This window comes from Denticeps clupeoides, chromosome 5 (assembly GCF_900700375.1).
Source record: "Denticeps clupeoides chromosome 5, fDenClu1.1, whole genome shotgun sequence".
NCBI lineage: Eukaryota > Metazoa > Chordata > Actinopteri > Clupeiformes > Denticipitidae > Denticeps > Denticeps clupeoides.
The window spans coordinates 18677995-18746901 of NC_041711.1; the positions used below are offsets into that span (position 1 = coordinate 18677995).

Genomic DNA, 68907 nt, shown 5'->3' on the forward strand with positions numbered 1-68907 from the left:
ATACATTAATACGGTGATTTATGATTGCTCTGCAGCCAGTTTCTCTGCCTTCTGGACTACCTCCTCAATGGGGCCCACCATGTAGAAGGCCTGCTCAGGCAAAGCATCATACTCACCTGGGAAAGAAAAAAGGTGTCCCATTAGTTACCTCCTCAAAGAATTCATATTTCACACTAAAGTCATGAAAAACAAAACATACCACCCAAAATTGACTTGAAACCCTGAATAGTCTCCTTCAGGGGCACCAATTTGCCCAAGTGACCAGTGAAGACCTCAGCCACCTGGAAGGGCTGGGAAAGGAAACGCTGGATCTTGCGAGCACGGGCAACGGTCAGCTTGTCCTCCTCAGACAACTCATCCATACCAAGGATAGCAATGATATCCTGGAGAGACTTGTAATCCTGAAGGAGATTTCAAATTAGATCAAATCAAAAACAAGCAGAAAATGCTACATACTCTGAATGAAAGCGGCCTTCACTCCACTGACCTGCAGAATCTTCTGAACGCCACGGGCAACGTCATAATGCTCTGCACCAACAATGTTTGGGTCCATGATACGAGAGGTGGAATCCAGAGGGTCGACGGCAGGGTAGATACCCAGCTCAGCAATAGCACGGGACAGCACAGTAGTGGCATCCAAGTGAGCAAAAGTAGTGGCTGGGGCAGGGTCTGTCAAGTCATCAGCAGGCACATAGATAGCCTGAAGAAATTAAGACACTAATTAGGATGATCATGACACCATTTCAGTTATACATGAGACCACCATAAGTGGGGGGTAGTAGCCTATTTGTAAACACTTGCCTATGAACCAGAAGACCCGGATTCAAATCCCACTTACTACCATTGTGCCCCTGAGCAAGACACTTGCTCCAGGGGGGTACAGTCCCTGTAACTACTGATTGCAAGTCGCTCTGATAAATGCTGTAAATGTAAATAGGTTATTGCTAGACTTGCCTGGACAGAAGTGATTGACCCCTTCTTTGTGGTGGTGATTCTCTCCTGCATGGTACCCATGTCAGTAGCCAGGGTGGGCTGGTAACCCACAGCAGAGGGGATACGTCCCAGTAGGGCAGACACCTGAAGGGACAAGTTTTACGATTCATTCTTTGTTGCTTCCCAAGTGGCATACATTTATTAAAATAAAATACTGCAAATGCTACTCTAGTAAGCTTTTTATTCATAGGAAATACTCAGACCTCTGAGCCAGCCTGGGTAAAGCGGAAGATGTTGTCAATAAAGAGAAGCACATCCTGTCCCTCCTGGTCACGGAAGTACTCCGCAACAGTCAGTCCAGTCAGAGCGACACGAGCACGGGCACCAGGGGGCTCGTTCATCTGTCCATAAACCAGCGCTACCTGAAGGAGAGCAAACACCAGACAATGAGTTTAACACTTAAAAGGTCACCTGACCTCATTCCTGTAACTTTCACATGTCTAGTTAGGCAACTGATAAGTAACGTTCATTTATGAATTTGACTCAGTTCTGCACACTACCTTGGAAGTGGTGTCCTTCAGGTTAATGACACCAGACTCAATCATTTCATGGTACAGATCATTCCCCTCACGGGTTCTCTCCCCCACACCGGCAAACACAGAATAACCACCATGGGCCTTGGCCACGTTGTTGATGAGCTCCATAATAAGCACAGTCTTGCCCACACCAGCACCACCAAACAGTCCTAGAAACAAAAAGGCAGATACAAATGAAACTTATGCTTTAAATATGGATTGTTAGCGCATTGCAACTTATTCGTCTGCATCTTACCAATTTTTCCACCCTTGGCATATGGGGCAAGGAGGTCTACCACCTTAATGCCAGTGACTAGAATCTCCTGTTCCACGCTCATGTCAGTAAACTCAGGAGCCTCAGCGTGGATGGGAGCAGTGCTATAAAAGGTAAAAAAAGGTTAGAGATGAAAATGTACACTCACCCATAAAATGAAATTATCTGCTTACAGTTTTGTGGTAATGGGACCCCTCTCATCAATAGGCTCTCCAATGACATTCATGATTCTTCCTAGAGTCTCAGGACCAACAGGGATTCTGATGGGAGCACCTGTATCCAGTACCTTCTGTCCACGAACAAGACCCTCTGTACCATCCATGGCAATGGTACGGACAGTGTTCTCACCTGAAAGTGCACAGAACATTTATCCAAATTACGAAAAGAAAAAAAAAAAAAAATTTAATTAATAAGTGCAAATTTATAGCTTCTTACCCAGATGCTGGGCCACCTCCAGGACAAGCCTGGAGTCGCGGTCGGCCACTTCCAGGGCATTCAGAATGGGAGGCAGACCCTCATCAAACTGGACGTCCACCACGGCCCCGATGACCGCGACGATGCGCCCACTGGCGGCGGCCGCGGCGGCAGCTGGAGCAGCATAATCCCGGCCTGTGGAGGTTAAATAAATTAATTCACGAGGAGCTGTGATTTTGCAAGGTGACGCCTGTTAATAGGCCTCTCGTTCAACTATTAAAAGCAATACACCAAAGAACACGTGTAAACTAAATTAAAGCGGCTACTCATACCCGAATGAAAGGACAAGTGACTACGAACGAAGGAACGTTTCCATTACTGTGGCATTTATTTACCCTTCTGACGAACAATTCCAAATAAATAAATAAATAAATAAATAAAAAGTAGCTCAGTCGAGTTGACAGTCCTGACCGAGAGGCTAGCTCGCTATGCTAACTCAGCCCATCCGTGACACACAGAGGTCATCGGCGTTTTCCGACGGAACTTAAAAACGCAGCCCGTGGAAGTCCACAGACCGATAAAAGCGACGCGCATGTCGCCGTGCACGACAAGTCAAAGACCACGGAGATAAAATATTTCATTGAAAAGGTGAGAAGAAGAACCTGAGGCCTTGACGGACTAACGCCAGCCGCACGCCGTCTGCCATTTGCCTCGATTCGACCAGCGCACATTAATCAAAACGATTATGATACAACATAATCGTAAATGCACTCACGCGAGAAGAGAGCGGCGGGAGCTCCAGTGAGAGCCTTCAAGGGGGTGACCCCGGGCTTCAGAGCCTGCAAAGCCCCGGTGCAGCAGCGTCCCACAGCTCCCAACATCGCTAAAATGGCTGAAGGTGGAACGGGACGGTGGCGGCGCGGGGTTTATATAGACGAGCCGGTAAACACAAGTACGCATGCGTGGCAAACATGGCGACTTGGTAGGCCGTCCTTACTGCGCATGCGGCACCCACTGAAGGGCATGGACACGAGGCACATAAATGACGGGAGCGGTATTATTATAACACTGGAGGTTACGGGTCTAGAAAATATGAGGTGGTTCAGCCCCTATTTACACCGAAAAGTCATTACTAATGTAATATAATATCCTCTGTTGTCTGGTGTCTTTAAAATTATTCTCCAAATATTATTTTAACATAACGACATAAGGTATTATTGTCATATCTACATATCAGTAATTATTTATGAGTAAATATAGCATTTTTATAGACAGAATGAATTATACATTTGATAGATTTGTTTTCTTAAATTAAACTCAATACCCACACAGGTGGAGGTATAAGAGCACAGCAGCTTGTCCAAAACTGTAAATAATCAGTCCAACACTGTCCAGCATAATATCAAGCATAATATTTTAGTAGTTAAAATGTGTAATAACAATGGAAGACTATATCTGAATTATATTTATTTCTGAGACTATGATAATGAACATATCTGGAATATTTACAAGATGTAAAACCACAAACGTTTGATCAGCTGTAATACACATATTGTCCTCTAGAGAGCGCTGTATCACTTCTGCCACAGACAGCTTCAGCAGAATCAGAATCGTGTTCATTAGCCAAGTATGTGCAAGCATATACAAGGAATTTGATTCCGGTTGATGGTGTCTCTCATGTACAGAGTAGAAGAAAACAACAAAAAAAAAAACAACAACAATGTGTAAGGATGTGTGTAAGTGTTAAGTTTGTACAAGTTGTAGAATATGTTTATAAATATATATATTGATTTTAAATATATGTAGGAATGTACATAGGTCTATAAGTGTGTATAGATGAACAATGTGCAGTACAATATAATACACAAAAAATCTAAATCTTATAAACAGAGTATACATAAGAGTGTACATAAAGTGCAGTGCAATGTTAAAGTGATTCGCAATGTGACAGTTTCAGCAATGTAGGAGGGAGATGGCAAGGGGGAAGAAACTGTTCCTGTGTCGGGTGGTCCTGGTCTGCAGGCTTCTATAACGTCTGCCAGAGGGCAGCAGGTCAAAATGACCAGGGTGCCCTTTTCCTGGATCTTGAGAGGTACTGGTCCTGGATGGAGGACAGTGATCCTTTCTGATATCCATACAGTCTGCTGCAGTCTGATCCTGTCTCTTTTAGTGGCTGCTTTAGCAGGTCTGCCAGTCAGCCAATTGGGCAGAAGCTGCCCTCGTTTAATCGTTTTGTGCCACCAAACCTATTTAGACCAATTGCTGTTTAAACATTTTCAATGTTTTAAACGTCTTTGTGATCATTTTTAATGCCATTGACAAGGGAAGGTCCTTCCAGAAAACTCCTGCAAGCACTCCGCACAGCAGACCCTGAGACAAAGTGTGCATCACCTGGAATTAAGCTACATCTGGTGTAGACAGGAGAGATGAGATGATGTGAACAGTGATGGATGTGCCTCAATCCGAAGGGGGTCTGGACGACTGGAATATTCTCATGAGGCACTGGATATTGGGTTTCACAGCTGTGTTATCAAAGAACATTTCATACTGCACGGTAGAATGTAGAAAATCAAATAGGGGGGATTTTCTGCCAAAACAAATTAGCTAAATTAAATGATTATTAACTCTCGATTGCTGCTGTTATAGTATGCAATCATTTTATTTATAAAGATGATTGTTTTTTGGGGGGCCTGTAGATAGACTGTAGGGCACATCTTACTCCCCGCTTTGATGAATGATTGTAGGAAGATATGCGCTGATCAGTCACAGGACTGAGGTCATGTATGGTCTCACGCTGATATTTTACTGCTTTAAGGTTTTTCATGATCCACTACTGTGGCTGTATATTAGAAAGTGTCAGGTCATGATGTTTGAATACTTCAGCATAAAAAGGTTTGCAATCCGAAACAGACTTGCACAGTCTCATTATTTTCAGTAGCATTTCTGAGTGACATCTTCCACTTTCTTCGCTTTCTACCCTCAGGATTTAAATTATAGAAAAGATGAAGTGTAGATTATTCCTTCAGGAACAGATACATGCCCGCAATTTAGAGTAAAATAGGTTTTCCAGAGAGTAATTGAGTGAAATTAATCACAGTATTTACACTCATCACGGATTTTTTGCAGTCTGCCCACACACAGCTGCAGACATGCCAGAACACATCTACATAGTAGAAAACTTGACATCCTGATAAAAAAAAAATCCAAAACGTTATGACATTCCAATACATTAGAGAGTATTTTCCTATACAGTCATGGTTTAAGCAATATATCCTGCAGGGTATGGCATTCAGTTTTTAACTATTTTTCATGCTGCAGTCTTATTCAAATTGATGTCAATTCCTGCTTAGAATTATAGAATACTGCTTAGAATTAAGGTCAAAGAGTTCGGTTTTGGTTTCGTCTGACGAAAGAAAAATAGTTTCTTTAGGTCCTTTAGGTGCTGTGGGCTTGTGCGCTTTCATGTGTCTTGCACTGAGGAGAGGCTTCCATCCAGCCACATTGATGTCGGCATTCTGGAATATTCTCCCATGTCCAGAAAGGATCTCTGGAGCTTGCCCAGAGTGATCTTTGGGTTCTTGGTTACCTCTCGTTTGGTTACCTTCAGTTAAATTGCTTAGTCTAGCTGAGTGGTCACATTGGAAACATTGGAAGTCTGTCTCTGACCACTTCAGGCAGTTCATTCAACTTCATAGCTTAGTTTGTGCTCTGATACGCACTGTGAGCTGTGAAGCCTTTATTAAGCAGGTGCGTGCCTTTCTAAATCACCTCCAATCCATTTTCTTTAAGACAGCTGGGCTCCACTCAAGGTGTGCAACCTTCTCAGAGATGATAAGTAGAGGTTGACGGCCCCTGGGTTGAATATGTCAGTGTCACACCAATACTTATGAATACTTATGGCCATGTGATATTTCAGTTTTTCTTTTTTAATACATTTGCAAACAACTGTAGTATTCTGTGTTTATGTTGTCATCATTTAGTATTGTATGGATTCATGAGGTACAAAATTAATTAACATTATTTTAGCCTAAGACTACAACATGACAAATGGTTGCAAATTGAAAGGGGTCTGAATATTTTCTGAATGCACTGTATATTATTTTACTCCTTCTCTAGCTCCTCCTAAAAAGGGTGTGGTTTTGTCTCTCAGTGGTCCGCCCTCAGATAAAGTTTGCAAGTCTGTGCATAGCGTTTTCAATGTGAACTAGCACGGGAAGGCAGACAATATATCTTCGTACACACATGTACTCTCACACATCCATAGACAGTCTGTTCTCCTCCCCTCTCTTCTCTCCTCCCAAATCTGTATGCACCCTGTGTACCTGACTCACAGAACGTTGTTTGAGGATCTGCAGTGTGCCTTCACCCTACTGCAACCATCAGTAAGTATTATTATTATTATTTAACTTTTTTAATTATTATTAATTATTAACACATTTTCAGATTGAACATAAAGCCCATTTCCTTTCTGTGAGTGAAGCGGGATGATTTATTTTGCTCTATGCAACGTTTAGTAAATACGATATTTCTCTGTATATGTCCACACAGCAGGAATGGGCCCGTTTGCATTCTTGCTGCTCATGTTATGTGGACCACAGACACCCTGGGCTCAGGATTATTACAACAAGAGGTATGAGGAGGAGGAAGAGTCAACTGGGCGAAGCAAGGCTAAAATCAAGCCATTGGTGACAAACATCATCCCTAAATACAATGGAAGTAAGAGATTCCACTAATCTAATACGCAACACAATTGTACAAAATCAGAACACAACTGTAGCAAAAGTCAATAAGTTTAATATGACTGTGAAATCTAAACATCTGAGACACAATAAAGCATTAAGGTGAACCCAAGGTATGTCTTTCATGTTGCAAAATTCTGGAAACAATCCAGGGAACATTAAGTTAAAATAAGAGTGGGATCCTTGATATATTTCTGTCCGGGCAGAGCCAGCTTGTTCAGCAGCATGGTATTGCCTTTCCTCGGGCGACTTCCACATCTGTCAGCTTTTTCCTGAAGCATAAGCATAATTTATGTGTCTCTGTGACACATATGTGTGTTATGTGAATCTTCTGTGATTCTCTCAGTATTTCAAAGATAACAAATATTTAAATGTTTCTTAATATGTGCTTTTAATTCTCAAATAAGAGAGAACTTATCAATGTTAATGGAGAGTGAAAAGGATAGGCTTGATCAAAATGCATAATGTTTAAAATATATTTTTTTCTTTTTCTTGCCTCAGACCTCATAGATGAGGACTGCAGTCTGGATTTGGCATTTCTAGTAGACAGCTCAGAGAGTGCCAAGGACAACCATGCCAAAGAGAAACAATTCATCTCCAATGCTGTCGACAAGCTACAGGAAGTACGCCTCCAAACAGGGCGTGGTCTGAGTTTTAGGGCTGCCCTCTTGCAGTACAGCAGTAATGTGATAATTGAGCAGAACTTCAAACAGTGGAGAGGAGTGGCCAACTTCAAAACACAAATTGCACCCATGTTGTACATTGGCCACGGCACCTACACCACATACGCCATCACCAATCTCACCCACATCTACCTTGAAGAGTCTGGACCAGTCACTGTGAAAGTAGCTGTCCTCTTCACTGATGGGGTGTCCCATCCCAGGAACCCGGATATATTCTCGGCCATCACCGATGCTAGAAACCAGAGAGTTCGTTTATTTGCAGTAGGCATCACTCCTACTGCCAACGAACCAGCTAATGTGGCCCAACTGCATCGACTGGCAAACTCACCGCCTTCCCGCTATGTTCACAACCTCCAGGATGAAGGCATTGTGGACAAGATTGTAAAGGAGATAGTGAGTACAACCAGTTACAGTCCAATTACAGGTTTCAAATTGTAAAAAGTGTGCACAGTGGCACCCTCACATATTCCATAGTTATTGAGTCTCATTAGAGTCACTAATTAGTATTTGAGGTTTAACGTCAAAAATTGTGTATGGTTTCTGAATTGGGTGATTTTTGTGGGTCCACCGAACAATGTTGTAGGTCTATCTGTGAAGTAATAGCTTGCCCATTTCCACATACATCCACAGGATGCTAATTTTTATGTCTAATGACCAGGTGCTTCTCACCCAACCTCTCGGCTCGTCATGACAAGACACAAAGCCATATGCTGCTGTTCTTACTTTCCTTTGAAAACTCAAAAACAGTGTTGGAACCTTCAGATGTGTTTTCTGCAACCCTAGTGGACTCTGTCAGCATTCTGGAATTATAGGGGAAACTGTCACCACCTTAACATTAGTTTCAGATAGTCTGAAGGGAAATTCTGTTTAAGTGTTTCCACATTTTGTGGAAAGACTATGACCCTTTGAGGAGTGTGACAGTAAAGCCTGTTCAAAAGCACCAACTTTGGATATGGGTACAAAATACATTGATGTAATTAACTCTAACTACAGCCGCATAGTGTGAAGATATGGTGTAATTTTAGGTGGGCAGCACCCATAGTTCTGATATTGAGCATAATCTGCTACTCATCAGTCTTTTTTCTCTGTGAAGACTGAGTAACAGCAGGAGATAACAGCATGATCCTGCATGCATGCTGGGGCTCTAAATTATTTGCATGCATGCTAAGCATTAAGACTTGGCTCCTGTCAAGCAATTTTAAGGCAGGTGTTTGACATAAGAATGTGAAACAGCAGATTCAGATCCTTAACTATCTTTTAGATAATGGTAGTGTTATTAGAAAGTCTCCAAAGTGAAAGTGAAGTGATTGTCACATGTGATACACAGCAGCACAACACATGGTGCACACAGTGAAATTTGTCCTCTGCATTTAACCCATCACCCTGAGTGAGCAGTGGGCAGCCATGATAGGCACCCGGGGAGCAGTGTGTGGGGAGGGTGCTTTGCTCAGTGGCACCTCAGTGGCACCTTGGCGGATCGGGATTCGAACCAGCAACCTTCTGATTATGGGGCTGCTTCCTTAACCGCTAGGCCACCACTGCCCCAGGGGAACTGTTTCTGTTCTTACCAATTGTAAGTCATTCTGGATAAGGCCGTCGGACAGATTAAAAGACCGTAAATGAGAGTGACCCCCAAGAAAAGCAAATGTTGCTGGTAGTAGCCCTGACCACCAAATAATCATAATGGGTAAGCATTCAACATTCCTGTTGCTTAGCCACCCGGCAGCCCTTTGCTCATGAGAGCACTTGAAACCCAGTCAAGGTCTTTGAAACCCAGTCAAGGGTGTTTCACTGATGGTCATGGTCAGGTCAAGTTCTGTTTGAAGGGCTTCAGGGGGTCATGTTAATACTCAAAAAGTGTCTTTTATCTATTGGACCCACGTTTTTTCTGGCAGCCATGCGTTTATTCAATTCTACCAGCTTATGTAGAATATTTTGCCATGCTGTGCTGTCTTCAGACACTACAGCGGTGAAAAAATAACCATTGAAGTCATTAGAGGAAACAACATAATATTTAGGAATTCATGTGGTTTCTATTTGTCCAGTGGATTTTTTGTCATTCTTGCTACATGCTTTCATGTAAAATCAAAGCAACTGCAGAGCTGAAATTCCAAATGGAAGATCTGAATATCATGCTTAAGGGCCATGCTTAAAGGGTTTGTGTCGGTCAGACAGAATGACATTTGATAGCAGGCCAGGTTGTGTTTCCTGAGGCCAATGTGATTACACGTTACTAGTAAATTATACTGTACTTTTGTAATATATTTATTTAATGTGTCCTGTGTTACAGACAAATCTGGCAGATGAAGGGGTGAGTTTTATGCTTACTGTTTTTGATCAGTTCATTCTGTTGCGTTTACATGCATTTTTTTTTTTTGTCTTTCTGTGACAAGTGAGTGTAAATGAATGTCTCTGCTTTTAGTGTCCGCTGGCCCAGACGTGTGAATGTGAGAAGGGAGAGAAAGGTCCTCCTGGACCAGCTGTAAGTTTAAGACAAGCACAATTTCATAAACCTCAAATCCCTACAGACATTTAAAACCTAAATGTACTATTCAATTCCTTAGATCACACTCACCTCAAACTGCATGAAATGCATGCATGTGCACACACAATCACACACACACCAGACCCACATAGGTTCTCTGGTGTGAGGGATAATTCCTGGGCTTTGGAAAGTTTACTTAATTGTAAGGTTTTGTATGAGTCTTTCAGCACCTGCCATCAGCTGTAACACCACTAAATGTTTGAAATTCTTCCTGTTGTGTATGACGGCAAGCTTAAACAGATTGATTGAATCCTGGGACATTTTTTACTGTCATTTTACACCCCGTAAGGACAGTAATTGCATGCAATATTATGCAAATAACAATTAACAATCTCTAGAAGGCATAGCATGGACAGACATGTTATATGCCATAACATTAGGACCACAATACCAGTTTACCCTGCAAGGCATGGACTTCACCAGACATGGGCACCCTGTGCATGGATACCATGACCAGTCCGTAGTTACACAACCCCATACACAAAAAACTGCAAAATTTGACCGATCTTAACCAGTTTTCCTTCAATGGACAATTTTTGGTAGGTCCTGACTACTTCCAACATGGAACATCTAAGATAAAATATGATCAATTTTTATTAGTCCCACAAGTGGGAAATTTGCACGGCAGAATGTGGGCAGTAGAAGATAAGAGTAGCAAGAATAAATTGCCAACTGGCAGATGCCCAGATAATCAATGATAGTCACTTCATCTGTTGTAATGTTAAGGCTGGTTTGTGTATGCATTGTGTAGCATTATCTGTGTGCTTAATGATGGGACATGTAATGTTTTGAGATTCTTTCAAACAATGAAATAGCAAATTAATTTTGAAAATTAGAGTGATAACTAATTTTTTTCAATTTCTGATAAAAAATAACCCTGCACATGGACCTGACACCACTCTTCCAGAGCTTTCACAACCTCTGCATATTACATATTAGGTATATGTTTTTGCAAAAGTAAATGGAAAGGTTATATTGAAGTTCCTAAACTAATGGCCATTGAGTTCTCTGCTCAATGCTGTTGATTTACTGGCACTGTGTACAGCACATGGAGAGATGGCATTTAAAACTGTCCATTTGGCCATTTAAGACTTTTACCCTAAGACTGCTCCCCTACTGCTTTTTTATCTAAACATGTCTCATTCCACAGGGTAAAAAGGGTCGCCCAGGTGATGATGGAATTCCTGGACCCAAAGGACAGAAGGTTTGTAATAAATTTAATTTGGGGTGGGGGCTGACTCTTTGGAAAACCACCATTTCCTCACTTCTGTGTCCATTTTAAAACTTGTTAACTAATGTGTGCTTATGTGTGGTGTGTTCTCAGGGTGAGAATGGTTTCGGTGGACTTCCAGGTCGTGAAGGGTCAGAGGTCAGTGCTGGAGCCTCCAGTTATGATAACTGGACAGATGAAAATATTTTACGTTTTTTTTTATCTTCTGTTTTATTTATATTACCAAATATATATTTTTATCTTTGGTCTCTTACTTGCAATATATTTTGTGTCTTGATTGATCAACTTAATTTATCTCCAGGGTAAACCTGGCTACAAAGGAGAAAGGGTATGATAACATTTAAATATTTTATACATTAACGGATGGTTTTGTATTGTTTTTAAATTTGGAATCAATTGTCTCTTTCAAACAGGGTGAGAGAGGTGATTGTGGAACACCAGGCATTAAAGGAGACAGAGTAAGATTCCACACATTAATTAAGGAGTTTTGAATGATTTAATATATCTGACTCTCGTTTCTACACACTCTTAGGGTCCAGAGGGTCCAGTAGGCACAAGAGGAAGTAGAGGTCTTCAGGTATGCTGTGGAAACTGATGCTGATGTTTCTGCTGGTTAGTTTGTTGAAGTGATGGTTTGACCTTTTTATCATGATTCACAGGGTTTTTCTGGTCCTCAAGGTGACATTGGCCCTGAGGGGCAACCAGGGAAGAAAGTAAGTGTGACGCATTCCCTTTTTTTATTATTAGACAAGGCAGTACACACTGTTAGATTAAATTAATGTTTTTAATCAAAATGTGGGTTGGTCTCATCTGTCCTTTTCTGAACAGAAATAATACTATCATAGAACCATAGTCTCATAGACGTTTTAAAGTCGGATACCTTGCATGTGAGTGAGTGTGATATTTCTGTCTGTCAAAATAAATTTGGTGGAAGAAACAGAGCGAGATCACAGATCATTTTCTATCCTCTTCTCTGTCTAATAGCAGATGCCATAACAGTCATGTGTGACTGTCAGCACAGTTTTGTATTGTGCTATATAATTGGCTAAAATGATTAGATTGTCATTAAAAAGCACTTACCACTTTTCATTTTGATCCTTCGTGCTTTCAAGAATCCCCCTTAAGGGTCTTCTGCCAACTGGAACATGATCCATTGCTTCAAGGGAAGTGTAATTGTTTTTTCTGGAATGCTCCACTGAATTTCTATACATGTCTATGTGTATGCTTTTCGTGTGCATGGCTGTATAGCATTGGTTATAATGAGAATGAGGTGTTTGGGCTTGTCAGGGGTTAGATGTTTGCCAGACAATGTCTGTTGCTGTGCAGAGCAACATTGGCTACAGGAATGACCCAAGATTGGAAAAACAAGGCATAATTTCAGTGGGTCAAAGGCAGTGTGATTGAGGGACATCCCAGCTGTTGTGGAATGGGGAATTGGCAGGATGAAAGAGATGTTTAAAGGAGATGAAAGGAGAGAGTGATGATGTGTAGTGATGTCATCATGGCAATTCTGTTGCTTTTTCCAACACAATTGTTGTGTCAGTTGTGGCATCCATGTGAGATTTCTTTGATCCAGATCCTGGAAAAATGGAATCCAAGGTGTGTGAACATAGTTATTTAAAGACATACATTCATTTATTAAAAAAATTAAGGTTCATCTGTGCCCCAGACTATGATACTTTAAGCCAAAGAATTCTGCTGAATACCCCCGACACAAGCATGAACTTTGGATCTGAATTTAAGGTACCTACAGTTTATCATGGCTGGTCTTGTGCAATCATTTTAGATTTCCATGTTTCTTTGCAGGACATATATCATACATCATTGGAACAGTGTTATGATACAGTCTCTCACATTTCAATATAGTGTTTATATTATGAATCACTGATAGCACTGATAACCAGTGAATGTCTTGATGAGGAATGCAATCGCACGACGTCACAAAACTGGAGTTTAATGGGTGAAGAACAGGACAGGGATGACAGCCGAGAACATGGTGAACGTGTAACATGACAAAGACCCGACGACAAACAGAAACGAACAGGGCAGCTTTATACATTAGACGGTTAGGAAACAATACACAGGACAAACGTGAAACTCAGTAACCCTTCTGGACCGGATCGTGACAGCTTCTTGCTATTACCTTAAGCCAATCTACATGACTTGAGCAAATTAACAGTGAATATTAGTATAATGAAAGTTTACCAAAGACCTGTTTTATAGGGAGAGCGGGGACTTCCTGGACCACCTGGAATCCAGGGAGAAACAGGGACTGGACTACCTGGTCCTAAGGTATGCTGTTTGTCTCCTCCTCTTCTATTGCACACAGAAAGGATGTTTTAATGTCATCATGGTGAGAATTCATGTGTGTATTTTGCAGGGTGACATTGGCTTTCAGGGCAGAGCTGGTCCACCTGGTCCCTTGGGCCTTGGCGAACCAGGTTTACCTGTAAATTTCAATTAATAAATTATGCCATGCTTCTGCCTATCCATCGGTGTATCTGATATGTCTCAAATGTTGTTCATGCATTTACAACACAGTATTTTAATTCTGTATATTTGTGTTTGGCAGGGGCTTCAGGGGCCACCTGGTGTTCAAGGAGAAAAGGGTCCCACAGGAGAGGGTTTCCCAGGACCTAAGGTACAGTGTTTTTTGTACAAAGTAAAATACACAGAGACTGTCTGTAATTTTAAATCAAAGCAGGTTTTCTACATTGTCAGCTTTGTATTGTACACAGACACATACGGTACTAGTCAAAAGATTGGAGAAACCATGTGTTTCTTCACTTCTGTTATATCATGTAAAACGCAAGACTCATAAATGAGTCTTTGTCGTGTCTTTAGACCTTACTTAGACCAAATGTCCTCATAAGCAAAGGAAACCTGACATTATATGCATATGTTCATTTTAGATGAGCATGTAGATACTGATTTGTCACAAGGTTTAGTGATTCCATTTCTCTGTGGATCAGCATGTCTTGTGCCTCAACATTAAAACAAGATAACCAGTCATAGATTATGCCTGGTTATATACAAGATAATCAATTAGATATTTCTCTATTTAGTGCTTGTGTAGATGTAGACCAAAATGGTTTTCTTGTTTTGGGAGACCTGGAACTTCAGATTGTAGAGTTCAGAGTGAATACTTAAGAGAAAGTATTCACAGCGCGTCATAAACCAAGCATAAAGTCAAAGGAATTGTCTGTAGACCTCTGAGACAGGATTGTCTCAAGGCACAAATCTTGGGAAGAATACAGAAAACTGCTTTGAAAGTCTCAATGACCACAGTTGCCTCCATCACCCGTAAGTGGAAAAAGTTCAAAACCACCTGGACCAACTGGCCGGCCACCTAAACTGAGCGATCGGGGGGGAAGAGCCTTAGTTAAGGAAGTGACCAAGGACCCGATTATCACTCTGTCAGAGGTCTTTTGTGGTGAACCTTCAATAGGGTTTCATCCTGGATGAAAAACCGCTAAAGAGCGCTGTTGAACTCAGATTGGGGCGACGGTTCATCTTTCAGCAAGACAACAACCCGAAGCACACAGCCAAGAAATCAAAGGAGTGGCTTCAGGACAACTGAATGTCCTTGAGTGGCCCAGCCAGAGCCCTGACCTGAATCTGATAGGCCATCTCTGGATGGCGGCTGCACCAACCTGATGGAGCTTGAGAGTTGCTGCAAAGTGGAATGGGTGAAACTGGCCAAGGATAGGTGTGCTAAGCCTGTGGCTGTAATTGCAGCCAAAGATGCATCAACAAATGATTGAGCAAAGTCTGTGAATACTTTCACAGAACACAGTGACACAACGAAATGTGTCCTCTGCTTTTAACCATCACCCTTAGTGAGCAGTGGGCAGTCATGAAAGGCGCCTGGGGAGCAGCACGGCAAAGTGGCACAGTAGTACAGTGGTAGCGGCAGCCTAGCAGTTAAGGAAGCAGCCCTGTAATCAGAAGGTTGCCGATTTGAATCCCGGTCCGCCAAGGTGCCACTGAGGTGCCACTGAGAAGAGGACCGTACCCACACGTTGTTCCCCGGGCGCCTGTCATGGATGCCCACTGCTCACCAAGGGTGATGGGTTACCTCAGTGACACCTTGGCGGATAGGGATTCTAACCTTCTGATTACGGGGCTTCCTTAACCGCTAGGCCACCACTGCTCACCAAAGGCAATGTGTTAAAAAGCAAATGACACGTTTCTTTGTGTGTTCAGAATGACAATCACTTTCAATTAAACAGTATTAAGCCTAGATGCACATCAGTGGCATTCATGTGTAAGGTCTAATGTGTAAGGATGTGATTAAGAGAAAAAGTCATAGAAGTGACTGAGTCTGGACACCAGACGACACCAGATATTAAGGGGTGGCTATCATAAACATAGAACAAGATGGAGAGATCAATACGAGAGCAAGAAAGAATGAGTCTTTGCTGCCAACATTTGTACTCCTTTATTTAGACCCATGTGTGGTGCATCTGTCCTCTCCCTCTGTCCTTCTGTTCTTTACACCCCTACTGATTTACTACATGATAGTACTTATTTTGTTTTTTCTCCACCAACAATAATTGACAGTGCAGTGATACATTTTTATTGAAATCTGTATTTTTTCTACATCTACATGTATTTTTTTCAGAACAAAAGTTTCAGTAGATGAACCCTGTGCTCACATCCTTGTAGCAACATGTAAAAAAACAGGGAAAGCGCTGTGTAAACAGCACGTTCATTTCCACTCCAAGCTACACTTAAACACACAGTGGGCTGACAGACAAGGGCAGTTCTTTCTTTTGTGTTCATAATGGCACCAAATTCCAGACCAAAATCCATTTATTATGCTGTCTAAACATTTCAGGGGTCTTGACAACTGAAAAGCACATGCTACATTTACAAAGCCATTCACACCCCTTTTTCTCATTTTTTCAGTGTAGTATAAAGCTACCAAACCAAGAGGTGTTTATATTTTGAATGCAATTTTTTGCCTATTTTCACAAGCGGTGCCCAAATGTGGAAGAAATGATACATATACATGGACAACAACTAAGGACTGCACTGTTTGGCAAAGTCTTAGGTCTGAGATGCAGATAGAAATGTCAGGTTTCAGATTAAACTTTGTGCCAGCAAAACAAAAAATAGATTGGTAAACATGCAGGATCATTGTATGTGTCTGTAAGAGGACCTTGCACAATTTTCTTCATATACCACGTAGACTATTGTTTTCTTCTGTGTGCTTTCACAGGGTGAAAGAGGTCCTGAGGGTCCACGAGGGCCCAGGGGTGGTCCAGGAGTTGGCATTAAAGGAGACAAGGTACAGTACATATGTGACGACCATCACAGCCAGGGCCAAGGCACCTTATTAGCTAAAGCCAATTAAGCATGATTTCTCAGGACCCCTTATAAGCAGGTCGGCAGCACCCAGTAGGTGCTGCAACATTAATAATTTTCATTTTGAATTAAGTCGTTTTTTCCAAATATCCCATTCCTGTCCTTTCTTACACCGTCATCCCTCAGTCATGACAACATATCTGGCACTGTATGACATGTTTGGTCCTATACAAGAAATCTAGTATGAAACTACAGTCATTAGTGGTCTGCTTTTTACTCACATGATTGGTCAGAGAATATGTTCCTAATTTTCCGCTTACAATCCATATTCTGAGTTCATTACAATAAAAATATTCTATGTTCATACCATGCAATTATATTTTCTTCTGCTTTGTTTGTTTGATTGAACCTAGGGGGAAATTGGGCCTCCTGGTTTTCCTGGGCCTTTGGGTCTTACTGGTACAGGCACTCAAGGAGAAAAGGTTCAAAAGCTCAGGAACAGACACCACAACACAGCTAATTCAAATATAGTATGTGAAAGCTGTTTGTTAAATAAAAAAATATATATATTTGGTCTGGTTAGGGTGTGGAGGGGCCAAGGGGTCCTCCCGGAAGCAGGGGGCCACCAGGGGATGGATACCCAGGATCAAAGGTGTGTGTGTGTCACGTTCCTAAGTCTAGGGGTTAAGAAATGTAGGGTGTAATGAGGAGGAGGTCCACTGTTACGCACACAATCAAACAAAGCCTGCAACCATTGCTGTTATTTAAGATAATAGCAGACTCAGCACACCTAACCAACAACAGAACAGCCTAAATAATGTTGTCCAGTGGGGTGGTCCAGAGGGAATAACACGCACAAAAGTTAACAAAAATAAAAAGGGTACAACAAGGGCACACTCAAATGAAACCCCCAACGGAGCTCCTTGCAGATCTTCGGCAGGTTCTTATGTTTTACAGTGTTATTAATATCGCAACAGCATTCCAAACATAATAGCAGAAAATAATGCACTGTGATATTATGTCATTAAGACATGCATGACGATTATCCAACACACTGAATGGCATTTTTTTTTCCATAGGGAGATCAGGGCTTGCCTGGGGAGATTGGTGCACCAGGAGAGAGAGGTCTTGGAGAACCAGGACCAAAGGTGAGTCTCTCAATTGGAAAAGATTGTCCACTTGAAGTGTCAGTTCGTTTTTAAATAAGTACTGCTTGCCTATAGGGTGAACCAGGATCTCCAGGGTTTGCAGGAGTTCCTGGTCTACCTGGAGAGGATGGTGCTCCTGGCCAAAAGGTAAACATACTCACTTGACCTCACGTCTAAAGACCTGACATGAACTTGAATCAATCTGAGAATTTTAGTTTTAAATGATGTCCACTGAACATTGCGTATGTGTGTATAGGGAGAACCTGGAGCACCAGGCTTGCGGGGCTCAGAGGGTATGCCAGGCGTTGGCTCTCAAGGTGAAAAGGTGAGTGTTTCTTATTTATGATTTTGTTGTATTGTTCATGCCTGTGTCTGTGATTTGCTATCAGAGTGGCTATGTGCTATCTACTGTTCTACTGAAATGTTGTTGGGTTTTCTTGTGTACCGCTATCGTCTGCCTGCCCAATCCTTTTTAGGGGGACCAGGGTCAGAGAGGTGTACGGGGCCTCTCAGGGCCACCGGGCATTGCTGGTCCTTCAGGGCCAAAGGTGAGAATCTTAATGATTGTTGAATCCAAGGCACTGCTGGTTGTCTAACTCGGAACAGGGAATTGAGGACAATGTAGGAATTGCACTTGATAAATCAGGTAGTGAGTGTTTATTTTCCAGGGTGAGCCTGGTGCCCACGGTAGGCTGGGATTGCCAGGAATGCCTGGAAGAACTCAAGTGGGACCTAAGGTAGTCAAACGAGAATGAAAATATGTTTCCACATTCTACTCTTTTAAAAAGTTTTTACAAAATTTTCTTTATATTTTAGGGTGATCTTGGTCCACCAGGTCCCCCAGGCCCTGTAGGAGAAACTGGATATGGGGCTGCTGGGCCAAAGGTGACCTTCTCCATAAACATACCCAGAATTCAGTACTGGATGCATAATATGTAGGTAACTGGTAATAATTGGTTATTTGTTGTTTTAGGGAGGCCGTGGTGACCCAGGTCCTCCTGGCCCTTTTGGACCTAAAGGTGATGGATTTCCAGGGCCAACGGTGAGTACGTAATGCTAATTGCTCTGTATGTCTTCAGTCATGTCATGTTAAGTGTGTATGTAAGAATGCCAGTATGTTAGGTATCTGAAGAATCATTTGTCTGTTCTCTGAACAGGGCCCTCCTGGTCTTCCAGGGCTTCCTGGTGAGCCAGGTCTAGAAGGGATGGGTTTTCCAGGACCAAAGGTACACTGTTCCTGAATCAAGGCATACTTGTCATACTTTGTTCTTGATAACAAAATTACCCTCTGTGTGTTTTAGGGGGAAATTGGCTTTAGAGGCTTACCAGGTTTGTCAGGACCCCCAGGGGATGGACTTCAAGGACCACCAGTAGGTGTAATCATACAAATCAAATGCTCTATTTGTTAAGTTATGCTTCTGTCTCACATTCTGTAAGGATATCGGTGATCCTGTCTTGTTTAATTTCAGATGAAACTGTATGCTTACAACAGCATACATTTAGAACAGTTTTTCTAATGTCAGGAATGCTTTTAATGTATGCACTTTCTCTGTTTAAATCTACATCCCATATGCATTCCATGACACAATCGTGAGCTACTATGGTTTTAAATCCAGACTTAACAATATGACTTTAAGAACAAATGAATTGAGGTGGAGGAGTTTGCTGAGTAAAAGTATATAACTGTCACGTCCATGCGGGCATGACGAGGCGGTTGCACGGAGAGGAGGACGAAGAGTGACGAGGAATGAAGAACGCTATCACCTGACGTCACGAAACAGGGGTTTAATGGTGAATCACAGGACAGGGGAGACATCCGAGACGTTGACAGTGGTGAACATGGAACATAACGTTACAGACCTGACAGCGAACAGAAACGAACAGGGCAGCTTTATACATTTAACACAGGTGAAAACGATTAGGGAACATTACACAGGACAACAGTGAAACAGCGAAGGAGTTTCGCACCAGATCGTGACAATAACTGCCAAGGGGTGTCCACAGGTATCAAAGGCTGCCGACATGGGTCTTCTATCAGGGTTCTGTCTCTTTATTCATATATAAACATTAAAAACACACTTTCCCGCATTGGAAGTGGTTGGCCTAGTAGGTAACAACACAGACCCATAATCGAAAGGGCGCAAGTTCGAATCCCAAACCACTGAGGTGCCACTGAGTCCCCACGCAATGCTTCCTGGGCGCCTTTCATGGATGCCAACTGGTCACTAATGTGATTAATTAAATGCAGAGTTTAACACATTTTGTTGTGTGCACCTTGTGCTGTGCTGCAGTGCTTCACAATAACAATTAATTCCCTTTGATTTTCATGGAACCCATCCGCTAGTATGTTCATTCAAAAGCTGTTCATGATTATTGTAACCAGATTTGTCATGTGCCTTTACCTGGAGAGACAAATGGGTCAACTATTAGAACCACAGACATACTGTCTATACTGTACAGATATACTCTGGTCCCGGGATTTACGCATCATATCCTGTTCACCAGGGACCCTCTGGAAGGCCAGGACCTCCAGGGCCACCTGGGCCGCAAGGGCAGGGTTTACAGGGACCAAAGGTGGGAATACTTAGACTTTTTAAATAACAACACAAATGTACAATAAAAGAATGACCATAAAGTCTTCTGCTTTTTCTTGGGGGCTCTTAAAGGGTGAGCCAGGAAGCCAGGGCGTGACAGGCCCAAGGGGACCTTCAGGAGAGGGTTACCCTGGAGAGAAGGTGAGAAGAGATTATTATTGGATATAGCCCTGTTTTTTTTCCTTATATTTTCTTTTGTTGAATACTGAATGTAATTTTTTTTTTTTTTTGCTGTAAGGGTGACCGTGGATCCCAAGGTGAAAGAGGCCTGAAGGGCATCAAAGGTGACATGGGAGATCATGGACATCCTGGCCAGCCAGTGAGCCATACACATAATGATTATTATTATTATTATTATTATAGTTATAATGTACTGCATCTGATGTAGACATTAGTAATATCAGACTTTTTGTCAGTTCTCTTTTTTACACTTTTTTTTTTTGTTTCACACATAATTTAGCATGAAAATGTATGCAGATAAAAATCAACATTGCAAAAAAAAGGCATCTCAGTACTTGTATTGGTATAGGGACATTTCTGTTTTGTCATTTTGAAGAATGCAGAGGATGCAGAGTCACATATATATGTAATGACATTTTACTAGTGAACTTGGCAAATTAAGAAACTTATACTGAATCAAGGTACATCAGGCAACAAGAATCTGTCCTCTGTCAGATGCAAATTTGCCTGAAATGTTTTTTTTCAATTGGACATCTATTCTGTTTAGGGGCGCCCAGGCCTGAAAGGAGAAACAGGCCTCACGGTAAGACTGTTCTGTTAATCCAATGCTTGTGGTTAAATGAATGTAGGTTGTCCGTTCATATTACATTGTACTAATCATATGAAATTTGTCTTAGAGAGAAGATATCATAAAAATGATTAAGGAGGTTTGTGGTAAGTGTTCTTTAGCATTCTAAAGCAAAATTCTATATATTGCTGAACTCATGTCTATTAAGGTTTTTGATTTTTCAGGATGTGGAATTAAATGCAAAGAGCGCCCCATGGAGCTGGTATTTGTCATTGACAGTTCAGAGAGTGTGGGTCCTGAGAACTTTGAAATCATCAAAGATTTTGTCACAGCTCTGGTGGACCGGGTCACAGTGGGCCGCAATGCCACACGTATTGGCATTGTGCTGTACAGTCTGGAGGTTCGTGTGGAGTTCAACCTAGTCCGCTACATAAACAAGCAGGATGTAAAGCAGGCAGTCAGGAATATGTTGTACATCGGAGAGGGCACCCACACTGGCACTGCTATCCGAAAGGCCACACAAGAGGCTTTCTACAGCGCCCGTCCTGGTGTGCGCAAAGTGGCCATTGTCATCACGGATGGACAGACAGACAAGAGGGACCCTGTGAAGCTGGATATGGCTGTCAGGGAGGCACATGCAGCCAACATTGAGATGTATGCGCTGGGCATTGTGAACACCAGTGACCCTACGCAGAAAGAGTTTCTACAGGAGCTTAAATTCATTGCCTCAGACCCAGACAATGAACATGTGTACCTCATTGATGACTTCAACACACTGTCTGGTAAATCACTTATGTTATTATTCATGTATTTTTCAAGTTCATGTAGAACTAGTTCATTGACTTGCAGGCTGCCTTGTATTGAAGACAACAGCTGAATTTCAGTTCTGTGATCACCACTTATAATTCATATCATTCATATCAGAAATATTTGTGTTTGGGCTTGCAAATCTGATTGACGTCATTGATCAGTTTCTGCTGGCGAAATTGCTTTAATAATAATAGCCTGCAATGTAACTTATATTTGTAATTAGGAATAAGCTACCTCAAACAAACATTTGTCCATTTGTTTACACAGCTGCAATAGCCAAGGACATCCCAAGCTCACCATACCCTTATCTTTGGTTTCTTCCCAATTAGTAAGACTTGTTGGGCCCTGTACGGCCTTCAGGAAGGTTTTTCTGTACCAGGTCCATAGGCCTGTGTGAAGGGTTAGAATATGTACAAGGCTGCAAAGGAATACACAAAAATAAGGAATATACACTAAAGGAATACACACTAAAGAATACACAAAAGGCCTAAAAATATACAATAATTTACATTGCATTTAAATTTATGCCATTTAGCAGATGCCTTTATGCAGACTGACTTACAATTAGTAGTTACAGAGATAGTCCCCCTTGAACAACTTAAGTGTCTTACTCAGGGACAAAGCATTGCTTCATCTTAGTTGTGATGTTGTTATGAATATTCTTGAATTGTCCTTTTCTTTTGAATTTAATTACTTTTCTGATCTTCCTCCCTTGCAGCTTTGGAGTCTAAACTTGTAAGTCAGTTCTGTGAGGATGAAAATGGAGACGTGATCTTCAGTCGCATTAATGGTCACACATATGGCTACACCAATGGCAACCAAAACAACCTTAATGGAAACAATGGCTATGGGCATACTCACAAAGACACACTGAATGGGAGAAATGTTGTGACACATACTGAAACACACACTAGCTCACTTTCTGGGTCACACACTGATACACAGTCTGGAACAGGCCATGGAGACACCTTCCACACCACAGACGTGGGACGAGTTACTGTAGAGGTCAGTACAATGATGTAATGCTTGACTGTGGGCACCAGGTACAAGTGCACAATGTTGCCTTAACTTTATTAAACATAAATAGAACATAAATACGGTGCAAGGAACAAAACAGAACTAAGGTTGCTTCTCCATATGGTGAGTCTAGAATGACAACACACATGATTGACATGAACTGGAAACAATGAGGAGATTATTATAATCAAAGGTAATTAGACACATGTGAAAGATATCATAAGGGGCAGATGGGTCCTAGCGATAAGACTCCACTGAGGTCCCCTTAAGCAAGGTCCCCACACACTGCATTTCATATCTGCCCACTGCTCACATGGTGATGGGTTAAATGGCCTACAAAGCCAAACATGGAGTAGCACCATCCTACCTCACAGCCCTTATTACACCTCGCACTGCACCTCGTTTACTCCGAGCCTCCAGTACTGCTCGCCTGGTCCCTCCATCTCTGAAGGTAAAAGGAAAACATTAATCTAGACTCTTCTCCGTCATGGCCCCTCGGTGGTGGAATGAACTTCCCCTCGAGGTCAGAACAGCTCAGTCACTGAGCACCTTCAAACGGCAGCTCAAGACCTTCCTCTTAAAGAATATTTAGATTAAATTGTAATTTTCTTGTTGTCAAACTTTGTGTACAGAATCTACAACAGAGTGAATAAAATAGATGTATTCATAGTTGGGGTCCTAGTGAACCGGAATTGATCTCTTCATTGATGGTAACTTGAAAGCACGTTGTAAGTCGCTCTGGATAAGGGCGTCTGCCAAATGCCGTAAATGTAAATGTAAATGCAGAGGACACATTTTCATTGTGTGCACCGTGTGCTGTGCTTGCTGTGTATCACAATGACAAAATCAAACACTTGCAGTTTGGGCGACAGACAAAGATGTGGCGCCACCTGGTTGCTCAGAGGGGCCACGACATGACAAACTACAGCTGAAGACACTTTGCAGTGTAGTCAAGTAATCACAGAGTGGTCTGTGTAAGTGTGTGTTTGTTGTTTCCATTGTCTGCATGTGTCTGGGACAGCATGGAGAGAGAGTGGTTGAAGGCACTAACACATATAGTCAGACAGATGGCCGTGGCAGCCTTCCATCAAGGAACAAGACATCAACAAGCACCATTGTGGTCGTCTCTCGTGAGGAGTCATTACCCAAATCTACACCAGACCCGCCTTCAGTTTACTATATCCCTGCACCACGCCCACCTCTACCTAAAGGTACATCTCAACATACAAGGAATGATATTCCAAAAAATGTGTCTTTACATGCCATTAGATTTAATTACAAAAAATGTATAGTGATCTGTTACGGTTACAGCTACTTTACAGATTCATAATTACAATTTTAGTTACATTGTAAAATGGTATTCGAAAGCTTGCTGATATGTTAATAAAAATAGTGATGTAGCGTGAATCAGCAAATTAGCGCTCAGTGCTTATAAAAATCCCTGTGAAGTGGACATTGTTAGTTGAATGTGATGAGTTGGATGTTGGAGCTGGACTCTCCACACACTTTGTTCTGCCAACGTAAGCCATCAAAAGGGGTTAAAGTAAATTATAAAGTAAAGCAACAGACAACAGTATTTCTATTGCTAGGCAGCATCCACAATTACAAAGTAAAGAGATGTCATAAAAATAATTTAAATTAAATATAAATAAAAATGTATTGAAATATAGAGCTTGTGGTCAAAGTTACGTTTTGTTAAGCCTTGACCTTTACGTTCTGTGATGCATTGTTGTTCGACCAACAGAAATATTGAACAGGCTCTGAAACAATGATGGCGGAGAGATTGATATAGCCATGATTAAAAGTTGATTATAGTGATTTAATTAATCTTACCACAAGAAAGGCAGTCTGCTGGAGAAAAATGTGGAATGCTACAGGCCTGCCAGCTGTGTTTTGGCAGTGAATGGGTGCTGGTATACAGGGACGGAGGTGAGGAAGGGCGGAAGAACCCAACCAATCAAAAGGTTCCTCACATTGTTCAAGGTTTTTGAATATTAAATATTTGATTAAGCAGTGGTTTGTATGATGGATGTATGATCTTACAGTAAAACAAAGCTTGATGCCAGACTTGATTATCATCAATTATAGTTATGTTAATTCATGTATTGAAAGGAGATTGCCATTAGTCAGTGTTTACTACTGCTGAATAAGATACACTGCTAGGTTACACAATTTCAAAATGGTTAACAATTAAGAATGTTCATTAATAATTTACAAATGTAATTAAAAAGAAATACAATGTAGTTAGTTACATAGCTGTCATTTAATAATTGAAATAGTTACACTACAATTACATTTTAAATAGGGTAACCTGTAATTGAAAAGAACTACATTTCTAAAGTAATCTTCCCAACACTGTTTATTTGTGCTCTCCCTGATACAGAAGTAGTGCAACTGGACCCTCGATGTGAGCTCACCTTGGATCAGGGCCCATGTCGTGAGTATAACATCCGGTGGTACTATGACAAGCAAGCTAATGCTTGTGCTCAGTTCTGGTACGGAGGCTGTGATGGGAATCGCAACCGTTTTGACACAGAGGAGGAGTGTAAAAAGACCTGCGTGTCCAGGAGAATAGGTATGGCATTACAGATCATACGGATATGGTCAGTCTACAAGATTTGTTTTCTCATGAAAACTTTTCTGCTCTTAACAGGAGGGTGACAATGACCATCAGAAGTCACATAATATGTTTACAGAAGTTTAATCCACCTCTTAATGAATTAATGTAAATACTGTGTTGAGATTAGTAAAACACAGTAGTTATGCATTGCTTTCTTTCATATTTTTTCATTTTTTTATACTGTGTCTCACTGTATGGAATAGATAACTGATGTACATTAAGCAACTGAAAAACTGTTTAATTACTTTGTTCATTTATATTGTAAATGAGGAATCAGACATTTAATTATGTACATTACACACACAATGATTGTATAAAATGAAAATGTTTTATAAACACCATTTGTGTTTATAAAACACCACCTTGTGACCAAAGTGAAAGTTGTCTTTATAAAAAATGGAAATGGAATATGTTGACTGTTTTTTAGAGAAAGGGGAGATTTGTGGATTTGTGGCCCTGTTGTTTTGTAGATGCATTCTACAGCGTCTTTTAAGCTGTTTATGGTGTTTCTGAAAATATCCAAATGGCTATTTGTCCATCACCTGGGCAGAATTTATCCAGGGCTCTGCCCTCTGTTGGACACTGCTGGAAGGTGTGTTGTTAATCATCAGTAGTCTGCAGTCACCAGAACCTTTGATATCCCATATCTGCAATTTTAAGGTCTGATATTTATTATAGTCTCTGTTGTGCAGCAGTCTTTTATTTCTGTCCACACCAGTCCTTCATGTGGAGTGTTCTTCTGTTATAATTTTAGCAAGGCCTGTGACAGAATAAGGTTTCCCAATATCATTTCCTCACATGATCCTTGCCTTGTTCTAGAAGTTTGCATGGAAACCCATGCAGCATATACAGATAAAACCATTACACTTATTCTACATTATGTCGAGAGTTATATCTAATATACAAACGCAATACATTAATGTGCACAATGTCAGAAATGGCTTTTAATTTCAATTTGTCTGCCTTGTGTGTAGGTTTGTTTTATTCAGTTCTGCCAGGCTCGCCCAAAGCCTCTGTTAATTCCACCCTCTGACCTGTAACCTGTTCAGAAAACTATTCTAAAGTATGTGTGGGTTCAGTCTGGCAGGAGGTGGACCCCCTTTGTCCATCAGCTGTTCAGACTGCAGCTGCTCTCTAACTAACACTCACACCAGTTAAAGTTGCAAAGGCATTAAGCACTTCACTTCATACAAGTAAGTGACCATCATAGAAGTAACAGTCTGACTTTTTTTGTTCACTTTACGGTTGAACTACGTGAGATTTTCTCACCTTGGCCCAGTTGTGTCAATGAGAACTTTCAAGTGTTTTGTACTGTAATAGATCAGTCTTAAAACTATATTTCCATGTGCATGTGCAGTGATTTGCTGGAACACACAGCACAGAATACTGCGCTACCTCAAAATATTGGAACTGTTTGATTATTTTTTTTTCTGCCATTCACATGTTTCCCCACTGACAGCTAGGAACACTCCACCACTGTCACTCAGACTACAACAGCTGCACCTTTGGGTGCTCGTCACATTTGGCCTGCCTGCACTCTCTCTGTCCACAGACGGGAAGGGGGTGGAGGTGGAAGGCAAAGGGCTGTAAACTATTTTTAGAAGCGCCAGGATTAAATAACAGTCCTCTTCAAGCCAGGACCCTTTTCCCAGCTCTGCCCTTTTCTAGCTTGAACCGTGTGGTGAGCAGACCTGCTGTTCTCACCACCTCCATTCTCCTGTTCACCACCTTCTTTTCTCAAAATTGCCATGGATCCTTCAGCCATCAAGGAGGAACTGCGTCTCTTTCAGAGCACCTTGCTGCAGGACGGCCTGAAGGAGCTTCTGAACGAAAACAGGTTTGTGGACTGCACTCTCAAAGTTGGTGACCGTTGCTTCCCATGTCACCGGCTCATCATGGCGGCCTGTAGTCCATACTTCAGAGAGATCTTCTTCTCTGAGGATGGAAAGGAGGTTGAGAACACCAAGGAGGTTGTCCTGGAAGACGTGGACCCCAATATTTTAGACATGATCATTCACTACCTATATTCAGCTGAGATTGACCTGAATGATGACAACGTGCAGGCAATCTTTGCTGTGGCCAATCGCTTCCAGATCCCATCTGTCTTTACTGTTTGCGTTAACTACCTCCAAAAAAAGCTGTCGGTGGCTAACTCTTTAGCCGTGTTCAGGCTGGGCCTGGTACTCAGCTGCCCCAGACTGGCAGTAGCAGCAAGGGACTTCATTGCAGATCATTTTGACAGCCTTTCCAAGGATGAGGAGTTTCAACAACTGGCTGCTCACGAGTTGTTTGCCATCATCGGCGCTGATGCTCTCAATGTGGAGCATGAAGAGCAGGTCTTTGAGGCTCTCATGAGCTGGGTCCGTACTGACAAGGAGAAACGCTCTAAGGTCCTCAATGAGGCCTTCAACTGCATCCGCTTTCGTCTGATGCCTGAAAAGTACTTCCAGAGCAAGGTGGAGACAGATGATATCATCAAGGCTGATGCTGAGCTCATGAAGAAGGTGCAGGTGATTAAGGATGCCTTCAGAGGAAAACTCCCTGAGAAGACTAGCAAAAAGATTGCAGAGGGAGAGGGGGGCAAAGAAGGTGAAGAAGAAGAGAACGAGGATGACGTGTTGCCAGGATACCTCAATGACAATCGCAGGCTGGGAATGTACACACGGGATCTTATCCTCATGGTTAATGACACAGCGGCTGTGGCCTATGATGTCACTGAAAACGAGTGCTTCCTGTCAGCCATGTCAGACCAGGTTCCCCGAAATCATGTGAGCCTCTGCTCCAAGAAGAACCAGCTCTTCATACTGGGAGGTCTGTATGTAGATGAGGACAATAAGGAGAGTCCTCTTCAGTGCTACTTTTATCAGGTACATACAGGTTAGAACAAGGTGTGTGAATAATCTGTGTTGTCTGTTCCTGTTGTCTTGTCCATCTAGAAAACATAAAAAATGTCTAATTAATTTAGCTCCACCTTAATATCCTTGGGGTGTCCTAAATAGACATATGTTTTACATTACAAATTATAAATGTTTCTAATAATGTCAGAGTTAATCTCTATTCAAATGTTATGCCAATCATTTATCCACAGCTGGATACTCTGGCCTCTGATTGGCTGGCCTTGCCACCCATGCCTTCTCCTAGGTGTCTGTTCAGCATGGGCGAGTATGACAGCCTCATCTTTGCCATTGGTGGGAAAGACCTGCAGACAAATGAATCTCTGGATTCTGTTATGTGCTATGACACAGAGTGAGTAGCCATTCTCATTCCAGCCATTTCAATCAATTTCAAAGCCACTTCTAACTATGGCATTTGGTAAAATTACCCAGGAAGATGAAATGGAGTGAAACAAAAAAACTCCCCCTGAAAATCCACGGGCAGTCAGTGGTGTCACACAATGGACTCATCTACAGCATTGGTGGTAAAACAGATGAAAAGTGAGTGTTCTGCAGTGTGTGTGTGTGTGTGTGTTGGGGGCGGTGTCTAGTGCAGCTGTCACTTTCTGTTACTTAAGTGCTACTATGAGGATCTCTTCTATTCACTCATATTCACTGATCTAGATATAGAGGTCGCAAAATTGTACGAATTGTAAAAGATTTGTTTAGAAATAACTAGATAATTAGAAAATAATAAGTAATGTAATGTATGACTCCGTCAGATGTCAGTGAAGATTCTCAGTCATCCAGGTGAATTTGTCTGAAAGTTGAGTCATGGCAACTGGATTTTCTTTCATTAATGTAGAGCTGTTTCATTCTGCATCCACAGAAATTTGTCAATCTGATTACATTAAAGAAAGAAAGTCCAGTTGCCATGACTCAACTTTCAGACACTCTGTCAGATGGTGTCTCATCCAGAGCCAGAAGATGTTGTGATGGTGTTATAACTGTTATTTATGTATGGCTTTGAATAGTGTCTTGTTTATTTCTCACCTCCAGCAAACCAATAAATAAGATGTTTGTGTACAACCACAAACAGTCAGAATGGCGAGAGCTGGCAGCTATGAAAATGTCAAGAGCCATGTTTGGTGCCGTCATTCACAAAGGAAAGATCATTGTGAGCGGTGGTGTCAATGAAAATGGCCTAACCGCTGCTGCAGAGACCTATGATTTCTCTACAAACAAGTATGCATAGTCCAACTCTGCTTACTTTATGGGACAACACGTATACTTCATTTCTAATAAACCAGGGGTATAATAATCACACAATATAACATGGTATCACTTTATTTTTCCCACATCCAGATGGGAACCCTTTGTGGATTTCCCTCAGGAACGGAGTTCAGTAAACCTGGTGAGCAGTGGAGGGGCACTATACGCTGTGGGAGGTTTTACCATCGTTGAGTTGGAAAACAAAGAAGTTGGACCTTCAGAGGTCACAGATGTCTGGCAGTAAGTTTAATTGCTACACCATATGTAAAATACTACACCACTACACCACTGTTATTATCATGAATGCATATAAATGCTCTGTAGTTTGTATAACAATGCAAGAAGAAATTTTATGTGGGTGTATGTGTGTGTATACATATATACATATACATGTGTGTGCGTGTGTAGATGAGGTATATATATTCTGTGGGTTAATGTGATGTGTTTGCTTTGTTTAGGTACGAGGAAGATAAGAAACAGTGGGCTGGAATGCTGAGAGAGATGCGTTACGCTGCTTGCTCCTCATGTGTCTCCATGCGCCTCAATGCTGCCAGGATGGCCAAACTCTAAAACATGTCCACCAAACCGTTGACATAGAAGCTAAGCTGTCTGTTCAATCAGTGTTATGTAGTCCTCTAAAGAAACTATAGGAAACGTGCTGGTCTGGGAATCAGTGTTAAGATGCGTACATGCTTTGACTAAATATCTCTGAGGGCAGATTAGACATATGGCTATTGTGCTCAGTACATAGTATTTTACCAACATTTCACCCGTTATGCCACTTGGCAACAAAATTATCTGTCTGAATAAGGCCCTTCTGCGACATTAGTTTTATGATCTTGGGTTATTTCTGTACAAATAAGCATTTGTTTTTTGTCATTTTAATACTGAATGCAAAACATTGCCCTGCAGTCACTAACTACATTGTATTTATGTTTTTGTACAATAAATTGCTTAAAATGCAACTGTGTATGTTTCTCTTCTTTTCTTAAAGAAATAAAAACTATAATTATGTACACACGTATTCAGATTGAATCCTGAACTTTAAACGCTCAGTTTAAAGAAGGACCTCGCTCGTTACCCAGAATGCAGCGCGCCTCGCCATCTTCGGAAAGCCGTGAGGCGAGAGGAGGGAATTTACTCTCGCGTTTCCTCCTGTTCGTGTTCGAATGGTCACGTCCCCGTGACCCCTGCGTCGGACGCGAAACGGTAAAGCTCCTCGGTCGCACCGCGGCGTCGCGAAGCGGCCGGCGCGTCGCTCGCTCGGCTCGGTCGGGGGATAAGATGGTAGCGGGACTGTAGCGCGGCCGCCCGCGGAGGATCCAGGCCACGGTGCAGGAACTGAGGCCGGGTCGGCTCGCTAGCTCCAGATTCGCAGCTCCCTCGCGTCCCTGATTTTGTATTTTACTCTTATCTGCCGTACGCAGTGGACGCTGGGCTCCATACACGCTACGCTAAATGCGGCGAGCCGGGGCGGCGGGTCCGCGAATGAATGGACGGGGGGGAAGCTAGCGGCGTCGCGGTTCACCGGAACACGCTGCGTGCTGCGGCCGCACATGCTCAGTTGTGACTCGGTACCGCCGAGCGGGTCGCGTCTCGGCGCCTTTTATTTCCTGTGTGGGGCTTGTGCTTCTGACTGAATACGGTTGTTCGTGTCTCCGCAGTACAATATGGGGGTGAAGGTGCAGCGTCCTCGCTGCTTCTTTGACATCGGCATCAGTAATGTTATCGGTAAGGTTGCGCGTACGTGCTCTGGGGTTCTGTTGCCGGTTCTCGTTGTAACTATTTCTTTTCGCAGTGGGCAGAGTCGTCGTGGAGCTGTTTTCAGACGTTTGCCCGAAGACTTGTGAGAACTTCCGCTGTCTCTGCACTGGTAAGGCTCGTCTTCGCCATACCTTCACACTGCTGTCTGCACATCTGTTTAAATGTTCCTTTGACACAATGTTGTGGTAGTGGCTCACTTTCCATGATTGAATGTGCTCTTCTTTGTCACCCAGGTGAGAAAGGAGTTGGCAAAGGCACCCAGAAGCCATTGCACTACAAGGGGTGTCTCTTCCACAGGATAGTGAAGGATTTCATGATCCAGGGTGGAGATTTCAGTGAAGGTACTTTACTTGGTGTGCTAATTCCTTGCTCCCCAAGTCAGTCATTTTCTCAGGCCTTTCTGATGGGTCGTTTTTGGCCCAGCCAGTCCCATAGTTCATCGGATGGATTTTTCATAACAAGGGCCAATTTCCTCTAGGATGTATTATTTATGAATAGGAAGTCAATTATAATTTCATACTTAATTAGAATTGTTTGTATTGTGCTTCCTGTTACAGCTCTAATTTAAAACAAGAATTTGTAAAATGTAAAACAAAGGTTTGTGGTATTGTGCTCTGGCAGGCAATGGCCGAGGAGGGGAATCGATATACGGAGGCTTTTTTGAAGGTATGACTTCACACATTTGGAATTGCAACTGGAACACTTATCCATGTAATCCATGCACTGTGAACCCTATTTCTATTACATTTCTTTTAGATGAAAGCTTCACAATCAAACATAACAAAGAATTCCTGCTGTCCATGGCCAACAGGGGAAAAGACACAAATGGTTCTCAGTTCTTCATGTAAGTCTAACGTTGGAAACTAATTAAAGCTGTAAAGCAGTTGCATATATACAGTATATCACAAAAGTGAGTATACCTCACACATTTTTGTAAATAATTATAGTTTTCCTTGGGATGGCTCTGAAGATATTTCATTTTGATGCAATGTAATGTTTTCAGTGTACATATTATATAAAAAAAAAAAATCTGTCCCTTCGAGGAAAATTAAACACACGGCCATTAATGTCTAAACCGCTATCAACAAAAGTAAGTACACCACTAAAGTGAAAAGTTGGGCCCAAACAGTCTATTTTCTGTCTATTTTCCACCATTGTTTTCCGGCACTGCCTTGGGCATGGAGTTCACTAGAGTTTCACAGGTCACCACAGGAATCCTTTCCACTCCTCCATGACTACATCACAGATGGTGGATTGTGGAGATGTCCCACAGATGCACAATAGGGTTTAGGTCTGGAGACATGTTTGGCCAGTCCAGCACCTTTTACCTTCAGTTTCTTTAGCAAGGCAGTGGTCGTTTTGGAGGTGTGTTTGGGTCGTTATCACGTTTGAATACTGTCCAGCGGCCCAGTTTCTGAAGCAAGGGGATCGTGCATGTTTGCACTCGGCACTCATGTAGCCCCAAGTGTAACTCGTTTTGTTAAACCGCCGCATGGTCTTGGCCACCATGCTGCAGCTCAGTTTCAGGGTGTTGGCAATCTTCTTAAAGCCTAGTCCCTCTTTATGTAGAGCAGCCATGTTTTTGCACTTCTTTGCCACTGCAGTGACCAGTATGAGAGCTAAAATAAAACTAAAGCGCTAAGTTTAACTCCCCAACACTGAGTCACATGACACTGGAGAGGGAAAATGGCTACTTGGGAATAATTTGGACATTTTCACTAAGGGGTGTACTTTTGGTGCCAGTGATTTAGACATGAATGGCCATGTATTCAGTTATTTCGAGGAAACAGCAAATTTACACAAGCTGTACAGTGACTGCATATGACTCACTGATACAAGGTTGTCCCAAGGAAAGCTATAATAAATATTTACAAAAATGTGAGGGGTGTGTAAGATATTGTAGTTTTTGTATGTGTATGTAATCCAGGGCTTTTTATTGATATGTAATGCATTGTTGTATTTAAAATATATTGTCACCTAATACCTGATTCCTCTTTCAGAACCACAAAGCCCACTCCACATCTTGATGGGTAAGTTGTAAATCAGTTTATTCAGTTCAAGTTCAGTTTAAGCCTAGTTTTAATCACCCTGATTGTTTCCAATCTGATATTTTCCCAGAATTCACGTGGTTTTTGGTCAAGTGATATCAGGGCAGGATGTCATCAGGACCATAGAAAATCAGAAGACTGATCCCAGCAGTAGACCATACGCTGAGGTTAAAGTCATGAACTGTGGAGAGCTCATTCCTAAGGCTAAAGGTCTGTATGGTGCTTCAAAAAAAAAAAAAATATATATATATATATATATATATATATATATATATATATATATATGCAAAGCATTTCCCTTGAATTGTTTGTCATGGATCTTTATTGTATGTGTTTGCAAGGGGGGGACCATAAACAAAATGATGAGAGAACCTCAGATGCTCTTGACAATTGTAGCTGCTGGAATGATTGTTGAGTTGCACAGAGCTTATTTCTAATTAAAAAGATAACTGTTCCGTAGCTCAAGATATTTTAAGGGCGTTCAAGACCAGAGAACTATTTGTGACTGCAGTTTGCCGTTTAGATTCACTGAGTACACACGCTTAGTGGGTCAGATTTCTTATTTGTGTGCAGGAGCAGTAAGGGCCTGGGTGGCAACCTCCGTCGGTCACACTTTTAGAATATTGATGGCCAACCCAACGAGGGATGGACTTGTGAACTGAAACAAATCAGTTTTCAGAAATATTGGGGGACTGCCCCTTGTAGAATGTACCTATGCTAATTAAAATGGCACTTAAGGTTGAGCGATGTGCACTGCACCTCAGGATGACGACTGCTGAATTCCGTACTAAAGAAACTTGCTGCGCTTCTTTGACTGGTTATTTTCGGACTGTTTTTTTTTTTTTTTTTTATTCCAACTTACACTCAAATTTCTCCCTGACATCTTTAAGCTTTTTACATCCAGTCTCATGGAGCCAACTTTCTCATTTTACAGCCAAGAAAGACAAGCGACGCAAAGCATCATCTAGTGAGAGCGACAGTGAGTCTGATTCGTCCTCTGACTCTTCTTCAGACTCAGAGGAGTCTGAGAGAGAGTCAAAGAAACAGAAGAAGAAACACAAGAAGGAGTCCAAGAAGAAAAAGAAAGACCAGAAACACAAAAAGAAAGATAAAAAAGGGTTTGTGTTGCCACACCATTTAATTAGGAAATGCAACTTATTAGCAAATTTGTATTCTTACTCCAGAGTATATAATGTTATCTGCAGGTCAGAGGAGGAGGAGGAGCAGGAGCAGCAGAAGCAGCATGAGGAAGAAGCTGATGCTCAGCCTGTCTCAACAATCCGTCCAGAAGAAGTCCCTCCCATCCCGGAAAATCGTTTCCTGATGAGGCGGAGCTCCCCAGCCAGAGAGGAGCCGGAGAAGGAGAAGAACAAAAAGGATTCTGTGAAAGACAAATCAAGGGAGAGGGACAGAGACCGAGAGAGACAGGGGGAGAGGTCAGGCTCTCAGAATCTGTATTTTATTTCCATTGTAACATTTGCTGAGGGATGCATTTAATTTGGGAATTTTGTGCATTGCATTCTAGGCTTCTTACGAACTCTAGACAGCCTAACCGCACCAGACTGGTGATGACCAAGTCAGGACGGAGGATCAAAGGCAGGGGACCCAGGGTAAGAGCAAGAGGGAAAATAATATTTCATGGACTTCCCGAATGCTTATTGCAGATGTCGTGCTGACTGCTCCAAGACCTCTTCACTCCTGATGATAAATGTAGTCACGTTTATTGTTATATTGCGGTATCTCGTGGTGAACGATCTATTCACAACCCTAGTTTACCTTCTGTCGCCCATCGTCTCTGTGTACTTGTATATGGTGAGATGACAGTTGACTTTGATGTTTGTTCCAGCGTTACCACACACCATCACGGTCCCGCTCTAGGTCATGGGATCGATTCAGGCGCAGCGAGACCCCTCCTCACTGGAGACAAGAAATGCAGCGAACGCAGAGAATGCAGCGAACACGAGCGGCCAGTCAGGAACGCTGGATCAAGGGAGACAAGTATGTGGATTGTGTTCACAGGCACACACATACAATTTTTACATTTCCAGATAACGCTAATTGTCTTTTACTTTGTTTTACAGAGGTGACATGGAGAAGGTGAAGACTGATACTGCAGATGAAGCAGAGAAACCTAGAGAGCGAAAACATGCAGAAAGAGAAAGAAAGAATTCAGAAAGTAAAAAGGAAACTTCACAGAGCCCCTCTAAACACAAAAACAAAGAAAAGAAGAGCCGCCACCATCGCTCTAAGAGCAAAGAGAGAGATGGACACAAAAAGATAGATGGAGAGAAAGACAAAGAAAACAGCACACGTAAGAGGAAAGTCCGAACACGCAGCCGCAGTAAGAGTACAGAGAAAAAAGGAGAGGGGGACCAAAAATGCAGCAAAGAGGATGAGAAGCAGGGCCGTTCCCGTAGCAAGGACCGAAAAGAGAGGGATGCAAAAGAAAAGGAGAGAAAGTTGTCTTCATCAGCTGGAAAAGATCACGTCGCAAGTGAAAGCAAAGAAAATACCAAACAGACTGTGCCTGATGACAAAGACAACCTGAAGGATGAAACAGAGGGAAGAAAAGTGAAAAACGGCGAGAGGGAGCGGGGTCAATCAAGAAGCAAAGAGAGAGACTCAAAGCGGAAGTCAAGATCCCGGTCGAGGGGGCGGGGCCAGGGAGGCCAGTCCTTGGAAAAGGGACGTGATAAAGGGCGGAGCAGAAGCCGTGACCGACAGCGCAGTCGAGACAGGCGCAGCAAGCGTTCCGAAAGCCGGGAAAAGGACAGAGGAAGAGGGCGGGACAGGGAGAAGAGGAGGAGAAGTACAGATGACTCCAAAAACAGAGATGGCAAGAAGGAGAGACGGTCAAGGAGCAAGGACCACACTAGAGAGCGCTCCAGAGAACGCTCCTCTCATCAGCGGAGGAGTAAGGATAGGGAGGAGCGAAGGAGGAGCAAAGGTAAAGAGGAGGAGAAGAGAAGGAGGAGAGAGCGCAGCAGTAGCAGCAGTGATGATTCTGACAGTGATGCTGAGAAAACCAAGAGCAAACACAAGAGGAGCTCAAGCCCATCCAGACGAAGGCCTACCAGCAGAGACAGGGGAAAGGAAAGAAGCCCAGAGAGAAGGCGCGGAAAATCCTACAGCCCTAAGAGCAGAGACCATCGAAAGAACGAGAAGAATTCAAGCTCCAGCGACAGTGATTAATCTTGAGTGCATCCATCCCATGCAAAAGGGCTGCAAGGTGGAAGTTGGCCCAAGGTGCAAATGTCGATGTTAAGATGGGGAGACGGGTCCCCAGTAAGGTGGACAAAACTCACATACACATGCAGCGACTCCACAATAGTCAGAGTTGTTTTAGACATATCGTTTTAAACAGTCAAGGACAGAAACCTGGGGTATGTGTGTTTTTTTTTTTTTTTTTTTTTTTGGTGTTTTATTAAATAGTGCAGCCAAACCTTCTGTTTTTCTTGGACTGTGCAACATCTGAAATCCCTGATATTTTTCTATCGATGTAATAAAACTAAATTGCAAAGGCTACAAGGAAAATAATGCAGTTTCGTGTACAGTGACGGTTTCAGGATTATACGTCCTGTTGCGTGCTTGTATCGATTAATTGAATCTAGTCACGTGGAAGCGCTGATTTGGAGAGTACATGTTTTTGTTTTTTTTCTACATAAAGGCAAACTGTTTGATTTTGACTTGATTTTGTTCGAACCATTTAACGTAATAAACATTTTATGTTTAGATTTACTACCTCCGTTCCTGTCTGCGTCAAAAGTGTCGTCCACGATAAATTCGATATAACCCAGTTAGGTTCTTCTGCAGTCCGATTTTTATTCGGAAACTTCAAGCTGCTGGACTCAATATAAAGTCTACGCGTCTCACGTAGTATTTGCGTTCTTGGGGCAAGTTGCGACGCGACCAATCATTTTCAAGATCCTGCGCGGCCGCGTGTCCAATCCCGAGGTGGAGCCGGAGAGGTTCGACCAATGGGAGCGCGGGGCGCTAGTGCGCATGCCCACCTCAGTCCTGCGTCCCCGCGGTCGAAACCGGTCCCGAAAGGAAAGGAGACGATATCGAGTTCATCGCTTTTACTTTTGGCCATACGCAGTAAGTATTTCGTTGGGTTATTTTGTACCTCTGGTACGAATTGTGTGTGTGTGTGTGTGTTGTTTTTTTGGCGCAGTGATAACGTTTTTAAATACAAGCATCGTCAAGATGTAGGAAAAAAAAAAGATCTGTAAGATCTGCACGACCGGCCGACTTGTCGTTATTTGTTCGCAGCTATGAAGACATTGGTCGTGTTCGACTTCGATCACACTCTGGTGGATGACAACAGTGACACGTGGGTGGTCAGGAGTACCCCCGACAAGCGCCTGCCTGATTGGCTGACGAGCTCCTACGAGAACGGCCGCTGGACCGAGTACATGGGCCGGGTGTTGGCCTATATCGGCGACCAGGCCATCGGGCCCGATTCGCTGCGTGAGGTCATGGAGACGATACCGTTCACCGATGGCATGGTGGAGCTCTTGACCTTCATCGCCGAACACAAGCGTGATCTCGACTGCATCATAATCTCAGACTCCAACTCCATGTTCATTGAGTGGATCCTCGGGGCAGCCGGGGTCCAAGCTGCAGTCGACGAAGTCTTCACGAACCCGGCCAGCATCGACGGCCGTGGCTACATGGTGGTGCGCTGCTGCCACTCGCACGACTGCAGCCGGTGTCCGGTGAACCTGTGCAAGAAGAAGGCCCTGCAGGACTTCACGGACAGCCAGGGCGAACGGGGCGTGCGGTACCAGCGGAGGTGCTACGTCGGCGACGGCAGGAACGACCTCTGTCCCGTCGAGTGCTTGAGCGAAGACGACGTGGCGATGCCGCGGAAGGGGTACGCCCTGGAGCGACTGCTGTCCAAAGTCGCCGCCGAGGACGGGGCGTCGTTTCGGCCCCGCGTCGTGGGATGGACGAGCGGGAAGGAAATAATCGCGGAGCTGGACGCGCTCATCGGTCGAGCGGGCTGAAGACGCCGCAGGGTGGCATGGACGGACCTCACCATCCCCTTGCGAGTTAATGGACCCGCCGCCTGTCTCAGGGAATCGATACTGCTAATGGTCATAGTGAATTTTGTGTTTTGTGGATGTTGTGGTGTGTACCATATTTATCCATCTACGGTTTTCAGATTAAAGCGTGTTAGACATCTATGGCATTACGTATTTTGTAATAAGTGAAAGTGAAGCGATTGTCATTGTGATACACAGCACAGCACACGGTGACACAAAGAAATGTGTCCTCTGGATTTAACCATCACCCTTGGTGAGCAGTGGGCAGCCTGGACAGGCGCCCGGGGAGCAGTGTGTTCTTTGTTCAGTAGCACCTCAGTGGCACCTTGTTGGTTCAGGATTTGAATCCTTCCATTCCTTACCTGCCAGGCCACCACTGCCCCAGGTCTGCAGCCTGTCACAAAAATCTGAGGCTTATTCCATGAGGGTACCATGTTTAAACCACTTGAAACCGTACAAAGCTGCAGCCCAACAAAGTCTGATCGCTGAGCATTCCAATGTGGCCTGAGAGCCATTCATTTACATTTACAGCATTTATCAGACGCCCTTATCCCAAGTGACTTACAATCAGTAGTTACAGGGACAGTCCCCCCCTGGAGCAATTTAGGATTAATTGTCCTGCTCAGGGACACACTGGTAGTAAGCGGGACCTGGGTCTTCTGGTTCATAGGCGAGTGTTTTACCCACTACCATTACAGATTTCTTAAGGAGTGGTGAAGGCTAGAACTTCTGGTAATAAGTCGTCCAGAAATGTTTAAAAAATCTCTAACGCAACGCATTTCTAAATTATTGGCTACATTTCCAGCCACTAGAGAAAAAAAAATCCGCACGGTATTGTGGGTAGCGCCTCCATGAGCGTCTGGCCCGCCTGCGCCACCTCGGCCTGTCCGGCAGGGGGCGCTCCCGCGCAGCGCGCAGGTCACGTCGCCACATAAATGACGTACCCGGCAAAAAGCGCGTGGGTTTGTGGGAGAACTCGAGGAAGGGACGCACGGGCTTCGATTCGTCCAAGTTCGCCTCAGTGTGGAAGTAAGTGCGGAGGCCCGGCGAGTTTTCAACGCTCTGGCGTGGCGGACGTTCCCCGACGTGGCGTGGCTCGCTTAAACTCATTTTCTCCACACGAACCACGCTAGTGGCGCGTTTTGTTAGCTAGCGAGCGTCTGGTGGAGGTACGCAGGTAGCGGGAGCGAACCCGACCAACGCGGGAGTTACTTCCGTCCAGGAAGGAACTCCTGGGGAGCATGATGCGTACCCAGCCTGAACTTGCTCGGTCGCAGGTTTACACGCTGCATTCGATCCACGCAGAATGGCCGAGCAAGTCAGTGGAGCGGAGGGGTGGGGGAGGGCAACACGTGGGTCGCAGTGTGGTTCACTAAAACGTGGTAACCCCGTCTCTTTCGACCCCTCTCTCTCTATGTCTTTAAATTCCACAGCCACAGTGCAGCTGAAATGGCTGGGAATCAAAAAATGTCTCCCCTCGAGAAGAAGATTGCTGATCAGATTGAGGTAATGAATAGTGCGTTGATGTATGTGGCGATGACGTCACCGTGGCGTCTTCTGTTCAGTAGGTGACAGGGACACACACCCTGGTGACACACAGTGTTAAGTGTCTTGCTCAGGGACACAATGGTAGTAAATGGGATTTGAACTGTTGCTGAGGAAACGTAGTGATTACTGTGATGACTGTTTTGTTTTATGTTTAAAAACATAAGTGTAATATTTGGTTATGTTTGCAATATTTGCTTATTGGTTCATTGTATACTTGAATTTTTGCAATCTAGCAGTCACTAAAGCATTTCACTTCATATCATACCGTGTATGACTGTGCATGTAACAAATAAAATTTGAATTTGATTAATGTGAGGAGCCTGTTGGTTGGTAAAGAGTATTAAACGGCAGTGTGCCGTACTGCTGTTGTCTGTCTGCAGTACTATTTTGGCGACCACAACCTTCCTCGGGACAGGTTTTTGAAGGAACAACTGCAGGTGGATGATGGCTGGGTTGCGCTTGAGACCATGCTGAAGTTCAACAGGTAAACGTCTTAAATAAATAACCTGACTGCTAGTTAGCTGCAAGCTTACCATAACACTTGAGACTGATAGGTCAAGGTGTGCTTTAAACGTGGTCTGTGTGTTAGGTTGAAGACTTTAACTTCAGATCAGGCAGTTATTGTGGACTCCCTGAAGAAATCCCAAACTGGTCTTATCGAAATCAGTGAGGATTCTACTAAAATCCGGCGTTCCCTCGACAAGCCGCTTCCAGAACTGAACGATGAATACAACACTGCAGTTAAGCACAAGTCTGTCTACATTGTGAGTACAGTAAACCTTCATAAGTAGACACTGGGTTTCTTTTAGTACTGTGGAATTATTCATTTCTTTTTCTTTTTTTCTCCTCTTTTCAGAAAGGTTTTCCTCTAGAAACAACCCTGGATGAAATTAAGGACTGGCTCAGTGATAAAGGCACAGTTGAAAACATCCACATGAGGAAAGGTCCACAGAAGACCTTCAAAGTAAAAATTTTAAGCCTTGCATTGACCAATTCAAATCATTAGCCAGTGTAGCCTCTATGGTAATAATGATCAGAATTTTTTTTTTTTTTTTTCAGGGATCAATATTTATGGTCATGAACTCTGAGGAAACAGCCAAGGAGTTTGTTGAGTGTTCAGATGCTAAGAAGTTCAAAGAGCATGACCTGATTGTACTGATGAGGTATGTTGTTCATTGTGTGTTGTGTTATGTGAACAAAACAATAATGGCATAAACCACTTGAGTTATTTGGAAGGATCATATGCACAATGATCCATTTTTTCATGTTTCCTCAGTTGGGTTTATTTCAGTGTATGCTCATTTTTTTATAAAAAAAAAAAAGTTTATGCATAGTTCCGTGTTTTAATGTATTTTTTTGCAGAGACGACTACCACACCAAGAAAACTGAGGAAAGGAAAAGTTCTCGTGCTGAGGCCAAGGCTAAAGCAAAGAGGTAAGTCGTGTAGAGCTGTTCTGACAACGCAGTTCAAAATCAGTTTGTTCAGAATGGCACTTAACAAAAATTCACCATCTGCATTTCACAATTCCACAACTCCCCGTCCTCCCCAGTGAAAAAGAAGAAAACCAGAAACAGGCAGAACAACAGGAGATGGTACGTTCTGGTTTGTTTGTTTGTTTGTTTTTAATAACCCCTCTGTTAAGTTCTCTTTGTGTGTGTTTGTTGAGTAGAAATCATTGGATGAGCATAAGGGCTGCCTGCTGCGCTTCTCTGGAGATTTGGGCCAGATCTCTAGGGAAGACTTTCATGAGGTGTTTGCTGGCCACGCTGACATCAAATGGATTGACTTCACCAGGGGGGCGAAGGAGGTGAGGTCCATGGTGTCTAGTCATCGGTCGTATGTGCTTTGTTCACCTAGGTTTGGGCCATCAAATCGCTCTCCTGTCCTGCTGTTGCCCTTGTCTGCCATGATGCAATGTGACTGAGATGGATCATTTGGATGAATATGATTTTAATCAATCTTCAGTGAATGGCTTGCTTGGTTTAGTAAAAATGAAATGTTCTTTCCATGATTGCTGATTTCTCTGCTCCAGGGAACGATTCTCTTCAGGTCCAACGCAAAAGAAGCTCTTGATAAAGCGAAACAGGCAAATGGTGGCAAGCTACAGGTGAAAGAGAAGGATGTTGAGTGGGAGGTGCTGGAGGGCGACGTGGAGATGGAGACTCTGAAGAAAATCATCGAGAGCCAACAGGAGTCACTCAACAAACGCAAGGGCAAAGGTAGGAACGTTCTGCTGCAGATGTCTCATACGTCACTTCAGGTGGTTAAATGGCTTCTGGTGTTTTACCTTGTTCGTGCAGGGGGTCAGAGGGGAGGACGAGGAAGAGGGCGGGGTGGGCGTAAAGATAGAGGAGGACGAGATCATCCACAGTACCAGGGCAAGAAGACCAAGTTTGATAGTGACGGTGAAGGTGAGTTGCCTGACACAAACATGTTCTTCCCACAGGTTATATTGCTAAAATGTTTATTTTGTGTTCCATTTTTTTTTTTTTTTTTGCAGAAGACCCTAGCCCAAAAAAGAGGCCCCTGGAGGAAAATGGGAAATGTTCAGAAGAGCCGGCGGCCAAGCAGGCCAAGAGTGAAAACGGCTCTTAAGGTGGCCTGTGGTGTGCATCACTTTTTACTGTATAGTAGACATTTAGCAAAACACAAAGCAAGTCCCTTTGCTGCAGAGGTAGTCATTTCCCACCACACTGTGTTTAATTCATAAGTGAACATTTCAGCCTTCTAGTGAAGGAAGGAATTCTAGGACCAGCTGAATGCAGCCATTTGGAGATCAAATATGCTAAGTACCTTTTCTTTAGTAAATAAATTCATGAATCAGTTTCATAAACCACACGTTTTCAGTGAGATTGTTGTAATCCACAGTTGGTAGGAAATATTCCCAGCTTCTCATTGTTCTGACCTTTTTACATTGTACTTCTCAGTTTCCTAATTGCATGTTGTTTTGGAATACTGTTTAACACAGAAATGCCATCTCATTATTAAACTGCACTTAAATGCAGCTGTTTCAGCCAGTGAAGGGGGGGGGGTGTCTACATTGGCCCTGAAAGGTTGTGGCATCTGAAGATACCGGTCACGTACACCATGACTGCAATATTGGTTTCTAGGGCTTCTGACTAGTCCACATGTAATGATGTCCCTGCTCCAGGAGCTATCAGCTGAAGCAGCAACCATGCTTTTGGGAAGCGTGCCCCACTTTGTGTTCTAAATCTTTGCATAGGAGACTGCAAGAATAATCTCACACATAAACTTTTAAATGTTTTTTCACATTTCTCATTTTCTTATTTTGAGCCTTGTGGCCTGTGAGGAGCATCTGTTGGTCAAGTTAAGTGCCATTTTTATTTTAATTTTTAAAAAATCTTTTTCTTTTTTTTCCCCCCCTGAGTAATCAGTGTGGTAGGCACTTGTTTTCTTTTTTTTTTTTTTTTTTTAGTTGATATGTGTGACGTGTATCTGGCAATATATTGTACTTTGAATTAAAATAAACTTAAACATGCTTTAATGTGGTTATTTTGCACTTTTTTTTTTTTTTTTTTTTTCTTTTAAATTCACAGTTCAACTGGCCAAAGCTGTGCTGCTATTATAAGATGGAATTATGTTGAGGGTTTAAGAAGACAATGCTTTTGAAATATATTGTATTATTCTGCACATGAAGTATATTATTTTCAAAAATTTTTTACTAAAATGATGTAAGATTGCAACCAGGGATGGTGTATGGGGAATATGTGTACATGTGCTGAGCAGAAATAAAGTGCCATCCACAGGGAATACAAAAATATTAAGCTGATGCTGGAGTATTGTTCCCAATCTTTGGTTTACCATCCTGTTTCTCCATGTTCGGACTCATTGGATTGGGTTTTGGGCGGCATTGCTTTTTGCTGTCAGAGAGGTAATTGTGACCCCTAGAGCTCAGTCTGGTTTAACTTGTGTGCTAAACGGAGAAGTAGGCCAGTAGAACCAGAGAATCTATTTGTAGAACGTACCCTTCGGTAACGACATAATGACGGTCCGGTTATTTTGCCCCCCCCCTCCCCTTCCCTGTTCCTTTCATCCCTCTAATGGCTCGTGACTCCCGCTGACCTGCAGTACCCCGGCAGAGACGATAGGTGTGGCTGTAGTCCCGTGAATGCGGGATCTTTTTAACATGCAGACAGTGTATCTGAATGGCTTCACCTCATAATTGGTAGGCATTTCTCAGAGGACATTAGCTTCTCTCTCTCGCTCCCTCGCTCTGGCTGTTTGACTATATAATTGACTCTCAAAAAAATTACATAAACCCACTGCTGCCGGCTGTCACTCGTCTCCTTTGTTTCCGTGTCTGGCTGATTGTTTTCCACCGGTACAGTATTTTTTCGGCCTGCTGGACTCGTGCACAATGATGTCGTACGCTGGGATGAGTTTGTTTCGCTGAGCTGTTTGTTCATGTCTGTTTTGATCTATTTGATGCTTTATTTGAAGGACAGCGTTTGTTAAATGCTTGCCATTCCAGATGAAGGTCAGTTTTCAGTGGGGAAATCGAGAATTACGGCATTTGCCGTGTATTAGCGTCTATTATTACTGTTATAATCACCACCTGCAGTTGTAATAATAATTTGTGTGTATTTGTACATTTTTTTCTTTTTTGACAGGTACCACACAGAGGCAGGATTTCACTACTTTTCCCGTGATAAGAATAAAATCCTCACTCCCCCTCCACCTCCTCCTCACGTCTATCATTTGCATTTTCGTCAGTATTTTTCCATCTCTCACGTCACGTTGTGGCTCTAAAAACAATTGCTCTCCAGAGGCACGTGCTCAGCCACAATGGCTGTTCTAAAACTGTTGATGTTCCCAGATACGCACCACACACACACACGGATCGCTACACTGTGCATAACAATAGATGTCCTTTTGCCTCTGAAAGTCAGGCGTGTCCTCTGCGGCTCCACCAAATGTTACGCATTCGGTGAAGTGTAGTCAGATGGGACATTTTAAATGACCTGGCAGGTTATAACTGTTTCAAGACCCTTAAGAACCTAAATCCAGCCCAGCATGCAGAGGAATATTTTTCTTTTGGAGGTCCCTCCATCCAAACATTTAAGATGCTTTTTTCTTTTGTCTCTAATTAACCTGTGTTACTTCCATTCACTAATTTAGGGTTGCGTGAATTGCTCAGAGTACAGTGGGAGTAGTAGGATTAGTAAGAAAGTATTATTACTTGGCTACTAGAGAAGCCAAGGCCATAATAAGAATCCATTTCATAAGCAGGTTATGAATAATGCTCAGATCAGCACCACCACTCATCCTAACATGGCATGTTGTCCTCGAAGCCCAAATCTTCAGGGAGAAGGTTGGATAAGCTGCAATAGGAGCACGAATGATAGCGACATGATGGCTTCCAATTAGGACTCTGTCAGGGATGATCAATATTTCCCACAGTCCACTAATAGGCTGTGGGCACAGTTTCCGCTCTCCAGCAGCATCTTCCGGGCCGTCTGAAGACAAATGTGGATGGTAGGTGAGGAAGATAAGGGACGGGATGATTGGAAACAGCACTTCTACAGGGAATGGTTTTACCTGATGAAGTGTTGGTGAGGGGAAAATGTTCGGTCGTTGGGTTCATGTTGCTAAGTAATGAGATAGTTGGTGTTTTGTTTTGCTTGGTGGTTGAATAGTATTTATTTGATTGTAGGAATTATCTCAGCTGAATAAGAATAGGTTGTTTTATGGCTAGCTGAGCTGTGGAACTCTAACCTACACAAAAGCACTTAACTTTTAAGGCCTTGTTGAGCATAAGTTTGTTGAGCATAAGTTTTTTCACTCCAATTTGTTGGCCAGCAGTTAACTGAGAAAGCACGTAAAACCTAATCATTAATGCAGGACAACCGGTGTGTCCTGCTTGTGTATAATTCAGGGGTCCTGATCCCCCGAGCGAGTTGCACCTTTGTGTGTTCAGGACCAAACACTCGTGTGAATAGGTGCCAGCTGGGGGAACATCGCGTAAAGGTTCTGCGTATCACAGTAAACCCCATAAATGAAAATAGCCTTGACGCTCGATTTCAAATGTTACTATGTCGGTGTGTCTTATTTAATTAATTAAATGTATTTATTTATTCATTATTCAGAATAATATGCTGACTCTATGATTTGATATCGTTGACAGAGATGTACATATGCTGATGTCAGCTATAAAAATGCAATGATCTTCAGGTGTGGAGGGAGCTGTCTAATGTAATGAATTCATGTCAATATTTAATAGCAAACATCAATGACCTTGCAGAGATCTGTGAACACGCCTCTACTTTCTTCTGCTTTTTTGTTCAGCATGTTAATCGTGTCCTATGTATAGGTGAAGAAAGTGTGTGTGTATGTGTGTGTTTGTGTATTGAGCTGCTGTGAGTGTCATTGACTGCCATCTGTAGATGGGTAATTACTTGTTTGTCCCCTCCGTGTGTCACCGCTGATTAATGAAGTGGTTTATATCATGGCTTTATGTAAACATTATTTACCCACATGTCATATGTGATGGATAGATTGATGGATGTATTTTAAAATGATTTAAGTGACCCAGATGGCAGCCAGCCCCTGCCCATGCTAATTCATCCAGATAGGATCATGTTTTCTTGGTCTGTGTGATGCGGTCAGTAACTTCAGTCGTTGTGTCTGTAGGTGCAACTTAGGTGTTTAAGGAGTTTATCTGCCACCCCTTTCTATTATGACACCAACCTCGCAGGGGAACCTATTGTTTTTGGTTCAAAGAGGAAAGAGTGATCTGTGACCCGGGTTTTCCTGGCAGATTTCTGCTGGCCTGGTCATCTTGGACGTACGTATTCATGGTGTCTTTTTGATTAGTGACTGTTTGATTTGAGAAATGAGCAGGATCTGACATGACTCATATCTCTTAAGCCCCCCATGACAATATTAATAGCCTTGTGGAGATATGGCCAATGAGGATTTGACAGAATAAAAGATGCCTTTATAACGAGTATTGCAATAATCGGAAATGAGATGTAATAAACACGGGCCAATTTTTCATAAGAATGCCTGTGTGTCATTCTTTCTCTTTAATTCCTACTCTTCTTTCTTTCTGGGTTTTCTCTGTTTGTTGGTGTCCTTCATAGGTTAAATTCCACCCTTACCCCTCAATCTCTTCTCTCTCACACAGCTTTGGTGATGCAGAACAGGTAGAACAGACCAGGATCACCTGACCCACATTTTCGGTTGGTCAGCTTGACCAGTAGACAGAGACAAAGGTACTCTACACGACATTACACACACACACACACACACACACACACACACAAACCATGTCAACTCGGCCCTCCGACATTCTGTTTCCACGGCAACCCTCTCCCGCTCGGAGGGGGTGGGGGCCGACGGGGTGCTGCCTCAGAGGCTGTCAGCCAGGATTAGAGCGCGTGGAGATCCTGTCAGAGTGTGTTTCTGCCTCATCATTAGAGCTATTTACTGACACCTCCGCTCCCATCACAGAGGCAGAGACAGAGGGGGAGAGAGAGAGGGGAGTGGCAGAAAAAGAGAGAAACAATTTGTCCTCTGCTCACAAGGTCGTTTGTTTCCGGGCGGCACCCTTAGCTGGGTCATCCGAAACTACGTCTGTGACTAAAGTAGAAAGATCATTTCCGATGAATCACCACTGAACACCTCTGCCATACCATTCACTTCTCAGTCAGCGTGGTGTATTCATAAAAGTCACTTTACTGAGAACCAGGACCTGAGGAATGGGTGAGGGAAACTGAGAAGGTGCCAGAGACATTGTTTTTTTTGTCCCTAAACAGTTCCGTTCTCCCAGAAGAATGTGGTTGCCATGGAGATTAATGTGTGGGTTTCTCGTCAGAGGCTGAAGGGCGATGTGTAACTTGCTGCAGTGCCTTCACTGTCAAGGGTTTATGTGAGTCAGAAGACATAGAGCTACACAAAAATGACCACGATCTGTCTTCAAGCACCCAGAAATACTCAGTTCCCTGCTGATACACACTGTAAATGTGACTTGACTTGATGATTAGACTTGTAGCAGATATAGAATTTCAATAGTGCATTTTTGTTGTGATGATTGTGGGAATGTGCGTGGTTTTGTTAGGCTGCAGCTGATTGACTCATTTAATCTGAAAAATAGCTTCAGATAGCTGTGGGTTTCTGCCTACTGGGTGCAGAATATGTATCAAGTGGGGTGTTGTGGTGGTAAATGTGCTTTTCAGTGGTTTAATGGTCCACAGATACCTTTTAACAAAACACTGGAGGTGCATGCAGCGCTCTAACCTTTAAAAAATGGAGTGGCATTGGAGAAGAGTACTGTGTGAATGATGCTGACTTGGGAAAATGCTTGACCCAACACACTCTCAGTTACATAACCACACACAAACACACACACATCTGACCGTGGGCAGCAGTCCTTGACAGTGGGTAGGTGGTTGTTCTGTTCTGGCCTCTTCTCACTCTGAGACTATCGTGGTCCTGAGGGGCTCCACCCTCACAGGTCCAGGGCAAGCCAGATCACGCAGCTAATCATGGGGTGGTCTCCCAGGACCATCCGGACACAGCATCGTTAGAGAATGACTAATGTGCTCTGTGACAAGGAAAGTGGGTGCTAAAAAGGGGGGTGTAAATTCAGTCTAAAGAGAAGTGTAAACTGTTTAATTCTGTTGGGTAGAATTTTGTGTGTGTGTCTGTGTGTCTGTGTGTCTGTAATGTCGGCAGTAATGCAGTTTTATGGTTGACTCCTTCTATACTATGTTTAATGTTCTTATAAAGTTGATCAATTTTTTTAAAAAAGCAAATTTCAGTGTAACTAAGGTATGAAGTAATAATTTAAGAAATAGTTGATGTGTGTAATTATAAACTATTGACAATTCTGGGCACAAATTGTAGTAATAATCTGTTCATATTTGTTATATATGGTTAGTTTTGTTCTATAATGACAATAAATAGCTTGAGTTTGATGAAAGAGCACGTTTTTTTGCAGTTCCCCTACGTGAATGGGAAGTTGCTGAGATAATTAAGAGCTGAAAACGAGCACCTAGCGTTGTAATCCCCTGCTTCATGTTGTCGCTAAAAAGAATCTCTCATTAGGCCTGCAACACGCAAACACAAAAGACTAAAGAGCTCAGCGCTCCAGCCTCTGCACCTCAGAGATATCTGTCACCGGACCTTAAAACAAACATCAGTCTCATTCAAAAATGTGTGTGTGTGTGCATAGAGGGATTACATGTGTTCAAAACTGATGACTCTCCAAAATTATTCAGGACCCTGGAGTCATTCATGCTGGCTCTGACCACCGCCGAGTCACGAGCGCGGTGAAGTGGCAGGGCTCTGATTTGATTGGCTGTGAGAGGGCGGTGGCCTGTGCGCTTATCCGTTCAATGCCACATCTCAGAAATGACGCATCACGTTGACGCACAAGGAGCTCCGTCGTGACAATTAACCTGAAGAAAATGTCTGATCCTAGAACTGAACTGCACTGGAACATAATTTTCTTTCAATGAGCCAGATTGAGCTGTTGTGAGATTTTCTTTTTAGCACAGAAACGAGTTCCACACCCACACACACACACACACACACACACACACACCGACATCCTGTCCTCTGTTTACGGATTCCCAGATCCAGACAACAGTGGCAGAGGAAATTGTGTGTCTGTCACAGACAAATAGTGGCCGAGCTCTTCTGTGATGAAATAGATTCGTCTTCAGATGTCTGGTGGCGATGTGGAAAGGACGTCTGAAGATATCGGCTTTATTTACCGTCACTTTAGATTTATTAGAGTGCTGGAATGTTTCTGGGTGTGTGTTTGGCTGCACGTGTGCAGTTGTGTGATATCTCATGCCGTTTTTTGACAGGTGAATGAATTTGTCAGCAGTTTCCTTCTAGAGATGTACAGCCAGAGTTTAGTGGAAGGTCCGACTCATTAATCACAGCCAGCTGAACATACATTTCTGTGCATTATGAATATATAAAAGTGGAATTTATGCATTGCTGGGAATGTAGTTCATTCCAGTTAACGTGACCAGTTCCCTGTCCTCGGCGTGTTCAGAGGGTCTTTAATCGCCGGTTAGCTGTTGATTTAATTGGCTCATTCATCTCTGTTGTTTATGCAGGACCCGTTCAGAGCAGTGTTTTGTGTGTGTGTGTGTGTGTGTGTGTGTGTGTGAGTGTACACTCTGACATTGCACACTGACGTACGGTTTCCCTGCGCAGTCAATCACTGCATGTAAATCATATGTAAATACGCCATGAGAGGAAGTGGATGTAATTGGTTTGAATGCACCCCCCCCCCCACCATCCCTCATTAGCATACAGCTGTCACTCCTACGCACTTGCACCACACACAGAGAAGAGCAGATTCACCCAATCACAGACGAGCGTGCTGGCCCCGGTGACGCGTGTTAATTCCAGCTTATGACATCACAGAGTCCCCTTCCTGACTGTGAGGATTGTGGGTTGCATGCGTGTGACAAAATGAAGCACCCTTCATTTCACTTTGAGCTCACTTTCTTTCATTCGTTCCTTTTTTCTGCATGAATCATAGCCTTCTGTGTAGCGTTTGTCTTCTGTTTTATCGCCATACTTTTCTGGTGACACAGAGGGCCTTGTTGTATGTTGTGAGGTGATTCTGTTAACCAATAATAATAATAATAATAATTGAAAAACAGTTATATTACTATTTCAGATCACCAGTGTGTGTGTGTGTGAGAGAGAGAGCGAGTAAGAGAGAGTGAAAGTGACAGAAGGAGTTAGAGGGGCAGAAGCTTGATAAACTATTTCCAGTGTGACATAGGCGTCTGCACCTACACGTTGTATATCGATTCAGCTTGTTCCTCTAAAGGTGCCTGGCAGCTCTGCCTTGAAATGGACACACACACACACACACACACACACACACACACCTGTGTTCACTACTTAAATACAGTCTGAAGAATTAGACTCTGCAACAGTAGCCTCACAAATGCTGATTTTAACATCCATCTATGTGTGTAAGTGTGTGTGTGCTGGTGTGTGTGTATGTTCCCTTTTTTGTGAATGGTTACAGAGACAATTTAGAACACCAGCCTCCCACCCTTTTCCGGCCCATTTGCACATCCATCCATCCCCACCTCCACCCGTCTCCATTTGTCCAGACCTCAGGATGCTCTGTAGGGTGGTGTGCTGTGGCAGTGCAGGGCTTGAGGAGCTGCAGAGATTTCTGGGCCCCCACAGCGCATGGTGTCTTATCAGCAGTGAGCAGATGGAGCTCTGTTCAGTTTATCGGAGGGAAATTGCTTTTCTCTTTCTTTCTCCTTCCTTCCCTCTCTCCTTTCCTGCTCTCTCACTCCTTTGCTCTCTCTGAGGAAGAGGGAGGGATAATCCCTTCTTCCCCTCCTTCGCTCAGCAGAATTAGTCTCCAACTTTGGGATAAATGTCGACCCAATTTCAGCTTATTTTAGGACCGGCATGAAAAAAGATTGCGTAGTGGGTTGGGCACGAAAGCCTGTGTTTCAGCAGTTTTCAAAGGTTTTTTCCGCCATGAAAATTATCATGCTGTGTGAAGGGCTGTCTTTGTGTTGTGATGTGGAATCATTTTTCCAGCACGTTATTGGTTGACCCTGGTAATCATATGGTAATTAGCCATAGCAAATCAGCTGAAGGCGAAATGAAAGATGGAGGGAGAGGGGGGATGAGATACAAATTCAATTTCAAACGGCTTTGCTGCATAAAATGATTTTCACTGGTTTGTCTGTGTGTGTGTGTGTGTGTGTGTGTGTGTGTGTGTGTGTGTGTTTGTGTGCGTGTCAGGATGCAGCATGTGCACTGACTCACTGTCAGTGTGGCTTTACATTTACCCAGCACTGTGTGTGTGTGTGTGTGTGTGTGTGTGTTTGTGTGTGTGTGTGTGGGACATGCTTAGAGCATTAACAATGACTAATGGACCTGTCTGCAGTGTGTATTGGACTTTCACCTGAAAGGATGTAGTCTGTTACATAAAGACATACGCACTTTGTGAATTTTTTATCTCTTTGTAAAAACTCATAATAAATTATTATGTATCACCTTCTTTTATAAATGACCCCTGTGTATTTTGCCTAAATGTTCCTTTGTCTCACTGAGGACCTGCAAAATGTCGCCAGTTTAAAGAGAAACACACCGACCAGGCTGCTGCCCGAAGAGTCCCGCTCTGTTGCATAATATGACTGACAGAAATCCAGAGTTATCATGGCAGTTCAGTGCAAAACACACACACACACAAAAGCAAGACGCATGTCTGAATCTTATCAAGTATGGACACTGAGACCACTGAGACACTGGTGACGACGGGCGTACGGCGGGGAGTCCCCTGTATTTCTTGGTTTTATTTACCGTTTTCTAGTCCTTCACTTCCCAAATTCACTAGTCATGAAGCACTGATGTGGAACACACTTTTCTGGCTGTGTACATGAAGGCTGAAGGTGGTAGTACACACACACAGTCAGACAGTTCATCTGTCTGTAGGGGGCAGCCACGCTCCAGGTTCAGAGCCGGCTGCTGCGCTCCTGCCCATCTCTGCACCGTGATGAACAAAGCTCCATAAGGAAGGTGTGAGTCCAGCTATGGAGCAAAGAAGCATTGTGCTCGTATGTGTAATGAAACCCAAGAGCTCTTGCAAATAATAACTGGAACACTGTAAAATGGGAGATTCTCCATCATTGGGCTGCTGAGGTTTTACAGTCAGGTTAAGCATTCAGTTCAGCTGAATGTAGAGTTCAGCTAACCATTTTACGATCAAGATGTCAGGGTGCGAACCGCATGAAGAGATATATCATTTAATGTAATGTAAGACTGGCATAGGGTGCTTCAATGAGCAAGGCGTAATGGTGAAAATGTGGGCCTTGCAATAATATGAATATGATGTTTCCCAAGGAAAAGGATGCCATTATGAAGCACCCTATTTATGTCACCTACATGATTAATGTTTGAAAAGGGTACTGGAATACCGTTTAATGAAACAATCACATGCAAGATCTTAATTTTTACCCGAATCAACCACTACAGGTAATGCAGCATTTATGTTATGTGTAGGACATTTATTGCCCTAGAATGTTAACTGTTATGTGTTTGTTTCACATGCTGATGATGCTTTTTATATGTGTGCAATTGTTGTTTATGAAGACTGTCAAAGTAATCTGCTGCCTTTTTGTGTGTAGCCGGAAACTTAACACATTTTCCTTGCTCCAAACCCCCTCAAGTCCACTCATTAACCTCCCAGCTCCCCCCCTCCACAGCCTATCCATCAAAATAGGGGGGAACCACAGAAAAGAGAGAAAATAGCCCAAGTGCGGTCGCCATAGATACCAGTGATTGCTGCATCTGGCAAATTGCTGCTCTTTTAGCAGACGGGCAGTGTGTAAGGATGAAGAATTTGAGGTTAGCCAAAATGCATACACTGAAGAAGAAGACGATGATGAAGAATTAATTACTAAACATCTCCATCCAACAGCAAATTAGTTACTAATCTAAATAGCTTTCATTTCTGCCCAGTCCGTTGTTGGGAAGAATATTGAATATTGAACATAAATTCACAGGATCAATATGGGGCCTTCAGAGGACATTTCTGAAGACCAGATATGATTGAGGGCATTGTGGTAGATTGTGGTAGACTGAATGAAAGACCAGGACCAGGAATTGAGACATGTCCTGAGCTAGCTTGGCCTATAATTTGGCCTAAGTGGAATCCCAGACGAGACCATTTCTCAGCATCTATTTAAATTTCATTCCATCTTACTGCATCGATTGTGAGATACTATCACTGGGGCACTGTAGCCGTATATATTATTTCTTAATTACATTGTACAATATAGAATTTGTCCCCAAACCTTCATAATGAGACTGTTAGATGGGTACAGTATAAGAATGTAATTACTGTATCTCAATAAACCACAGGGCCAGTATATTTTCCAATAAAATTACCTACACATACAGGCCATTTATAGTTCTGTGATGTCCACTTCTGTGGTTATGGCACACAACTTTAATGGCAAATGTCTCTCAAATAAAATCAAATAGTGAGCTCCTTGGTCACATATTTGTTGGATTCCTAATTGACTTGAGGAACTTTTTAAAGGATTTTGATTGAACTACCTGATTTAATGTCTCTTGAAAACACTCCAATTGCCTATGTTTATATCTTGATGGATGGGATTCTCAGGACAGATACTACTAATTAAATTATTTTAGCAAAGGTTTCAATCGTGCCTCTGACGTTATTGGACCGTGAAGAATGCTTGGATATTTAAACCTTTTCAGCAGTTTTATCCATTTTCTTTTCATATATTCATATAGCATATATCATATCTATTTATGCATGACAAAGTAAAATTGATTATAAGAAAGGCATCATTTGTTTAAAGTTATATTACTTACTTTATGAGACTATGAGATAAACAATGTAAATATTTATATACATACACACACACACACACACACACAAATGTTTACATTTTTTATCCACAATCAAAAAATTGTTTTTGTTTGTCTTGTACATACTTCCATCCACTGTTCTTCTTCTTCATGTCAAGATCTCTAGGAGCCTAGTTGTAATATTAGTAGCTCTATTATATGTAATAACCTCTGTAATAGTAAAACCTATATAGTATAACCGGAACTGTTTCTTCAATTAGATTTGACCTAAAATACTGATATTCAGAGAGATGAGAACTAATACTAAACATACATAAAACAACGAAGCCTAGCAGTGGCCTGAAGTATGATGTGAAACTGGGTCAGTGAATGGAAGTAAATAGCCTCTATCATGCCGCTGCATTTAAATGTAGGACTCCCAGAGGGCAGCTGCCCATGCCATCCTTTTTCTAATACGCAAATCTGTGTGTTTTTGTAAGTGTGTAATCAGACTAGAGGCAGTTTTAGTCTGTTTAATGTCATTCATTTCCACATTCTAAATGAAAGAAGGATTTTCTGGAGAACACACAGCTATTGGCAGCATGAGGTGTGTATGTGTGTCGTTGTTGGAATTTGTGTCTGTGTGTGTGTTTTCTGAATTTGGATGTCGCTCTTATCTCTGCCCTTGGTCTTGTTGGTTTTCTGTGTGGGAGTCACATGACAGGGTCTTCCTGTTGGTGTCCTCTAGTGTGTGTGTCAGGAAGAGAGAGTGTGTTCACGTGTGTTTGACTATCTCTGCTCGCAGGTGGTTAAAGCCCTTCAGATGACCTGCTGCTGAGTGTAAACATGCATTTAAAAATTCTGGCTGATCTGGGACTGAACACATTCGGGTTTTTCATGTACACGTGAGAGTGTGTGTGTTGATGCAGTGATGTAAAATCTAGAGCTTTCTAAAGCCTTTCATAACTGTGAATTGCAGCAATCATAGCTGATGGGAGGTCCATACAAAGAGTATAATTACTGCTGAGCTTTCACCAGCGCGGGTGCAGTGGACAAGGCCGGGCAGAGGAAGAGGAAGATTGAAGAAAAAGTCAGAGGAGAGGCGACCTGATGAAAGACATTTTTAATGTGAATGTTTGAGAGGAAAATCATTATACTTCATCTCCTGTCATGGAAGAGAAGACTCCTGGAATGAACATCTGGGTTTGTCTGTATCATTCTCAGTGACCCTCTCTCTATCGCTATGTTTCTCGCTGTCTTTTGAAATTCAAGCCCTTTCTTTCTCTCCACTGCCTTGGCACTGAAAAGTAAATTACATGGCCTGCGGTTGCCAATGTACATGTTATATAAGGCATCTGAACACACACATTCTTTTAAAGATGAGGTCAGGGGGAAGTGATTGTTCTTTTCCAACCCAACAAACAAATAGCCCAACTTCAGAACTCAGCCTCACTTAGATAAAGTACAGTCCATAATTAACTGTGTGTGTGTGTGTGTGTGTGTGTGTGTGGATTTTCAGTTTACAAGTGTAATTAAAATGATATTAGCATCTACAGCTAGACTAAATACATTCACTCATGAATTCTGCCTGAATCCACTAGTTTTCTCTCTGAGGTGTTTTGATGACACTCTTAATTAAGGTTCCCCAATTACATACTTGTAAACAAGTTCTACATTAATTATTGTTAGGATGGTAGTTATTAATATATGTCAAATGTAAGTTAAAAATGACAGACATATAAAACCTGGTAATTATCCACTGTTAGAAGTAGGTTATTAGTGACTATTTTACTTGTATACAACAAATATTTTAATAGCATTAATTGAATTTTTCTTTTCAGAAATTTAATTAGTCTTTTTTAATTTGTCTTTTTGCAGGCTACTGACTGTTTAAGATTTAAGAAGGATATCGTTTCAGTGCTGTACTTGTGTGTGTGTGTGTGTGAGACAGGCAGAAAGAGGGAGAGATGGAGACAGTAGGATTGTTATTACAATGTTAGCCACTGGATGCCGTGGAGACAAAGCCCAAGAGAGTGCCAGTAGTCTGGCTGTTATAAATCTCTGTCGGCGCTCTTCTCCCCGGTGATAAGAGAGGCGTCACTCCGTATTCTCTCCCCGTCAGCAGTGATGTATGTCGGCCATTCCTCTACCAAGTAAAATATTAGTGGAAACCCATCGCATTTTATGTGGGGACACGTTCGGTAATGTTTCAGGGCTTATCAACAGTCAAATACCTTATTGTGAGGGAAGACATATAGAGGTGGCGATAGCATGAGCATCCTAAATTATAACAGCATGCAGAGGCGGCAAAAGGATTTAGAGTAACTGCCAGTGGGATTGTAGGAATAGATCAGGATTGTACGGAATGTAGTATTTAATATTTATTTCAGTGTAATATTTTATTACGTTTATCACCATAAGACCTATAGGGACCTGTAAGCGTATTTCAAGGCAAAATGAACACATTTTGACCCTTTTCGTAGTTCTGTGCGTATGTGCAGGAGTAGAATGAATTGTGTGTGTGTGTGTGTGTGTGTGTGTGTGTGTGTGTGTGTGTGCGTGTGTGTGTGTGTGTGTGTGTGTGTGTGTGTGTTTTCAGATCCTGTCCATTCTGTGTGAGGTTTTTCATGCCTACTGGCAACTATTAATACTGTGGCCACACAAACAACCTTACAGGGGTCAGAAGTCAGAATCAGCCAATCTGGCATCACTGCAACTGACCTCATCACTCAGAAATGACCTCATCATCTCAGCTGTACACACATGCCTTTGACGTTGTAGCATTTACACCGAAAAACAATTACTGAGGTTTTGACACATCAATAAAACCACAGAGCTAGGGGCAACAGTCGGGCATCGAGTTCCAAGTATGTGTGTGTGTGTGTGTGTGTGTGTGTGCATGAGCACAAGTGTGTTCCTTCTGCATCTGTTTCTGAAAGGTTTCAAATTCCCATCAACACCAACTCTGTGTGGTATTCCACTGTTTAGTAGCAATACTGTCTGTAATTTTACAGATTTTGGTGAGTAGAAATAGTGGTTATGGGAGCTCATGGTTAAGCAGCCATATTTGTTGTAGCGCTACAGCGGTGCATTTTAAACACCAGCTGTGTGGTCTCCACACCATCTCTGCCCCTGCTGACATGTTCGCTTTGTCCTTGCATGGGAATGGATGGTTTGGGTATCTCCCCAGCACCATTACACCCTGCCTCCAGCTGTCAACTGGCAGATGTGAGTGAAGCGGAAGGAAGCTGAGTGTTTCCTCTCTCCTCTTGGCAATTCTTGAGATCCTTATGAGGTCCTTGAAGGTTCCATGTCTGGAATTTGATGGTAAAAACTGGTCTGCCATTCGGAATAAGGAATGGAAGACAACACTGACATAGTCAAATTATAATCAGAAACTTCTGTCTCATCCTGATGGAGGAGGCAAGCTGGAGGGAGGGATGTGGAGGGACTGATGAGATATTTCTGTCCGTGTCACTCTTCCTCTTAGCCCAGGGTGATGGAGTGCTGCGACACACCTGGGGCCGACAGCGGAGAGAACGGAGAGGAGAGGGGGAGAGATGGAAAGTGAAAGGAGGGGATGGTTGAAGAATGAATGAAAATGGGAAAAGGAGAAGAATGTGGAGGGGCAGGCAGAGAGATGGGTGGGAGATGGATTATGGTGCAGAGTGTTAATATCTCTCTTGGTCCCGATGATTGGCCCAGCTGTCTGTAACTGTATTTAGGCTAGAGCTATGATTGTGTGTGCGTGCAAGAGAGAGACAGACGGAGAGAAAGAGAGAGTGAGAGAGAGAGAGAGAGATCAAATCATTGTTTTCCCCATCACACACTTCCATTTACATATTTTCACCCCTTCCTCCACAAAACAGCCCCATTGCAGGATAAATGACAGTTTTGTTTTGAGTGGAGGCCTCTGGGGACACCATTCAGCCATAACATTGTCACCACCCACCAAATCTCGAGTAGGTCCCTTTTTACCCAAAAAAATCCTAGCGAGTAAGGAAGCAGACTCGTATTTGGAAGCTTGCTGGTTCGAATCCCGAGCCGACAAGGTGCCACTGAGCACCGTCCCCACGCATCCTCACTAAGAGTGATGGGTTAAATGCAGAGCACCATGTGCTGTGTTTGCTGTGCTTCATAATGACAATCACTTCACTTTCACCTTTCACCTTTGAAAGTATGCTGTGGTGTTTGGCACCAAGCTGTTAGTCACAGGTCCTGTAATGTAATGAGGTGCCTCCACGGAAGAGGACTAGTTTTTCCAGCTCATTCCACTGATGCTATCTACACTTATCTACAATGCCTGTCAAAGGACACCCCAACTCATTTACGGGTCTTATTGTTTTTTTACATAATAGAACAGAACTGAAGAAACTGGCTTATGAAATAACACACGTGAGGTTATGTAATAAACAAAACATATAGCAAACAAGGCAAAAAGCGGAATATTTCCATTTGTCCAAATCAGGAATCTCTACCACCTTATGTTAGAAAACAGGTATAGTTTTCCAATAGTCTGGAAATGCTGAAAATTTTCTTATTATTCACTCATTTTAATGAGCATCTCATGAAGGGGCTTTTTCAGACATGCTGCAAATTAATTAATAATAAATGGTTTGGGGGTACTGTCAAAAAACTGTCAAAAAAAGATATTTAGAATAAAATAGTGTAAAGAGTGTTGAAAACAGAAAAATGTAAATGTGGCCAGAGTCTGGGCTTTTGCTTGTGAGGGTTTTCTGCTTTGCCGCCTTGTTGGATAAATGAGGGTGTTTTTAAACTCCGCTCTGTCAGTCAGGTCACACCTTGCAGCTTCTTTATGACTGATGCTATCCCATCATCCATCAATCTGCTGTGCACAGCTCTCTACTTTACTCAACCCATCAATCAGTAAAACCACACACACACACACACACACACACACCCTTGCTTTTACATCATAGTGAGGATCTAGGGTAATAATGATGTAATATGTATTAGGAATGTGTAGCCACCCTTTTTGTAATTGTCTTCCCTATTAACATTCAAATACATTACCAAACACACACAATAAAAGGACACACCAGACATAAACACAGAATCTTGGTTTGTTTACCCTTCACATTCACTGGCAGGTGATGAGAACTGGTCTGAATTGCAAATTTTTACAAGGCCTGAGTAACCTGCTAGTCACAATCATTCACATACCAAAATACACACACTACAATACATACACAAAGCTGGAAGAAGTACTCACATTCACTACGTAAGTGAAAGTAGAGATATCACTGTTGAAATGTCAAATTTTTACTTGAGTTAAAGTACTGAAGTACTCAGTATGTATATTTTAAATCTGTATATAAAAAGTATATTTTCTTTCACTGCATTTTTGCATTATTGCAACACACCCCATGAAACAGCATGATAGGTATTCTACTGCAATGTACATAGTACATGCTGCAACCATGTAACACCGTCCACCAGGTATGCCGTGCATGTCGGCATGCAGCAAAAAAAAAGAAAAATCCAGTCAACATTACAACACAGCTCATTTTCTCTGTCAACTATTTACGCATATAGACAAATGGTCCTCGTAGCTCAATTTGTATATGCTAATTTTATAAATTACAGTTAGTAGACATGCTTTGGTGGTCAAAGTCTTTCACTATCCATTTTTATCTAAAAGCTTGAACAAGTTCATTGCAAACTTTAACTTTTAGCCAATAAAATGTTTTTATATCTCAATACCTATGCTCTTAAAACAAAACGAATCTCTAATCCTTTCATAAAATTTAAACATATTATATTTACTTTTGAAGTGTGCAAAATGGGAGTCTTCTTTCATCATCTCACATTGCAGAAATGCAGTACCGGTGTTGTTTTATGGTGACAGATTAAGCCAGACGTGACGTGACCCTACTGATTACTGGTTTATTCTCAGGTGACAGTCTATCACTAAAAACATCCAATTTTTGAAATAAAAGTAATGAGTAACAAGACAGACAGAAATGTAGTGAAGTAAAAGGTACAATATTTTTCTTTCAAATGTAGGGAAGTGAAAGTCATAAAAAATACTGCTAAAGTGAAGTACAGATACTCAAAAACTGTACTTAAGTACTGTTATCTAGACAACTGTGATAATTCCACCATCTCTGTATTTGCTTATTTCTGCTCACGTTTGTGCAGCTATTAATCACAAAGCTGTTTGCAGCAAGTAAGCCTCCATTTCTTTACAGTAGTTTGTAAGAAGATTTAGATGCTGTTGTTCAGGATTGCATTGATCATGGCTGAGCTACTCTTACCAGTACATGGACATGGTCTACTTAGGCTGCAGGCTGTGCATTTACAGCCATTTTAATTTGTAGTTAAGTCATATGTACCAGTCTGTAGTGCTGTGTGAAGTTCACATGATGAATGCTGGGACCAGATTCATATGAATGTATAGTGAAGCATTGTGAGTGGCCACGTGTTCATTGTCTCTGTGATCAGGGCATTTATTCTTGTGTAAGTGAAGTGATTGTCTTGTGATACACTGCAGCACAGCACATGGTGAGCAGTGGGCAGCCATGACAGGCGCCTGGGTAGCAGGGTGTGGGGACGGTGCTTTGCCCTCACTGGCACCTTCGAGATGCCTGTTCGAGTTGCCGGTTCGGGATTCGAACCAGCAACCTTCTGATTACGGGGCCGCTTCCTTAACTGTTAGGCCACCACTGCACATAGAAAGCAATGGACTGACAGTCACATCAGCCATTGTTTGTTTTCCCATTTATTCTCCAGTTTTCGTGCTGTTTTTTTTACCCGGTGGCATGGAAGCCAGATCAAACTCTTCTTTATGCCAGTGCTGTCAGGATTTGTATGGTGTGTGCATCAGACAAGATAAAATAACTAAATAATTAAAAATTTCTCCTGTGAATAAATATATTTGGCACTGAAGGGCAAAGCTGTTACAGTACGGTCTTTTATTATGAATTAATAATACACACATACAGTTTTCTACACAATCTGCAGGAAGCTCAAACTGCAGACTTCAGGGGATCATTTATTTTAAGCCTGTTCCATCATGTATTGTGATTGGTTAAATGTCATACCATACCATTGGCTGGGTCTGACCTCTTTAAAGTGTTTGTGTGTGTGTGTTGAGGTGACACTTCACAGGTCATTTGTCAAAATGCCTTCCCTGCCGTCCTGCATCTTCATGGCAGTGTCCGCAGTAGAGAATAGGTGAGGAAGTAGGACAGATAGAAGGGTAGGCGTGTTGGGGGCTGTGAATGGTGCTGATTAATCTTCTCTCAGGGGTGTATTGATCATGCGTGATGTCTTCTTAGTGTTTCATTCAGACGAGAGAAGGGTAGAAAGCACAATGAAGTAGACAGGTCAAAGAAAAAGACATACTTTGTGTGTGTGTGTGTGTGTGTGTGTCTGTGTGTGTGTGTGTGTGTGCGTGTGTCAGGCATACTGAGAAAGGCAATAATGCTTTTATGCTTTGATCTGTAATATATGCTGTCAGAAATTGCCCATTTTCTTCTGATATGAGAATTTGTGTGTAAGTGTGTGTGAGTAAGAGTGAAAGAGAGAGAGAGACATCATAAAAAGATTGCTAATTTTTCTTTGATATATTTTGGTCTACACGTTCGGAGTGTGTGTGTGTGTGTGTGTGTGTGTGTGTGTGTGTGTGTGTTGTTGCCTTGACTACTTTGCTGATTACTATGGCTAGGCCTACCTGTGTTTGAAATTGCCTGCAATGACTGTTCTAGTGATTTCTCACATTCTCTCCCTCCATCCTTCCTTCTCTCTTTCTATAACTCCAGAGGTATCTCCTGATCTTCTGTGACTGTATGAGTCACACAGCCTGTTGCCGTGGCACCGCGTGTGATGGACAGACGCTGTTGTCAGGCTCTTTGACTCTGTAATGGCTGCTGAGTTTTAGTAGGCCAGAGGGGCACCTTGCCAAAGACCCCGATAAAACTCTCTCTTTGTGTGTGTGTGTGTGTGTGTGTGTGTTTAGTGTTAGAGGGAGTCTTGTGTTGATCACTCCATAATTTGTGCTCCCTTGTGGGCCCTCATTTAACAGATGGGAGGCCAGTGTGGATTTGGCAGCCAATCCATTTCCTTTCCTTTCCAGGTGATAAAACAGCCTTTGGTGAGGGAGTGACAGAACCGTGAGAGCTTTCTCTCTGCCTTTAATCACTGTCTCTGTCGCACATCTTACACACGCGCACACACACACAACATACACGCACAGGCAGAGTCAAGTTTTTTAGCTTCTCTTCATACTACACTTCTACCATGAATTCTTTGTGACTATAAATATACATATCTGGTCCATGGATTGTATTGTCCGATGCCACTCTGACATTTAATTATTAGCATAGATGTAAAAATGCCTTAGTAGATGAACATCTGAGCAACAAAGAAAGGTGTTCATGTATGTGTGAGGAAGAGAAAGAAAAAGGGTTACAGGCTCACTCACGTAGTCACAGAAGGTCGGCACAAGGTTAATAGTGGGGGAGTCTGTGCCCCCTAAACCGGACTACTCTAGACCCCACATAAAACCACCCACACCAGCCATCAGGGGGTGCGTTTGGACCCAGACAGGGTGATTGGAGCGAACTCATGTGTAAATTATGATTATTACTGTAAACCTTCTGCCATTTCTGATGACAGAGAGAGAGAAATTATGCCCTATCTAATTTCCATTTAAATGATAATAGGCTGCCGTAGGAAAGTGTGTGTGTGTGCGTGTGTGTGTGTGTGATAATGGGCTGCCATAGGAAAGGCAATTAAAGTGACAGTTACCTTGTTGTTTCCAGCTTGCTTTGTCAGTGGGAGAATAATGGAGAGAAATGAGTGGCTGTGTGAAGGGACCCTGCACTCTCCGATAAGACTGTGACACGCCCACCTTCGTCAATCACGCCCCTATTGATTATGTCACTGGTTGGCATGGAAACAAGTAACACCCAGAGAAAAGTACAGAATGTCAAAGCCATTTCTTGTACTTGAGATCCCATTGTTTCTTTCTCAATGTCACACACATACACACACACACACACACACACACACACACATACTAATTTAATGTGCACCTGCCCGTTTTGCAGGGAGGTTTGGTTGCTCAGTTTCTATTGGATCCCCAACTTCTGACATGCAGGGGGCGCCCAATGCCCACTATACCCATGTCATTATTTTTGTACCTTTTATTCTAAATTTGTAGGTTGTGTTGTATTTGTGTTGCCAAATGAATATTTCCTTAAATTGTTTTGTACTTCGATTTTGCTTATTCTATATGAGCATCCCAATGAAATTGATCTTCGGCACAGGAACAATAAAGCAATTATGGTTTGATATTTTTGGGCAGATGGCTCTCTGATTGTAATTTGCATATGAAATTAGCTCATGATGGTTCAGCCCCTCCATCAGGAAAGCTGTGTTTGCACGTATGTGTGAAAGAGGAGCAGAAAGAGTAAATGCAAGTGTGTGTGTGTGTGTGTGTGTTTGTTGGCTGTGGTGCTCTAGATGTGGCTAGAAAGAAGGATCCTGGGTGTGTGTATATATATATATGTATATATCAATCAGACTGAACCCAGCTGAGCGTGAAATGATTCTGTTAACACATCATCTGTTCCCTGTGTGCTCTGAATGTGTGTGTGTGTGTGTGTGTGTGTGTGTGTCCCCCTATTGCCCATTGCTGACCACCATGGAAATTGTCTGGATGCAGGTCCTGGTGAATTGGCCAGTAATAAAACATCCGTCTGTCCTCCAGAGAGCAGCGTTTTGGTGATGAGGTGCGAGACCCCCGGCTCTTCCTCCTTCATCGCTCTCAACCTCAATACTTGCCTCACCTCGGGGCTCTTACAGTCTCCGAACCCGGGCACACTGAATTTACGTGTGACCGTGACCGCACAGACTGGCACAGGAGATGCCATTTTCCCCCTGGCACTTGGCAGAGGGAAGGAAAGGCGCACAAAAGGAGAAAGGAGGGAAAGTAGGACACGTACATCTTTTTGCACCTCTAGCTACATTGCAAGACTGTAAAGCGCTCATTGCTTCCATTGTTCATGTTGCGTAAACATTTATATCACAGATAAATAGTTCCTGCTGTATGACTCCTGGAGAGACGCCTGCCAAAATATATGCACTTATAACTGCTCTTAATTAGGTTCAGGTGTTTCTTAACGGGATAATAATTAGTGTGGCAGGTTTTCAGTGGTGCTGGTTGGAATGAGAACAGGCGTGGACCTTCAGAAAGCTGCTCTGCTGCATTCTGTAGAAATGTCCTGTTATATTTGAAGGTAGGAATGGAATTTTTTTTGTCTTGTATTATTTCATAGCAATTTTTACCAAAGTTTACATCTGTTATCGATCAACCTACTCTATGTTTCATGCGTTTCAATGAAAGTTCGGGTTTTCTCTGGTTTTCAGGGTGAAAATAATTAGACCCTTTATTCTGGTCTTTACAGGATGCCAACAGTCATGGAGTGAACTGATCTGCAAATATCTAGAATACAGTGTGAATTGACTGAGATATGTGCTAATCAAAGAACAACCAGAAATCCAGAACACACACCGCAGAAACGCGTGTGTGAGTGAGAGAGAGAGAGAGAGAGCTTGAAAGTGAGTGCTCTAGTGAATCAGGGTTCTTTAGGCGAGGCTTTTTCTCTAGTCACTTATCATTTTTAGCCTTCCTGTCACCATGAGAGAGATTGAACATCCCTCTAAACTTCACTTATCCTCACTTTTTTCACCTTTTTTGCCCACAGTTCAGCCAGTTCTTTTAAGAATTTCTTCATATGTCACACTGCATTAATGTTCTTCTCCTCTTTTCTATGTCTTTCCATATTTCAGGGTTTGGTGGACACTGTTTTCATCCTATTGGAACATTTTACATTAAAACATTTCATATTAAAATGATTCAACATTACACTTCATTAAAAAAAGAATGAACATATATTAGCATTTCCATTTTCATACAGAGGTCAATAGTAGCACTTAATTACAATTTTCATGTCAGACATTAAAAGTGTTTTTTTCTCCTCAGTTTAAAAAAAATTGTTCAGTTTCATCATGCTAAAGTCATCTGATGAGAAGAGTCCAACAATCACATTTGCTAATACATTTGCATTAATATTAGTACCCAGAAAATTAAACATATAACACAACATTCTGGTTGCTTGTTATGACAGGATAGCAGTGATGGTTTATGCTGTGGAAAACCAGCAAGGACCTGATCTGAAATGACGGCACAGCATTAACCAGAAGAGGAAGGCCAAACATGGACTTCCTGAGAGACCAGGTGCAGGGAGTGGATCAGTTCCCATGAAGGAGAGGGACACTTATGCTTGTCTGTACATGAAATCTAAAGTACACTAGCATATTTTAGGGACACCGAAACCAAACACCGAAACCAAACAGATTTGTACTTTCTAAAAGCATCACTGATCAGCCAAAACACTATGAGACATTCACATAGGGGCAGTGGTGGCCTAGCGGTTAAGGAAGAGACCCCATAATCAGAAGGTTGCCGGTTCGAACCCTGATCCGCCAAGGTACCACTGAGGTGCCACTGAGCAAAGCACCGTCCCCACACACTGCTCCCCGGGCGCCTGTCATGGCTGCCCACTGCTCACTCAGGGTGATGGGTTAAATGCAGAGGACAAATTTCACTGTGTGCACCGTGTGCTGTGCTGCTGTGTATCACATGTGACAATCACTTCACATTCTTCATACTGAATTCAGAGGCAATTGCCCCATGCTTTACAACTGAAAAGCTATAATGCTGAGGTCCCTCCCTTTAATAATCTTTTATATACGGTTGGAGGTTAATGATTGACTGATCTTTGATCATTACTGCACACCAATGTTCAGACTTAAATTTAAGCAGTGGTAGACGAAAGAAATGTATTCAGTTCAGGAATAAATGCAATAACAATAAAGACCGATAGAGCACATATGCAGGGTTACGGAAATTGACTCATTGGACCAGATTTGAGAAAGCTTTTATTGTTGAACGGAGACAAGTCAGCACAGAGGTACAAGACTGTCTGAAGAGGAACAGGCAATCTTCCTTTTATGCAGTAGGTATTAGAAGGCAGTATTAGTACAGAGAAAGTGGAATTTCCATTATGTGCCAGCATTTCTTCAAGGTGTTGGAGTTTGTAATCAGGCTCAGTTGTATCTACGAGCGATATTTAGTGCTGCCCGTCTGCAAGGAAATCTTCCGGCAGAAACAAATATGATTCATGTGACACTCGTATATGAAAAAATATTAAATAGCCGGTTATATGCTGGTTAAAGAAATATAGCTGAATAAAGGACAACCGTAAATTGAAATGAATAAAGGATAACAGCAAAATTAACAACTGGTTAAATGGATATAAATTCATAAAGGATAAAATATAATGAAATTCTCTATTAGAAGTTTGCTTAGTCTGTCTTTTTTGACACAAATACATTTGATTGCTCAAGTAGGAAGTAATTTGAAAAGAAAACCACTCCTACCAGTGACAGAAATGAAACCTATCGGTGTTTGAGGCTCAGTCTGCATGGTCTTTCTTGAGAGGCAGGCAAAATGACTGAAGCTGAAGTGAAAAGGGACGACTCGTTCTGCTGTTCTATCTGCCTGGATATTCTGAAAGATCCAGTAACCATTCCCTGTGGACATAGCTACTGTAAAGATTGTATTAGTGGATATTGGGATCAGGAAAATGGGACGGGTGAGTACAGGTGCCCCCAGTGCATAGTGATCTTCTCCTCAAGGCCTGTTCTGAACAAGAACACCGCGTTAGCGGAGATGATGAAGAAGGTAATGAAGACTGCAGTCGATGTGCATCGTCACGGTGGAGTGGAAGAAGTTTTGTGTGATGTCTGCACTGGAATGAAGCACAAAGCTGTGAAATCGTGTCTGGTGTGTCTGGCATCTCTGTGTGAAACTCACATTCAGCCGCATTATGAATCACCACCCTATAAAAAACATAAATTGGTGAAAGCCTCCACAAACCTACAGGAGAAGATCTGCCCTCAGCATGACAAGCTTGTGGAGGTCTTCTGCCGCACTGATCAGAAGTGCATCTGCATATTGTGCACTATGGACGAACATAAAAGTCATGAGACCGTCTCAATTGTATCGGAAATACCTGAGAAACAGGTAAGCACATCTCACATAAATATAAATCTTTCTATGGATTTAAATTATATAATAACAACATCTTAAGCAAATTTGTCTATTTATTGAAACACTACCATTCACTATGTTCAGACTTAGGTTTACACAGTGGTGGACGAAAGAAATTTATTTTAAAGGTAGATTTAAAGGCTTAATTAATCGTGTTACATGACAAAACAAATGTTTTCGGGATGTTTTTAAATGACAGAAGCAGTTGGCAGATATGCAGATGAAATTGAAGAAGAGGATCCAGGAGAGGGGCAAAAAGAAGCAAAAGATGGAAAAGGCTTTGAAGGACCACAGAGTGAGTTTTTCACAAAAAACAGATAACTTTTGTACCAAGATGGTGCGCTTGATGTTCTGTTCGTTTAGCACATTGGTTTCCAAATGGCACTGCTTACTGCATGCATCCTGTTCAGCTGTATCCACACCTGGTGCCATTTCAAAAACGTGTCTGTGTCTCCCAAAAGTTTTCTGCACAAGTGGCAGTGGCGGATACAGACAGAATTTGTCAAGAGATTATGCAGTCCACTGAAAAAAGGTGCTCTGAGATCAAAAACAGGATTAGAGACCAGGAGAGGGCTTCGGTGAGTGAATCTGAAAAGGTTCTTGGCCAATTTCAAGAGGAGATTAAGGTGCTGAAGAGAAGAGACGCTGAGCTGGAGTGTCTTTCCCACATTGAGGATCACATCACTTTCCTTCAGGTACTGAAAGATAACTATTTTATCCTATTTTCACATGTACCTTAGCTTAAAGGCAGTGAAATGTGCAGCATCATCACATGATAGCTGATTCTGGAAGATTTGTATAAGGACCCAAGTGTCAAGAATTACACTGTCAGCACTTAAAGATGAATGTCTGATTCTTTTGTTTACTCTTGAAGCACAAAATCTGATGCTGTGAAATTAAGGCTGCTATTTGTTTTCTATTTGTCCAGAACATTCCACCTCTCCTCAGCCTACCTAGTTCTAAGGAGTTAGACAGCATTACCATCAGTCCATGCTTGTCATTTGAAACCCTTAATAAACCATTTGATGAACTGAAAGACAACATGGAAGACTTCTTAACCAATTACACAGAGGAAATTTTTGAAGAAGGTAAAATAATATAAGCCACATTTCAACAAACAGGAAGAAAAAAAAATCAGAAAATGAACTTGTAGGAAAACCTGCCACAAGGTCCCCACTGGATGTGTATATTGTGGTAAAATATGTCAATTTATTGCATGGCA

The 68907-nt window shown here is 42.5% G+C and overlaps 7 protein-coding genes across 10 annotated transcripts in view; 6 read left to right on the forward strand and 1 right to left on the reverse strand.

Annotated features, from left to right (window-relative positions):
- Positions 1 to 3102, reverse strand: part of atp5f1b (ATP synthase F1 subunit beta) — a 3264-nt gene extending 162 nt beyond the window's left edge. Inside the window, exons 1-10 of the mRNA XM_028980774.1 lie at positions 2972 to 3102; positions 2218 to 2391; positions 1956 to 2130; positions 1765 to 1886; positions 1494 to 1678; positions 1197 to 1355; positions 955 to 1077; positions 488 to 700; positions 200 to 401; positions 1 to 116 (exon numbers count right to left, since the gene is read on the reverse strand). The exon at positions 1 to 116 is cut by the window's left edge and continues 162 nt beyond it. Of these exons, the coding sequence (XP_028836607.1) occupies positions 19 to 116; positions 200 to 401; positions 488 to 700; positions 955 to 1077; positions 1197 to 1355; positions 1494 to 1678; positions 1765 to 1886; positions 1956 to 2130; positions 2218 to 2391; positions 2972 to 3077 (1557 nt within the window). The 5' untranslated portion in view covers positions 3078 to 3102 and the 3' untranslated portion in view covers positions 1 to 18. The remainder of the gene's footprint in view (positions 117 to 199; positions 402 to 487; positions 701 to 954; positions 1078 to 1196; positions 1356 to 1493; positions 1679 to 1764; positions 1887 to 1955; positions 2131 to 2217; positions 2392 to 2971) is intronic.
- A 3307-nt stretch (positions 3103 to 6409) lies between these two features.
- Positions 6410 to 26111, forward strand: col28a2b (collagen, type XXVIII, alpha 2b). The gene is made up of 36 exons (XM_028979089.1): positions 6410 to 6578; positions 6745 to 6912; positions 7437 to 8011; positions 9909 to 9929; positions 10041 to 10100; positions 11314 to 11367; positions 11488 to 11532; positions 11696 to 11722; positions 11808 to 11852; positions 11927 to 11971; positions 12054 to 12107; positions 13618 to 13686; positions 13775 to 13843; positions 13967 to 14035; positions 16619 to 16687; positions 17118 to 17186; positions 17288 to 17356; positions 17784 to 17852; positions 17928 to 17999; positions 18109 to 18177; positions 18329 to 18400; positions 18521 to 18589; positions 18669 to 18737; positions 18826 to 18894; positions 19010 to 19078; positions 19154 to 19222; positions 20358 to 20426; positions 20519 to 20587; positions 20685 to 20765; positions 21174 to 21209; positions 21304 to 21340; positions 21419 to 21976; positions 22723 to 23009; positions 24043 to 24232; positions 25405 to 25596; positions 25675 to 26111. Exons 2-36 carry the CDS (start codon positions 6750 to 6752, stop codon positions 25680 to 25682), a joined length of 3657 nt encoding a protein of 1218 aa, XP_028834922.1. The 5' UTR covers positions 6410 to 6578; positions 6745 to 6749; the 3' UTR covers positions 25683 to 26111.
- A 789-nt stretch (positions 26112 to 26900) lies between these two features.
- Positions 26901 to 30754, forward strand: klhl41b (kelch-like family member 41b). The gene is made up of 6 exons (XM_028979093.1): positions 26901 to 28508; positions 28730 to 28887; positions 28968 to 29075; positions 29574 to 29759; positions 29880 to 30026; positions 30245 to 30754. The coding sequence occupies exons 1-6, from the start codon at positions 27390 to 27392 to the stop codon at positions 30354 to 30356; spliced, it is 1830 nt and encodes a 609-aa protein (XP_028834926.1). The 5' UTR covers positions 26901 to 27389; the 3' UTR covers positions 30357 to 30754.
- Positions 30755 to 30876: 122 nt separating this feature from the next.
- ppig (peptidylprolyl isomerase G (cyclophilin G)) lies at positions 30877 to 37336 on the forward strand. 2 transcript variants are annotated; one of them, XM_028979091.1, is made up of 13 exons: positions 30877 to 30995; positions 31451 to 31517; positions 31585 to 31659; positions 31784 to 31891; positions 32172 to 32216; positions 32307 to 32394; positions 33551 to 33580; positions 33669 to 33808; positions 34533 to 34716; positions 34804 to 35034; positions 35124 to 35208; positions 35445 to 35596; positions 35680 to 37336. In XM_028979091.1, the coding sequence occupies exons 2-13, from the start codon at positions 31457 to 31459 to the stop codon at positions 36788 to 36790; spliced, it is 2310 nt and encodes a 769-aa protein (XP_028834924.1). In that variant the 5' UTR covers positions 30877 to 30995; positions 31451 to 31456; the 3' UTR covers positions 36791 to 37336. The 2 variants fall into 2 exon arrangements, with proteins under 2 accessions (XP_028834924.1, XP_028834925.1); XM_028979092.1 differs by lacking the exon at positions 31451 to 31517 and having other exon boundaries at positions 30894 to 30995.
- Positions 37337 to 37454: 118 nt separating this feature from the next.
- On the forward strand, positions 37455 to 38785 carry phospho2 (phosphatase, orphan 2). Its single transcript, XM_028979094.1, has 2 exons — positions 37455 to 37696; positions 37871 to 38785. The coding sequence occupies exons 1-2, from the start codon at positions 37576 to 37578 to the stop codon at positions 38605 to 38607; spliced, it is 858 nt and encodes a 285-aa protein (XP_028834927.1). The 5' UTR covers positions 37455 to 37575; the 3' UTR covers positions 38608 to 38785.
- Positions 38786 to 39550: 765 nt separating this feature from the next.
- ssb (small RNA binding exonuclease protection factor La) lies at positions 39551 to 43596 on the forward strand. 2 transcript variants are annotated; one of them, XM_028980968.1, is made up of 12 exons: positions 39551 to 39675; positions 40080 to 40152; positions 40575 to 40678; positions 40784 to 40958; positions 41051 to 41158; positions 41254 to 41357; positions 41557 to 41628; positions 41745 to 41787; positions 41865 to 42002; positions 42228 to 42414; positions 42496 to 42606; positions 42696 to 43595. In XM_028980968.1, exons 2-12 carry the CDS (start codon positions 40096 to 40098, stop codon positions 42788 to 42790), a joined length of 1194 nt encoding a protein of 397 aa, XP_028836801.1. In that variant the 5' UTR covers positions 39551 to 39675; positions 40080 to 40095; the 3' UTR covers positions 42791 to 43595. The 2 variants fall into 2 exon arrangements, with proteins under 2 accessions (XP_028836801.1, XP_028836800.1); XM_028980967.1 differs by lacking the exon at positions 39551 to 39675 and adding an exon at positions 39718 to 39964 and having other exon boundaries at positions 42696 to 43596.
- Positions 43597 to 66260: 22664 nt separating this feature from the next.
- LOC114789643 (E3 ubiquitin/ISG15 ligase TRIM25-like) overlaps positions 66261 to 68907 on the forward strand; it is a 3905-nt gene continuing 1258 nt past the window's right edge. The window contains exons 1-4 of one of the 2 annotated variants that reach the window (XM_028978845.1): positions 66261 to 67658; positions 67885 to 67980; positions 68147 to 68380; positions 68614 to 68773. In XM_028978845.1, coding sequence (XP_028834678.1) covers positions 67083 to 67658; positions 67885 to 67980; positions 68147 to 68380; positions 68614 to 68773 — 1066 coding nt within the window. In that variant the 5' untranslated portion in view covers positions 66261 to 67082. Of the gene's footprint in view, positions 67659 to 67884; positions 67981 to 68146; positions 68381 to 68613; positions 68880 to 68907 lie in introns of both variants that reach the window. The other variant, XR_003749702.1, reaches the window with a different exon arrangement.

Bases quoted from the DNA above. Each gene is read 5' to 3' on its own strand.
- col28a2b (XM_028979089.1), top strand. From the start codon at position 6,750: ATGGGCCCGTTTGCATTCTTGCTGCTCATGTTATGTGGACCACAGACA. The intron at 10,101-11,313 runs GTAAGTTTAAGA...CTCATTCCACAG, and splicing joins AAGGTCCTCCTGGACCAGCT to GGTAAAAAGGGTCGCCCAGG. The intron at 11,368-11,487 runs GTTTGTAATAAA...GTGTGTTCTCAG, and splicing joins CTGGACCCAAAGGACAGAAG to GGTGAGAATGGTTTCGGTGG.
- klhl41b (XM_028979093.1), top strand. From the start codon at position 27,390: ATGGATCCTTCAGCCATCAAGGAGGAACTGCGTCTCTTTCAGAGCACC. The intron at 28,509-28,729 runs GTACATACAGGT...ATTTATCCACAG, and splicing joins TTCAGTGCTACTTTTATCAG to CTGGATACTCTGGCCTCTGA. The intron at 30,027-30,244 runs GTAAGTTTAATT...TGCTTTGTTTAG, and splicing joins GAGGTCACAGATGTCTGGCA to GTACGAGGAAGATAAGAAAC.
- ppig (XM_028979091.1), top strand. From the start codon at position 31,457: ATGGGGGTGAAGGTGCAGCGTCCTCGCTGCTTCTTTGACATCGGCATC. The intron at 34,717-34,803 runs GTTTGTGTTGCC...TGTTATCTGCAG, and splicing joins AAAAAGAAAGATAAAAAAGG to GTCAGAGGAGGAGGAGGAGC. The intron at 35,209-35,444 runs GTAAGAGCAAGA...TGTTTGTTCCAG, and splicing joins TCAAAGGCAGGGGACCCAGG to CGTTACCACACACCATCACG.
- phospho2 (XM_028979094.1), top strand. From the start codon at position 37,576: ATGGGAGCGCGGGGCGCTAGTGCGCATGCCCACCTCAGTCCTGCGTCC. The intron at 37,697-37,870 runs GTAAGTATTTCG...ATTTGTTCGCAG, and splicing joins TTTACTTTTGGCCATACGCA to CTATGAAGACATTGGTCGTG.
- ssb (XM_028980967.1), top strand. From the start codon at position 39,888: ATGATGCGTACCCAGCCTGAACTTGCTCGGTCGCAGGTTTACACGCTG. The intron at 41,629-41,744 runs GTAAGTCGTGTA...CGTCCTCCCCAG, and splicing joins GCCAAGGCTAAAGCAAAGAG to TGAAAAAGAAGAAAACCAGA. The intron at 41,788-41,864 runs GTACGTTCTGGT...TTTGTTGAGTAG, and splicing joins AGGCAGAACAACAGGAGATG to AAATCATTGGATGAGCATAA.